General features: G+C 33.6%; 5 protein-coding genes and 1 long non-coding RNA gene across 15 annotated transcripts in view; 1 reads left to right on the forward strand and 5 right to left on the reverse strand.

Moving 5' to 3' along the window:
• LOC126703377 (malate synthase, glyoxysomal) overlaps positions 1-881 on the reverse strand; it is a 3,874-nt gene extending 2,993 nt beyond the window's left edge. Inside the window, exon 1 of the mRNA XM_050402338.1 lies at positions 362-881. Within this exon, the coding sequence (XP_050258295.1) occupies positions 362-754 (393 nt within the window). The 5' untranslated portion in view covers positions 755-881. The remainder of the gene's footprint in view (positions 1-361) is intronic.
• Positions 882-9,924: 9,043 nt separating this feature from the next.
• LOC126702145 (cyclin-dependent kinase G-2-like) lies at positions 9,925-25,014 on the forward strand. 9 transcript variants are annotated; one of them, XR_007647665.1, is made up of 10 exons: positions 9,925-10,102; positions 10,643-12,131; positions 12,417-12,552; positions 12,654-12,739; positions 12,940-13,051; positions 13,186-13,305; positions 23,677-23,772; positions 23,923-24,059; positions 24,353-24,437; positions 24,747-25,014. XR_007647665.1 is itself a non-coding variant. In XM_050400798.1 (6 exons), exons 1-6 carry the CDS (start codon positions 9,940-9,942, stop codon positions 13,240-13,242), a joined length of 2,043 nt encoding a protein of 680 aa, XP_050256755.1. In that variant the 5' UTR covers positions 9,925-9,939; the 3' UTR covers positions 13,243-13,787. The 9 variants fall into 9 exon arrangements, 2 of the variants coding, with proteins under 2 accessions (XP_050256755.1, XP_050256756.1); XR_007647659.1 differs by lacking the exons at positions 23,677-23,772; positions 23,923-24,059; positions 24,353-24,437 and adding exons at positions 13,828-13,923; positions 14,074-14,750 and having other exon boundaries at positions 24,605-25,014; XR_007647660.1 differs by lacking the exon at positions 23,677-23,772 and adding an exon at positions 13,828-13,923 and having other exon boundaries at positions 24,310-25,014.
• On the reverse strand, positions 18,390-30,338 carry LOC126702146 (uncharacterized). Of its 2 annotated transcripts, none has more exons than XM_050400801.1 (4): positions 29,687-30,338; positions 28,388-28,819; positions 27,761-28,067; positions 18,390-18,810 (listed from the first exon to the last, which is right to left on the reverse strand). In XM_050400801.1, exons 1-4 carry the CDS (start codon positions 30,122-30,124, stop codon positions 18,668-18,670), a joined length of 1,320 nt encoding a protein of 439 aa, XP_050256758.1. In that variant the 5' UTR covers positions 30,125-30,338; the 3' UTR covers positions 18,390-18,667. The 2 variants fall into 2 exon arrangements, with proteins under 2 accessions (XP_050256758.1, XP_050256757.1); XM_050400800.1 differs by lacking the exon at positions 18,390-18,810 and adding an exon at positions 26,744-27,209 and having other exon boundaries at positions 29,687-30,335.
• LOC126702147 (uncharacterized) lies at positions 18,829-21,627 on the reverse strand. The gene is made up of 3 exons (XR_007647666.1): positions 21,414-21,627; positions 19,642-19,948; positions 18,829-19,186 (listed from the first exon to the last, which is right to left on the reverse strand). It is a non-coding gene; the product is annotated as an uncharacterized LOC126702147 (long non-coding RNA).
• On the reverse strand, positions 30,328-33,795 carry LOC126704325 (peptidyl-prolyl cis-trans isomerase 1-like). Its single transcript, XM_050403319.1, has 2 exons — positions 33,332-33,795; positions 30,328-30,360 (listed from the first exon to the last, which is right to left on the reverse strand). The coding sequence occupies exons 1-2, from the start codon at positions 33,785-33,787 to the stop codon at positions 30,328-30,330; spliced, it is 489 nt and encodes a 162-aa protein (XP_050259276.1). The 5' UTR covers positions 33,788-33,795.
• An 11,658-nt stretch (positions 33,796-45,453) lies between these two features.
• On the reverse strand, positions 45,454-52,706 carry LOC126701759 (4-coumarate--CoA ligase-like 9). The gene is made up of 6 exons (XM_050400109.1): positions 51,563-52,706; positions 48,671-48,860; positions 47,853-47,998; positions 47,683-47,750; positions 47,305-47,407; positions 45,454-45,969 (listed from the first exon to the last, which is right to left on the reverse strand). The coding sequence occupies exons 1-6, from the start codon at positions 52,604-52,606 to the stop codon at positions 45,844-45,846; spliced, it is 1,677 nt and encodes a 558-aa protein (XP_050256066.1). The 5' UTR covers positions 52,607-52,706; the 3' UTR covers positions 45,454-45,843.
• Positions 52,707-60,948: the final 8,242 nt, after the last annotated feature.

Raw genomic sequence — 60,948 nt, forward strand, 5'->3', positions numbered from 1 at the left:
CAGGATATGGTTCTGATATCATGCTACTACTAAGATGGGTATGCCTATATGTACGGTTAGGACTTGTTAGCACAAATGCACTTGTACATGAAGCACAAGTAGATGCCATATACAAATCCAAATTACAAAGCAGGTCCTGGTTATTCCTACAATTTTATTCATAGGAAGTTGAAACTGCAGGGTTTAAATTAATGCATGGTACTATCAGAAATTTACTTTGTGCAATAGCACAATATGTTTTACTATGATCAACCTGACATATTTAGATTGATGTAGAATAAAAATGATGTTGATAGTATGCTTATTTTGAAATGATATTACTCTAATTACAATTTATCAACCTCGATACACATGTACTAACCATGAAAACTTTAGCACCAGAGTTGAGTGCGTTGATGATCATCTTCCTCTCAACAGGTCCAGTAATCTCCACCCTTCGATCAGCTACAGCCGGTGGAATCGGTGCACATGTCCACACCCCTTCTCTTATGTTCCTAGTGGCTGGATCAAACCCTGGTAGAGCCCCTTGATTGTACCTACTCTTAGCTTCCTTTCGACACTCCATGGCATAGTTGACATGGTTTCTAAACTCACGTTGCAAATCAACAACAAATTGCAAAGCATCCTTGGTGAGAATCTTTGCAAACTCGTCATCATATCGTCCCCTAATGTCCACTCCTTCAGGCACATCATAGCCTCTGCCACCCTTTTTTTTCATAGGTAGCAAATTACCATAAGTTCCAAATCCCATCATCTTGTTCTTTCTCTCACAAAACTGTAGCTACGTACTTATATATTATTTCTTGAGTGAAATGAAAGAGAAGCTAGCAATATATATATAGAGGAAAAGTTTATTTTCTTGGTACTATAAATAAAATTGTGGATAGGTATGTATAGTATTATCGTTATGGGCTTCATTGGGAGTGCATATATATATGGCTTTATGTGCAAGTGTGACCCAAGTATTTCTAGATTAAGAGCAAGGATAAGGGGTTAGTTTTGATTCTTGTGCCAATCTCGAGAGGTGTAGATATTGTAGGCATTCGGTGGATTGGTGGGTCAGTGACAAGTGGCATCATGACATCATTTTTATCTATTTGTCCATATAATTCAGTGATTTTTTTTTTCTTGCCTGAACATATATCATCTTCATGATTGTTGAAACATATTGGTCTTTTTTTTTTTGATAAACTAACATATTGGTCCTGATTCTCTTTGGTAGTTTTATATGTATATGGCGAGTGAAAAAATTACAGTTGGGATGAGGAAGGTGAAGGTTTGTAAATGGGAATTTAGAAAGGAATATAAATGAAGATAATTGAGAGGAGGTTAAGAGAAATTTTTTGATAGGGCTTTGGAAATGAGATGCTTTGTATTGACCTAAAAATATAACTTGAAGTTTTTGGATTTAAAAATAAAAAAGAGAAATAGTTTGTAGGGAAGCATGAGAAGAGGTTTGAACTGCAAATATCAAACATCACAAAAAATATCATTACTACTAAATTATCACTTAAATTTCAATAACACCTTTAAACATTGATCACTTTGAATTACTTAGTTCACATTTGTTTTTTTAAAATGTTTTTACTTGTTATTTGAAAAATCATTTAAATAATGGAGGAATTTTTATTATTTGTTTCCTTCACTTTTTTTATGGGATTGTTTCCATCATTTGACATTGACACTTAAAAACTTTCACATGATCACCATTTCGAATTAAAAAATATAAGAAATTAGTTATTGGCCCACGCTTTGCACGATTTTTTTTCTTCAACTTTTTGTTGTTATTTTACTTTGTCCTCTATTAATTTGTATTTGAATTTGATTAGAATGTTATATATATATATATATATGTGGGGGGGGGGGGGGGTAAATGCTTAAATAAATTGTATCGAATATGTTAAAACAAATTCTTATAAGAATTTACAACAAAAAAAATGTATAAAAAAAATCTACACACCAATAGTTAATAATTAATAGAAATGGCATTCAATTTTCTATATAACAACAACAAAAATAAATAAATAAAGAAAGAAAGAAAGAGAGAAAAGCAATTATAAGATTATCAATGAAGAATATCAACAATAAGGAACTCCATCAATATTAAGGTAAATGATGTGGGAAGTTTTGTACCTCTCCTTTTATCGCTAATTAAAAAAGAAGTTTCGAAATAGAACTCTATCAATATCAAGAGAAAGGAAACTCACTGATTTCATGTCTCTCTATCTCTTGGCTTCAAAATTTTGTTAAATTTCTCGAAGACTTTCTATCTCTGAAAAATATCAACAACAACGTTAAAATAAACCTTTTCTACCTATTTTATTTATCAAAGAAAATAGAAAATAACTTCAAAAAGTAAAAAGAAATTTGATAGAATATGGAAAGGAAAAGATAAACAACTTCAAAAAGAGCGAGAAGTTAACAAAGTCATACCTTTGACAGGATTCTTTTGTTGCAATTGGAATTTATGATGTTATATGTTAGTATATATATATATATATATATATATATATATATATAGTGCAATTATTGTCTATTAATAAAATTTAAGGTTTTCTTTTTTTTGGTTTTTGGAAGGAGTAATTCTACAACCACAAAATATTTCACAACATTTTTACAAACTGTTGATGTGGTCAACTTTTTATTAGTTCTCATCTAGGCTCACCATTAATATCATTTTTTCTTTTTTTACCAATAATCATTCACCACATCAGCAATTTGTAATTTTTTTTATAAAAAAATTTATATCTTTAGCATTACTCTTTTGGAAGAGGTGAGTAGGCACGAATTACATAGATACCGAAAAAAAATGAGAAGTGATCAGTTACAAATGATGATATAACAACTCATTGTTTTTTAAAATAGAAAATACAACCCATTAAACTGTAGTTCTTTTTTTTTTTTTAAATAATTATTCTATTTTATAACTAGACTTATTACACGCGCTTTGTTATCACACGCTCTTTGTGCTTGCAATAATACTCTTTTTTATTTATTTGTTTTTTTGGTTTAATTTTATAATGTTTAAAAGTGATATATAAATAACCGTGTGTATTTAGTAATGTGGAATAATATTTAAAAATGAGATAAATAACCATAAGAAATTGAAACTCAATGGGACAATTGAATTTATTGATTGGAATAAGAATTGTGATAAGTAAAAAAATTTGAAATTCAAACAAAAGAAAAATAATATACATTAGTGTGGATAGATGAGGATTTGTGATAACTGTATAAAATTTGGATAACAAAAATTTTGGAATGTTTTAAAGAATTAAAAAATAACCATAGAAATTTTGGGATAAGAATGAATACGTGAGGTAGTGGGTTATTTTATTTTATTTTATTTTTTTTGAAGAAGTAATTTTGTGTGTTTGTGTATAAAAGATAATTGAACTATTTGAATTCAAATAGATAACCAATACAAATAGGAATTAGACATTTGAATACAAATGGGTAGTGAGAATAACAGATTTTTTTTTTTTTTCCTTTTGTATGTGAGATAGTATTACTGTTTTAACCTTTTTTTGTTTTTTTGTAGGAAAAAAATTAAAATAAAGAGTATATTATTTCAAAATTTGTATGAGAATATTTTGATATGCTAAAAATTGAAGACGAAACAAGAAAATCATATTATTAATAGTATAAATTATGTTGTTCATTATCAAATGGTCATATGTGAATAGTAAATTGCAATATATATATATATATATATTAATAATTAAAATACCATTAAGTTTAGATTAAATATATTGCCACATGTTAGATTTGATGTATTATGGGCAAATCCAATGATGTATGCAACAAATATAGTTGATTACGTAATATGAAACATAATTATTTAAAAAGAAAAAAAAAATTAATTGAGACTTTTTAGGCTACCTGTCAAAAAGTCTATGTTCCTCTCTTTTATTTATAGGCTAATAACTAGTATCTTTTTCTTTGTAAGGATTTACTCGAAAACTGGACGATGAATATAACTGTACTTCTCGTAGTTGTGACCAGAACTTCTTAACATTGTTTTGTTTTTGAATTGTAGCATGTATAGTATCATCCTGCTAGTGTAAGTAATTTGTTAGTCAAATCTAACCTGATTAGTTCAAGATTTTTTTTTTTTTTTTTTTTTTGGAGAAACAGTTCAAGATTTTTTCGGTTGACAGCTTCCCACATTCTAGAATGTCTTACTCTTTCCAATTCTCATTTTTATCCGTAAGTTATTTTTGAAACCGATAATATAGTCATTAGTTAGACCCGATTGAGTTGAACTATTGTTAGAATAGAAATAACGCCCTAATAAAAATTCAACGATATACATAACTAAGTATATCTAAAATTTTGGTCTCAAAAAAAAAGTACATCTAAAATTTGCAATGATCTTCATTCATCTTATGAAACAAAAATAAATAGTTTTGAGATGTAGTATACATACCTTGTACATAAAGAAAATTTGTTTTTCCAATATCTTGTAGTTGGAAGCTTTGTCTTTATTGTTGTAGAGTACGATCTCTTGCTAGTTGTAATTTGTATGGTATGGTTGTTGATAGCCATTTCGGAAGCCCAAGTGAAAGGGAGAGGCCCAGCAACACGAATAACAAAGAGTTAACAAACGGATAGAAAACCCATTAAGCCCAAGCTGCAAGAATAATGGATCATAGGCCCATGAGATCAACAAATGGGTCTTGAGGAGGTAAATAAGCTTAAAGGAGCCCGGAAAGAGAGAAAAAGCAAACCATGGTAGTATATGATGTGAAAAAGTGAGAATAGGTCACAGTAGGGCCAAAGTAATGAAAGTAAAGAAAGTAAGGAGTTGATGGCAAGCCTATGAACACCAAGGATGAGGGATAATGTAATTGGGCCGAGGAAACCCAAAGAATTCAATAAAAGCCCATGGTAATGCAAAGTTAAGAAAAGGGCCAAGGAACCCAAGGGAAGCAAACGGGCCCGGGATGCCCAAGGGAAAACAAATGGAATACAGGAGCCCGCCAGTGATATAATATAAGAACCAATGGTCGTATTGGGCCATTGGGAGAAGGATAAATGGTAGGCCCAAAGAGGCCCAGCCAGATTGAGGCAAAACAGCTTCGCAGCATGAATAATAGAGTGGTATGGCAGGAGAGGGTAGCAAGAAAAAGGGTGGGCTGAAGAAAAGTAAAGCCCACCGCCAAGCAAGGCCCATCCCTTGAATAGGGCAAGCCATAAAGGAGAGAGAAAACCAGAAAATAGTAAAAAACGGACAGCAGACTGTGCAGGCTAACCACGACAAACGCATAAGCAGCAGGTAGATTTTGGACATACATGGAAGAGAGGCACGCGCAATGCCCAGACCTCACCAGCCTGTACCCAGCCAATATAGGACATGGTGAGATCATGGGTTAGAGATAAAAGGGCATGGTTTGGCAGTGGGGAGAGGGGAAAACCTATTTTGAGGTTCCTGCTAGGGCTCTTTTGGGAGAAGTGTCTTGCTAGGATGACATACCACCCAAAGGAGCAAAGTTAAGCTGAAACCACTAAGTGCATGCCATGAGGGATAGGGAGAAAGAAGGCACCCACACCATATCAGGAAAGGGTGCCACGACAGACAAACAAACAAAATAGTTTTTTTTTGTTTGGCGATGGGGAGTGGCACACAGATGGACCAATAGTGGTCGACAGGTACACCCATACCAGACAAATGTGGTTAAAGGCTAAAATAGTAAAATCCAATCACGGTAGGCACTATAACAAGGCCCTTGCCGTGTACAGGAAGGGGGGACGGCAAGCACCACCGTTTTGGAAACTTGAAAACCAGGAAATATAAAACAAGGATTGAGAAAAAGAAGTAGAAAGAAAAAAGATAAGAAAAGGGAAATATTAGAAAAGAAGGAAGAAAAAGATAGAGAGTTAGAATGGCAGGCATGCACCAATAGGTTGATTCCCTCTCTCCCTCTCAAAATCTTGCTCTCTGCCGGAAACAAAAGGGTTTTCTTGTGTACCAATCATTTAAGTCCGCTTCCCTCAAAGTGATTAATTTCCATGGCAGGACCTCCCTAAGAGATTATTCATTTTGAGAAAAGGCATTCTTCCCTCTCTGGCTTTGGTCTTGTGGATCAAACTTGATCTGATTTATTTCTTCTCTCAATCAACTCATATACCACCCCCCTTGTTTTCCTTACTTTTCTTATAAAATAATTATTGTTAAACTGTGATTATCTTTTCTTAAGTAGGGATTATCTGTTTACCTTAATAAAAATGTCAAAGTACTTTATTTTATTTTGTTATTATTATATCTGCCTGCCGCAATCCATCTGAAACAGCTCTGCCCGCTGTAAGCGTGCTCCTAGCAGACGAGGCATAGTTTGCGCACAAGTCGGACCAAATTAAGTTGCAATTGGACCGGTCTCAACTCCTTTACTTAGAATATTTGGGCACAATACCACAGAAGGCAGCCCAACCTACTTTAACCACAAAAAACCCACCACAATGGTTATTAATAAGAAATAGACATCATACTCGTCTTAAATAGTTATAGATGTGGTTACGTTAGTGGAATGTGAAATGTTTTTTTTTTTTTTTTTGACTTTTCAAGGGTATACAAAGACATTTATTTAGTTTGGTCTTAATCAATTAATGATTTGGTTGTAACAGAAGTAATAATAGCCTTATTTTTAAAATTTTAATGTATTTAGTGGTTAGGTTAGTGGTATGTCAAAGTTTTTAAAAAGAGGATCTGTGACTTTTTTAATGGTAGAAAAATACGGAGTAATTGTTTTAATTATTTTAATTAAAACATATGAATATATAAATGCAAAATTAAATGTAAAGTTAAAACCATCCATGATGAATATATATAGTCAATTTTTGTTGCCTATACATGTTCATCATTTTCTTTTTAAGAGTATTCTAAAATTTAGGAAAAGTATTTTAAAATTATAGGAGAAATTCAAGAAAAAAAAATGGTAATAACATGGTTGCTGATGTGGCTAAAAAGGGAGATAGTAGTTGCAAGAAATAAAACTAAAGAGTAATAGAACTTTTATATTTAAGTGATCATCCAATTTCTTTTCTTATTGCTGAAAGTACAATAAGTAGAGTAGTGTTCCCTTGAAAAGTTATATCTCCCATTCTTTACAACAATGTTCTTATTTATAGCCTTTAACTTGCAGTTGGTTTTGACATATTTACTAAATCAAGTGGAATATTATTGGATCATTTTGGTGGCACTAAGGCTAAAGTATTACCGCTAAAATCTACACGTTACAAAGCTGAAATTGGCAACTATTTTACAGCAGAGTCCATCTAGCACATGCAATAAAATCCAGCTAGCAATTATCTCAATTTTCAACAATAACAAGATTATAATTTTTTTTTTAGTGTAAATGGTATACTAATAGTCATTTGTGTTTTTATTTATTTTATTTAATTTTTTTTTTTAAGATTTGCTTTTCTTTCTTAAGAGCGTATTTGGATACAATTTTTGTTGAAAACTTATTTGTAGAAGGTTAAAGTATGTACTTTAAAAAAAAAAAAAGTTTTAAAAAACTTTACATAAACAAATATCCAAAAATAATAATAATAATAATAAAAGAAATAACCCATGCCAAACATAGTAACATACCCAAAGAAATCTTGCTTTTCACTTAGAGAGAGAGAGAGAGAGAGAGAGAGAGAGAGAGAGAGGTGAGAAATAGGTTTTTGCTACTTGACCCAGAGAAACCTGATTGGAAGAAAGTCCTAATAAAAGAAAGAGGCAGTGAGATGAATTAGTGAACAAGGATAACAATACCCACATTTTATGTAGGTCTAAAAGGTAGAAAGTTACTATATTCTTATACCTTGTCATGCTCATCAAAAAATACATCTCACATGAGCAAGATTGTGAAATACTTAGGGCCCGGTTGGTAGCCCTACTCAAGCAACATTTTTCACATTTTAAACACACTTATATATATTTCTACACACTTTTTCACCCACATTTATATCAAAAACACCCAAACAAGAACAACATTACTCAAACTCCTTTACCAAACACCCCCTTAGATTTCTATTAAAATTTCAAATTGTGAAATGAAAAATTCAGCTCCACATAACCATTAACCACCACATGAATGAACTGGTTGGTTTTAAATTTTTAATCCTCAGAGTTCTAGCTGGGTGGTCCCTCCTCTGTGGTGTATTTTTGGGCTTATACAGGTCCAATGGGCAGTTGCAGTAGACTCTATTGTTAATGAGTGCTCTCTCTCTCTATATGGGCTTGCTCTCTTGTAGGACTCCACCTATGAAATTTTATTGGGTTGAAATTCCCTTGGGCTTGAGCAACCAATTGAGCAAGGTGCAAATTTCCAAATCGGCCTTACTATTTTAGGGTAGCCCAACGGGCTATTACTAGCCCAAAAGTAATTCTTATGGGTCAAAGCAAAAGTCCTAGAGCCTATATGATGACTTGCATACGGCTTTACTAACCAATAGCTTCATTGTCCTCTATTGCTGTGTGTGTGTTTTTTTTTTTTTTTTTTTTTTTCAAATGAAATTTAATAAACTAGAAATAAAAAGTATAAATTTTTTATTTTTGATAAGTTGACACCCTAAATATATGTTAGTAGTTGACTTCTTAAAAAAAGAAACCTAATATAGGTGGAATGGGATTTAATAACAAATTTATGGTATTAATCCCACACCTGTAGTGTTCATGATCGGCCTATTTAGTTGTGTAACGATTAAAAGGCATGGCGACATAGGTCAAGTGATGGTCAACATCTAGAAAAAAAACCAAAAGAAAGTTAAATATAGAAGTAAAATAAAAGGCTTATGTAACAATAAAAATTATAAATAATTACTTTGTTAAAAATTTACTTGACTCGAGAATCTTATTGAATTCAACCTCATCCATGACTATTTGAAGATTAATTGAATATGTAGATCTTAAACTAATTATAAGTACAAATTAACATTTCTACCGTGTTTGGACACAAAGAACTCCAAAATTGGTCAAACACGACTCTTAGTACTAAAAATTGACTTAAAGGCAATTGTAAATCAGGAATGACTAATACATCACGTACCAGTGTACCACTTTTGAGAGAAGGCAATATTTTTATTGGAATTCATCTTTAACCAATTCAAATACAACATGTAATGAGTATTTTCTTCCACTTCATCAAACAAAATATCCATCCCCCTCTAATTTGCTTTCCATACTATCTTCCTTTGCCAAATGCACCGTATAAATAGATTTCACCATTGCATGAGGATGTTGTTCAAGTGTAATCTCAATATTGTGTGAAGCAAAGGAGCTATCTTGACCTTGCCTACTTGAACACCGACCATGCACACAATAGTGTGCATACATACAAACAAGAGCTATTTCTACTTTTGTAGCCATCTCATAGGGAACCATCCTTGAATACCATTTGTTAAACCTAAACTTCACAAACCTCAACGTATACCGCTGGTCTAGCACAACAACAACAAACAACATTAAATTAAGTTTATCAATGTCCCCCTAATACTTCTAAAAATTTATCATGCATATTCCTTGCCATTATGCTAAAAATAGGATTTTTTTATTTATTTATTTTATAGATAATCTGCAATGTTCATTAAAAAAAAAAAAATCCTACAAACAAATTGGAATAGAGCACTTCTATATAGGTTAGAAAAGAAAAATGACTTATCATACTACCACAACTTTTATACCACAACTATTACCAGTTGATTGTGAATTGTTCTCTATTTTTTTACATGAATCTACCATATTTTTTTATCCACTACTCACAGTTGATTATACAAGAGGATTTATTTATTTATTTTGGAGAAGGGCCAAATTAGAGGATTAAAAAAAAAAAAAACGTGGGTAATAAACATAAAACACAAAAAGATAGGAACAAAATAAAAAATTCCACGATTGTCCTAACTCCGAAGCTGCCGACACAGACCACAACGGAATCTCTATATATAGCACACATGACACACCCAATCAAAAAACGCGTATTCACAAAAAGAAACACAGAGCCTTCGAAGCTGTGCGTTTTGAGCCATCGCCTTTCTCTCTATCTTCCCGATTTCGGAGCTCCTCCGAATCTCTCTCTCTCTTTCATTCAATTTCTCGCTGTATCGCTCGCCGCCGGTAAGGCCTTCGATACCTGTGAATTTCTCAAAGGCGAAGCTTTGAAAAAAAAAAAAAAAGCTCAATATTGATTTCTAGGTTTTCGTTCTTGATCTCATTCAATTTAGCTGAAAAAAAAAATCGAAGATTTTTCTTTTCTCTGCCTGATTCTGATATCTGTTATTGAATTTCACCAGTTTTTGGTTCTATTTTTTGTGTTAATTTCGATATTCAGTTTGTGTTCTCTCTCTATTTTGTGCTTTATTGAAAAAAAGAAAAAAAAATTGAATTGTTGGTTTTGGGATTGGGATTATTGGGGGGTTTATTAGAGTTATAGTTTGAAAAAAGAAATTGATTTTGAGGGTTAGGGTTTGGTTGTTCTGTATTCTGGAATTGTTGAATTGGGGGTTAGGGTTTGGTTGTTTTTTATCCTGGAATTGTTGAATTGGGGGTTAGGGTTTGGGGAGTTGGGATTTGATTAGGGATTGTGTGATTGTTATATTTTTTTTGAGTTTGATTATTGATTGAGAAGAGTTGTGGTTGTGAATCAAATGGCGGCAGGGCAAGTTGATGTTTTGAGAAGGGACTTTTATAAGCATTCCAAAAGACAGAATGGTCATTACAGGAATGATTCTCATGGCGCTGAATATGGTCGGGGCCGTGATCATGGTGCTAGACGTAAGAATGGGTACCATTATTCTTCGAGAACTCGTGACTGGGGGTCTAGTAGAGATGGGCTTGGCAGTAGAATCGAGGAGAGAAAGGTGGAAGATTTGTCAAAGGGTGATAAAGTTGCAGGTTATGAAGATGGGGTTCGGCTGCCTGCAGAAAAGAAGAGGAAGATCTCTCCAATTGTGTGGGACAGAGAAGAGAAGGATGTGAGGGTCTCATCTAAGAATAGAGTTGTACTGGTTGCTCCACTGCCGTCTCCTTGCCCACCTGCACCCAGCTCAAGTGGTGTGGCATGTCATGATGTTTTGGATGTGGATGTTTCGAAGTGTGCTGTTTCAGGAGTTGAGATTCAGGGATTTGATAATTTGGCAGATAAGGTTGCTGTGGAAGATGGGTTGGTGGGTGAACTGAATTCTCAAACTGATTTGTCCTCTTCATTGCCTTCAGAGCAATCTGGGGATGACTGTAGACAAGAACATGTGGAGGAAGAAGAGTTTGTTGGAGCACGGAATATCTCAATGTCAAGGTGGGCTTCTGATGATGAAGCTTTGGATGACTCTAGGAGGTCGAGTCCTGAGAGTGGGGAGATCTGTACAGAACTCTCAGGAGAGGGTAGGGCTAGGTCATCTAGCTTTGATAGAGATGGTTGTTCTGTGGGACCTGTCAGTGGAAATACATATTGTGAGAGTGAGTTGTTAGATGCTGATTCAATGGGTATTGATGACAAACAAGGTGAGAATGCTAGTGTTATGGGGTCAGATGCAGACTCAGAGGATGATGGTGATGCCCGTCATGTTGAAGAGACTAGAGTCCCTACCCAAAGAAGCACAAACATGCTTCAGGGTTGTAGAAGTGTGTACGAGTTTGAATACCTTAAAAAGATAAATGAAGGCACTTATGGGGTTGTGTATAAAGCCAAGGATAAGAAGACGGGGGAAATTGTGGCCTTGAAGAAGGTGAAGATGGGTGTAGAAAAGGGGGATGGTTTCCCTTTGTCATCATTGAGGGAAATAAACATTCTCATGTCTTTCAATCACCCTTCTGTTGTTGGTGTTAAAGAAGTTGTTATGGATGAGGATGACTTTGATAGTGTTTTCATGGTTATGGAGTACATGGAATCTGATGTCAAGGGTGTATTGGAGGCAATGAAAGTCAAGAAACAGCTTTATTGTATGAGTGAAGTTAAATGCTTGATGCGGCAGCTGTTGGAGGGTGTCAAGTATCTTCATGACAATTGGGTGATTCATAGAGATTTGAAGACATCAAACCTTCTATTGAGCAATGAGGGTGAGTTGAAAATATGTGACTTCGGGCTGTCTCGCCAATACGGGAGCCCACTAAAGCCCTATACCCCTCTTGTGGTGACCCTCTGGTACAGGTGAGCTGCAGCTATTTATTTTTTATTTGTGGCCACTGGCCAGCAGTCATGATGTTTTCTACAGTTTAATTGTGTTGTGTGCATGTCGGGAACTTGCATTGTCAACATACGAAATTGTTTATATCCTTTTCATGATTGTTGCATTCTAAGCCTTTGGGTTTCAATTTCTGTCTTCTCCCCCAACCCACCCCCCCAGTTTTACTCTTTTAAGTCTTCATATTCTGACAAAGGTACACATTAGTTTTCTCAACATCAAATAATTTATGTATTGTTTTCACTTTGCAGAGCACCTGAACTTCTGCTAGGCACAACGAAGTACTCAACAGCAATTGATATGTGGTCAGTGGGATGTATAATGGCTGAATTGGTAGCGCAGGAAGCACTTTTCAGAGGAAAAAATGAAATTGATCAGCTCGGCAAGGTATTCCTACTTTCTTTTTCTTTTTTCCTTTTTCCCTGTTACATGTTTTACATTGCTTTTTTGGGTCATTTCAGTGATGCAATTGGTTAAAATGTTTGCAGATTTTTCAAATTCTTGGCACACCAAATGATAAGATTTGGCCTGGATTAACAAAATTGTGGGGAGTTAGACCAAATATAAAGCAACCGTAAGTATATCTCATTATGCATCTTAATCTTTAAATAAGTTGTGGCTTTCCTCTCTATTTATAATCCTCCAAGTGGCAGTGTTTCTCCAACCTTATTGCCTTGGGTGGACCTGCTCACGATGTGTGGATCTTGTATATGAAATTTAGTTTTTCAGTATATTTTCTCTCTTTTAGTAATGTAATTGCTGAATTTGTTTCAGGTATAATCTATTGCGGAAAAAGTTTCCTGCCAGATCCTTCATAGGATCTCCTGTTCTTTGTGATTCAGGATTTGACTTGTTGAACAAACTTTTAACTTACGACCCAGAGAAGGTATATCTATGTGCAAATTAATAAATTAGAATTTGATTCCACATTCTGGAAATTTTATGGTCTTTTTTTTGTTGTTGATAAGTTAGGAATTTTCTGGTCATGAAATTTATGAGTGCTTCCTTTTGTCTTTGCAGCGGATAACTGCAGAGGCCGCTCTTAAGCATGACTGGTTTAGCAATCTGGCAGCCTGATAATGCTTTAGAGCTAAGCGTTGTGCCATATCTTCTTCAGCAAACTTTATATCCACCTATTTGGTAAGCTTCTTCAAAAGTAACAGAGTCAGAATCCTTTAGAAGAGGAGTGAGAAAGGATTTATGATGAGAGTTAGCTGGTTCACTTGATCGAGAATGCAAGGCAGCCTGATAGTACTACAAAGCAATTTTTTTTAGCTTTGTGCCTTATCTTCTTTATCAAACTTTCTTATCTACCTAATTGTTAAGCTTCTGCAAAAGGAAGGGGGGGGGGGGGGGGGAAGCCGGGATCCTTTAGAAGAGGAGTGAGAAAGGAGTTGTGACAAGAATTAGATGCTTCACCTGTTCAAGAATGGTGGATTGATGCATAATGGATTTTGGCAGGTGTAGACTAACAACTGACATTTTATTTTTTGCAATGTACATCCTTCTTTGAAGACATATTTCAGTTGAAACTTGTCTAAATATTTCAGAAATATATCTTTGTAAATGATGCAGCTCTGGCTGTAACTAATATTGATACAATGTCAATTTTATTCCTACTACTTCTTCCCTCTATTTATTCTGTATCACTTTGTTTGCTAGAGTTTATGGGTGTACGAGAGGGTGCTTTTTTGGCGTGTGGGACCTTGAGGCTGTTATCTATGTTTTGTTAATGATTGTGTTGATCGACTTTCTTTGGTAAGAATATTATATAATATACTTGATAATAATCCTTGTGCCCTCATCCCTTCCAAAATAAACAAAAAACTTAAGTAACTAGAAAATCAATTTTCAAGATTATTTGTAGCCTATGTGATTGATACAAATATTTTTATGTGGTCTGTAAAGGTATCAGGGTGGCTTCATAAGTTGTGACCTCAGATCTTGAAGTCTTGAAATCTAGTCAGTACACAGCTCAACTGGCTTCTATTTGAGATTTTCTTCCTTTCCATTGCAATTTATAACCCTCACACAATTCACACATGGTATGTTGATAAGGAGGAATGTCTTGTAAATTTTACCTTTGTCCTTGGCAAAGTATTGATTTTGTACATTATCTGTTGCTAAACTACTTTTCAAAAAAAAAAAAAGTTTATAGATTGCTTCCTTTACATGTTCTCTTTGTTATTTCCATCTTTTTTCCTCTCCTTTTTCCACTTACTTCATTAATCCTTTATCATTATTTATGTTTTCTTCATTTATGACTTGTTTCTGCCTGTGTAAATTTATGAGTTAGGAATTATCACTTGCTGTGTTAACAAAGTTACCTTGCCGTTCTGTTGTACATTGGTAAGCAATTGGCTGGTATGTTCCAAACTTGGTCTTGTAGGAGTGCTGATGAGATACCTTTTGTTTCTGCTACGTGGTATGTTATTATTAGTTATTATGGGTGGGAAAAAAATTAATTTCCTTATAATAACATGACACTGTGCTGCTATTAATCACCTTGAAAATTCTGTTCTACTTTCTTTTGAAGTTTATTTGTTAGATCATTTAATTTTATTGCATATTGGATACTAAATGAGGTACTGAAGGTTCTTGATACTTTTTAGCTATTCAGATTGAAATAGCTGACACTTTCCTTGCAAACACTCACCATTACATACAATTGCATGATCACAGTTTTTATTTATATATTTTACATTTTTACTCATATAATGTATTTAGTTTTTCAATCAAAGCAGTAAAGATGGTGGATGATGAGGTCCAAGGTTTCCATGATAGTGTCATTGATGAGCAACGATGTTATTGGGTGAGGAAAATGCTTTACTCAAAAGATGATGTTGAAATGTTGTACCTTTGGCAGTATTGATAAGATGCAGAGTTTATGCAAGTTATGTGAATTTTAATTTTTGTTTATTCAATTATTTGATCCATAAAAATATGAATCTGCACTTCCTCTCATTTTTCTGCAATAAAATAAACTTTTTGTTATTCATTACCTGGTATCTACACGTGCATTTTGTTAGTTGTTAATTACTGATGTTGTAATTTTTCTTAGAAAGCGGACAAACAAATAAACAGCTAAAGGCCTTCATATTATTCCATTGCATTCACCATTTTCCTCAAGTATAAGCTTTTCCCGACTTACGCTTGTGCTCTGGCCCTCAGAATTAAATTAGTGGGCTCAATCAAGTGGCCTAATTTTTTTTAATAATTCAATCAAAGCACAAATTTTATCCATAAAAAATAAATCTAATCTATCATATTTCTATGTATCGTCTAATACATATGATTTATATGATATGCAGATTTATGTGTCATATGATTTATGAGCATGATCAATACATATCTATGATAAGCTACTTTTTACCTTCAACCGATACATAACACAATATGTATGACACAACTATGTGATACTAAGCTATGCTAAGAAATATGTTTATTTTTTGGTAGAAAGAGGGAATGTTTTATTTGATTAAATAGTAGTTATAAAAGTTGGTCCATTAGTCATTTCTAGACGGAGTCTAGCGTTCAAGGATGTTAAGAGATGTTTTGGGAGTGCTTCTTTTTTTTTTTTTTTTTTCAAAAGATCACATATATAGGGATTAATTACAAAAAATAGTAGTTATAAAAGTTGGTCCATTAGAGCATTCTCATTAAGGGTTTTAAATGCTAAAAGATGCTTTTTTTTAGCATTTTTGACCCAAAAGCTTGCTCCATCAAGCCAAGTAAATGCTATAATTTTTGGCATTGATGAACAGTGCGGTCTCATATTTGAGACCGCACTGTTCACCAATTGTAAAATTTATATTATTTTTTTATTCAAGTGGGACCCGCTCTCTTTTCTTCTTTGTCATTGTCTTTCTCATTTCCCGTTTCTTCCCATTCACCATTTCTCTGCTCTTTCTCTCCCTCTGCTCGACGCCTCCCTCTCCGACGAAACCCAGGCCGGAGTATCAAGCCAAGCTGATTTTTTTTTTATTCACTCAATGCTCTCTCTCTGCTCTATCTTTCTCTTTCCTCTCTCACTTCTTTCTTCTCTCTTCTCTCTCTGTGCTTCACCGATGTGGTTCGCCGATGAATGGGCTCCGCCGATGATTGTGCTTCGGCGATTGTGGGATGCCGATGGCTGTGGTCCAGTGATTGTGGTCATGGATCATGGGTCCGATGGCTGTGGTCCGGTGGCGGCGATGGAGGTTTCTTCTTTTTCTCTTTTTTTTTCTTTTTTTTTTTTTTTTTTCTGCGTGGTTCTTCTTGGGTCCGATTGGGCTCCGATCGTGCGACAGAGCTTGGTGGTCAACCATGGAGCACAGGTCGGAGTGTGGATCGAAGGAGTCGTGGTCCGATTTGGTTTGTGGGTTTTTTTTGGCTGTGGGGTGTGGTCCGATTTGGCCGTGGTTTGTGGGTTTTTTTTCCTTTTTTTCTTGCTGTGGTTGGTGATGATTTGGTCCGATTGCTGTTGATTTTTTTTTGGTCCTACGGTGGATGTGGATGTGGTGGGTGGATGTGGAGGTTTTTCTTCTTCTTTTTTCTCTGCTGTTGTTTGTGGTTGCGGTGGATCTGGCTGGTGGCTGTTGGCGGCGATGGTGGGTGGATGTGGTGGTTGTGGTATGCGTGGGTGGATGCGGTGGCCGGTGGTGCTGAGAATAATTGGGTTGAGAAAGAGAGAGACAGAGGAGAGAGAAGGAAAAATAAAAAATGATAAAAAAAGAATATTTAAATGGAATGTTAAAAAAAATAGAAGTTTTGATGGAACGGATGTTGTAAAGTGGTGTGTTATATGTTATAAATTTGGGTTTTGAGAGGGTAAATGCTAAATTTTTTGCAATCCTTGATAAGAATGCTCTTAGTCATTTCTAGACGGAGTCTAGCGTTCAAGGATGTTAAGAGATGTTTTGGGAGTGCTTTTTTTTTTTTTTTTTTTTTCCAAAAGATCACATATATATAGGGATTAATTACAAAAATAGGACATTGTGCATATTTTACTATGCTGCTTCTTTGCATTACTTCTTTCTTGGCCAAACATCTACGATACGAAAGATGTGACGTGGAGGGATGGTCCATGCTCTACTAAGTAGGGCCTGCAATCACAAATTAATGGGGCCATAGGCAGAATCGTAATCTCATTTGATGTTAACCAACATATCACAATATCGAAATTAATTTGCAAGTCTATAAATTTGTAATCAAGTTCCCAGGCAATTGATAAACCTTGTCTAATTGCCTATAATTTTGCAACATTATTTGTGTCAAAATCAATATGCATTGAAAAGCCATTAATCCAATTCCCTTGGCTGTCCTTAAGGATGCCCCCTCTCCCTGCAAATCTTGGGTTATCTAGTACACTACTATGAGTATTCAAAGCTATAAAAGGATTTTTTTTTTTTTTTTTTTTTTTTGGGATTTTTTTTGGGGGGGGGGGGGGGGGGGGCGTGAAATATGTGTGGTGATTTTAGTTTTTGTAAAAATAGAGTGTGCTAATTAGAAAAATTCTGAGGCTAGTTGTTGTGTCTTGTAAATGCATTGATGGAGAGAAGCTAAAAATCCTATTATTATGAGCAAGTCAGAGGTGCCAAAGACCATAAGAAAATATAATGTTTCAGGGTGTAAAAGAAGAACCTACAAGGTTTGTATTGGGGAGATTTGCTTTTAACCAATTAACCATAGGGGAGTGAAAAAAAAAAAATAAAATAAAATTCTCTTTGTCCTGTTAAATTTATTCAGAATTCTTTATCCCATGGACAATTTCTAATTACATGTGAGGTTGTTCAACATGACTGCATCGAGGACAAGTAGGATCAATATCAAGGTGGATATTTGCTAAAAAGAATCTGGTAGGGAATCGATTATGGCAACATTTCCATATGAAAATTTGAATTTTGTGTACACATGGAATTTTCCATATCCAATTCCATTCACTAGGGCCAGTTGCTGTATCCTTGATTTCGTATAGATATCTAGTTGCTTCTTTAATAGTACACTTACCCACAATAGTAGGCCATATTAATTGATCCTGTTGAGAAGGCACCATGGCAGTAAGCCATATTAATTGATACTAACAACTATGCTGGTAACGTAAATTGTTGATGAGTATGAGCAACACTTACACACCATGTATGGGAAACAGGATTATACAACATTTTGCTGGAGAGATGTATGCTTTTCAGCCATGACTTAAAATTTCTTAGTTGAAAGGACCTTTAGACTGGTGATTGATGATGGTGTTATCTCACGGCACTGGCAAATAGAATGAGCCGTGTGAAACTACTTCATTATATAATATAGTCTTACAAAAAAAAAAAAAGTCCAATAATATCTGTCAGTTATACCTGGCAACAATATTATGTCAGGCATAAACAAAGTTTTAATTCTTGATTAGAAGCTAATGAACTGCAAGGCACAAGCAGTCTTGCTGGTGTAATCAGTCTGCTGCCTTAAAAAAAACAGGCCAGACAAAAGATTGCCTTGCCACTGTTGTCCAAGTGGGTTCTTAACACTGTCACTTCGTAGTGAAAGTTATGGTCTTCCCTAGTACAAAAAGAACTAGGGAGAACTCGAGAAAGAAAATTGTATTAATAAGCGGCCTATCAATCGTCCATCCGAATATGGTTGCTCCGCCAAGGTTGGACTGCATGTACATAACTGCAAAACCAAGTGAAGTTGATTAAAACTTCATGAGAATGTACATAAATTCAGAGCAATAAGTGTATCCATTGTGTGTGAATAATAAAGATGATATGTGTGAGATGATCAGTTTAGTGTAAAGCAGTATGTTGCAAGTGCATGACTTGGACAAAATTGAAGGTGAAGACTTATTGACCTTAAATATAGTAGAATGGCAAAAAGGGAAATCTGCAGCTGAAATGAATTAGTTATCAGGTTGAGTTGTAACATACATCTCTGAAGTCTAATCTGTGTCTATTTGTGAGGAAGAGAGAGTAATCCTAAGTCTCCTGAAAGACTCGCAGCAAGAGAGCCTATCAATTAAAGATGGCACCTAAAGCTGCTATTGAAGAAGCTGACAGTGCAGACAAGAGAAACAGGGGAAGTCAAGAAGTAAATGAACAATAGAACGACCTGTAGTTTTGAGCATGTAAACGACTTGTAGTTTTGATGTAATGATTAGTGATATTCTGTTAGCACCTTTTCCGCTAGTTAGTTACTCTGTGGCTTGTATATATATATATATAGTTTAGTCTTGTAATTCTAATAATCAATGAAATCATTTTTCCCAAATCAGTTTTCACAGAGCCATTGCATTTCTGATGCAATAAAGCTCTCACTCAATTGAGTGCTAGCTTGCTGACATAATTTAATCAACACGTCCTAACTATCAGGGAGAAAACAAAACTGACGAATCACAAAACAACTATCATATAGAATGTAAATCCATTAGTCAAGTTATTCTAGTCAATGGCTATCTTCAGCTGCATTTTTTTAAGACAATAGTGCAGAAAGTGTTTGTAGATGTACCAAAAGCTTGTCTCTTATGATTCATGGATATGTAATAGGCCATTTGAGTATTTGTAGGTACTGGGAAATAATCGATCGACTCCAGATCACTTTCTGAGTAGTTGATGGGCAATGAACCTGCTGGAATAGCAGCCTCCAAGTTCCCACCATTACTTGAAATTCCCCTTTGAGAAACATCATTGGGGTTGCACGTAACTAAAGCATGACATCTGCTTGAAATTGCTGCAAGACTTAGAGATCTATATGAAATCTTTGCAGCTGAATGAAGGCAAATTATGAGCCCAACAAGCTCAACGCTAGAAGATACCTGCCACAGCCCCAATTAAGCACCGTAAGAATGAAAATTATGCGAGTTCTTGAACTGTTATACAAAATAATGCAAATTTCATTTAGTTGTGTGGAATGCTATGAAAGCTCTATGCACATATATGTGAATATTTTTTTTTTTCTTGAAAAAAGAAGATGAAAAAGAAAAAAAACAAAGGATTAATGTCCAAAATAGAAGAAATGTTTAATCAGATTTCTTAAAATTATGCTTGAAATATTAATATCAATGTTTTAAGATTCAATATGATATCATCTATGAAATCTCTACCTATGAAGGAACACACTTTCTGCACTTACTGCAAAATCACCACCATTTATGAAGCTAATAAGATCAGGGTTTCCCGTGGTCTCTAGCAGAGCCACAAATTGACTAGCTGTCACAACTAACAACTCCAGAACAAGATATATTTGGAACCTGTGGCTAATTTTGGTCCCTAAACAATGGATATTTTGGCGCAACCTATTAGTCATATAATAATAAAAAAAAGAGATGGAGAGACTAAATTGTAAATTTTTTGATCAGGATCAAAATATTAACTTTTTAAATTTGATAAACCAAAATCGAACCTCCACCAAATTTCAGCCACTAAAATTATAATTTATCTGGGGAAAAAAAAAGTTGCATTGGGTTGGATTGGGGGAGAAGCAAATAAAGTGCATTTCTAGCTTTTAAAAATTACTCACAAAAGCACAGGAAAATCATGCCATATATAAGTTACAAAACCTACAAGTATAACAGAAATAATAAACTAAAAAAAAGAAAGAAAAAAAAGATATCTAAAGTGCCTGTTACAGAGTATTAGCTAAATCCAACTCTAGCGATCCCAAACCCCCCTACCTACTCCCTTACCTATCCCGATCAGTTTGTAACTAAAGGGAGTTGGTGGAGTGCCGCGAACCGAACCAACTCGCCTCTTGCCTCAACTGACAACTCGGAGCTGAGCTTTCCTTTTCCGGCGAAGCCCATCTCAGTTTGAAGATAGAGGATGAACTGTGCCTCCTCCATGTCAGAAATGGGAAGCACTTTCTTGTCTTTGAGCTTCTCAAAGACTTTCTGGACATTGTTCTCCGCCTTGTTGAAGCTGAAGAAGGCGGAGAACAATGTCCAGAAAGTCTTTGAGAAGCTCAAAGACAAGAAGGTGCTACCAATTTCTGACATGGAGGAGGCACAGTTCATCCTCTATCTTCACACTGAGATGGGCTTCGCCGGAAAAGGAAAGCTCAGCTCCGAGTTGTCAGTTGAGGCAAGAGGCGAGCTGGTTCGGTTCGCGGCACTCCACCAACTCCCTTTAGTTACAAACTGATCGGGATAGGTAAGGGAGTAGGTAGGGGGGAAAGAGGCACAAGCAAAAGAAAGAAGAAAAGGAAGAAAGAGTGAAAGTGTTTTAGACAATATCAGGGTGATTGCATTTCAGTTCATATATAATGCAGTTCAGTTCATATACCGTTCCAAATCACTCCAACGGCTCTTTCTCCTTTCAGCTTCTCTGTTTCTTTTCCCAACTCTCCATTTCTTTCCTTCATCTCTCTCAGGACGACAGAGACTCCCACAACCCAACGGCTCTTTCTCCTTTCAGCTTCGTTGTTTCTTTTCTTTGATTTTCCCAACTCTCCGTTTTTTTCTGTCACGTGAGACATTTAATGAGGAAGCAGTACACTCTATCACACAGGATTATTACTCAATTAAAACTAAAATCATCAAACAGAAGCCCTTACCTGGAGAAACAGCACCAACGCCTAACCCATTCCATCTCCTCCTCTCCTCTGACTACCGGAGCTCCACCCCGCCACCACGGCGTCGTTCTGAGCCGGCGCTGACGCACCCAACCTCAAGGTTTGTTTTAATTTCTGTTTATTGTTTGATTAGTTATTTCCCCAAAATTTATTAGGTTTCGAAATTTTGATGGGTTTGGATATCAATCTGTTCATATTGGTATGGTTTTGTTGATTTATATGGATTTTGCTTCTTTTTTTTTTTTTTGGTATCATCCGGCGTCGACGCACTCAATCTGTTCATATTGGTATGGGAGTGCCAATTGGTCATTGGGGTTTGGCTTCGTAGACAAGTGGGGTGAGGTTTGGATGTGTCAGGTATTTTTTTTTTTTGTGTGTCAAGTAATTTTTCCAAGCTAAGTAATAATGGAGGCCAAAACTTAAAAGGTCCCACCTAGAGGATGGATTGAAAATTAAGTGAATAGAGATTTTGGGACATGACCCAGCAAAAGTGGTGGGCTGATCAAACTTAATGTGGACGGCCATTTTAGGAGATGATCACTTGAACCCGTGAATCTGGGGTGGTTAGTCTTACATGAGATGATGAGATTTTGCAAGTTAGGCCTAGAATTTTCCTAAAATTTGGGAGTTTGCTCCAATATTGCTGCTAGATATTGGCTGTGGAATTTTTTTTCTAAGTTGCATGAAACCTGGACACCTATCGTTATTCCATAGAAGTAATGCTTTGGGGTCATATGACTTCTACACTTAAGGAATCTGGCATATCTGTAGATCCTAAGGATCATATCTTAAGAGTAGTAATTAGTTACTGGGAGGCAAATACAATGTATAACAATCTTGCCAACTTCCTAAGCATGTTGCATGCTAAAATTTCAATAATTTGGCGATGATGGGCACCTAGATCACAACCCTGCTACCATACAGCCCACCTCAACCATCAAACAACCACCATTGCATGCGAACTCATCACGAGATGAATGATAAAAAATCAAACCCATTTTCAATGAAATGAATCAACAAACCCACTTGCAAATCCTGAGTACTTTGAGACTCACCAACAAAGATCGAAGGCGAGTTTGGGTATTTGGAGTGATGCCACTTAGATTGATGCTGGCGCTGGGTTTTCTTTCAGAATATGCTGAGTGGGGTTGAGTTCTTAGAGCAATAGGGGATGCTAGATATGAAATCCCAAATAAAGGAGAGAGAGAAGAAATAAAGGGAAAAAAATGTCGTGTGTGTGTGTGAGAGAGAGAGGGGGGGGGGGGGGTGTTGGTAGAAGAAGATAAGGGAGGGTAACAATGACAAGATGCCATTGTAGTTAAAGGCGAGTGCCCTTAGTGAGGCACTCAACTTTTGAGTCTAGGAGAGCAAGGTGACCACCTTAAGTCATGAAAACGGCACTAAGGCAAGAGCCTTAGCATTTATTTATTATTATTTTATTTTTATAGAAGTTTGTTGTAAAACCTATTATTAGATTATTAATTTAAAAAAAGAATGTTATAAAACCTATTGTTAAAATAATTAATAGATCCTAAAACAAGATAGTCCTATTTTGAAATCATTTGGTACACCTAATTTATTCTTGCAACGCATTTAAAAACATTTCATTTTTAATATTTCAATACAATAGGTACATATGATTTAAGTTCTATTTGTATAATAAATATTTTTTGAATTTGGTGCCTCGCTTTACTTGGGCTAGCGCCTTGTGATGAGAATTAGATGCTTCACCTGTTCAAGAATGGTGGATTGATGCATAATGGATTTTGGCAGGTGTAGACTAACAACTGACATTTTATTTTTTGCAATGTACATCTTTCTTTGAAGACATATTTCAGTTGAAACTTGTCTAAATATTTCAGGAATATATCTTTGTAAATGATGCAGCTCTGGCTGTAACTAATATTGATACAATGTCAATTTTATTCCTACTACTTCTTCCCTTTATTTATTCTGTATCACTTTGTTTGCTAGAGTTTATGGGTGTACGAGAGGGTGCTTTTTTGGCGTATGGGACCATGAGGCTGTTATCTATGTTTTGTTAATGATTGTGTTGATCGACTTTCTTTGGTAAGAATATTATATAATATACTTGATAATAATCCTTGTGCCCTCATCCCTTCCAAAATAAACAAAAAACTTAAGTAACTAGAAAATCAATTGTCAAGATTATTTGTAGCCTATGTGATTGATACAAATATTTTTATGTGGTCTGTAAAGGTATCAGGGTGGCTTCATAAGTTGTGACCTCAGATCTTGAAGTCTTGAAATCTAGTCAGTACACAGCTCAACTGGCTTCTATTTGAGATTTTCTTCCTTTCCATTGCAATTTATAACCCTCACACAATTCACGCATGGTATGTTGATAAGGAGGAATGTCTTGTAAATTTTACCTTTTTCTTTGGCAAAGTATTGATTTTGTTCATTATATGTTGCTAAACTACTTTTCAAAAAAAAAAAAAAGTTTATAGATTGCTTCCTTTACATGTTCTCTTTGTTATTTCCATCTTTTTTCCTCTCTTTTTTCCACTTACTTCATTAATTCTTTATCATTATTTATGTTTTCTTCATTTATGACTTGTTTCTGCCTGTGTAAATTTGAGTTAGTAATTATCACTTGCTGTGTTAACAAAGTTGCTTTGCCCTTCAGTTGTACATTGGTAAGCAATTGGCTGGTATGTTCCAAACTTGCTCTTGTAGGAGTGCTGATGAGTACCTTCTGTTTCTACTACGTGGTAGGTTATTATTAGTTATTATGGGTGGGCAAAAAAGTAATTTCCTTATGATAAAATGACACTGAGCTGCTATTAATCACCTTGAAAATTCTGTTCTACTTTCTTTTGAAGTGAGATATTATTTGTTAGATCATTTTAATTTTATCGCATATTGGATACTAAATGAGGTACTGAAGGTTCTTTATACTTTTTAGCTATTCAAATTGAAATAGCTGACACTTTCCTTGCAAACACTCACCATTACATACAATCGCATGATCACAGTTTTTATTTACATATTTTACATTTTTACTCATATAATGTATTTAGTTTTTCAATCAAAGCAGTAAAGATGGTGGATGATGAGGTCCAAGGTTTCCATGATAGTGACATTGATGAGCAACGATGTTATTGGGTGAGGAAAATGCTTTACTCAAAGATGATGTTGAAATGTTGTACCTTTGGCAGTATGGATAAGATGCAGAGTTTATGCAAGTTATGTGAATTTTAATTTTTGTTTATTCAATTATTTGATCCATAAAAATATGAATCTGCACTTCCTCTCATTTTTCTGCAATAAAATAAACTATTTCATTCATTACCTGCTATCTACACGTGCATTTTGATAGTTGTTAATTACTGATGTTGTAATTTTTCTTAGAAAGCGGACAAACAAATAAACAGCTAAAGTCCTTCATATTATTCCATCGCATTCACCATTTTCCTCAAGTATAAGCTTTTACCGGCTTACGCTTGTGCTCTCGTCCTCAGAATTAAATTAGTGGGCTCAATCAAGTAGCCTAATTTTTTTAACAATTCAATCAAAGGACAAATTTTATCCATAAAAAATAAATCTAATCTATCATATTTCTATGTATCGTCTGATACATATGATTTATACGATGCAGATTCATGAGCATGATCAATACATATCTATGATAAGCTACTTTTTACCTTCAACCGATACATAACACAATACGTATGACACAACTATGTGATACTAAGCGATACTAACAAATATGCTTATTTTTTGGTAGAAAGAGGGAATGTTTTATTTGATTAAATAGTAGTTATAAAAGTTGGTCTATTAGTCATTTCTAGATGGAGTCTAGCGTTCAAGGATGTTAAGAGATACTCTGGGAGTGCTTTTTTTTTTTTTTTTTTTCAAAAGATCCCATATATAGGGATTAATTACAAAAGTAGGACATTGTGCATATTTTACTAGGTTGTTTCTTTGCATTACTCCTCTCTTGGCCAAACCATCTGCGATATTATTAGCTTCACAAAAGATGTGACGTGGTAGGACGGTCCATGCTCTACTTAGCAGGGCCCTACAATCACAAATTAATGGAGCTATAGGCAGAGTCGTAGTCTCATTTGATGTTAACCAACATATCACAATATCGAAATTAATTTGCAAGTCTATAAATTTGTAATCAAGTTCCCAGGCAATTGATAAACCTTGTCTAACTGCCTATAATTTTGCAGCATTATTTGTGTCCAAATCAATATGCATTGAAAAGCCATTAATCCAATTCCCTTGGCTATCCTTAAGGACGCCCCCTCTCCCCACAAATCCTGGGTTTATCTTGTATACTACTATGTGTGTTGATTTTAGTTTTAGTAAAAATAGAGGAGTGTGCTAATTAGAAAAATCCTGAGACTAGTTGTTGTGTCTTGTAAATGCATTGATGGAGAGAAGCTAAAATCCTATTATTACGAGCAAGTCAGAGGTGCCAAAGACCATAAGCATATATAATGTTTCAGGGAGTAAAAGAAGAACCTAAAGGTTTGTATCGGGGAGATTTACTTTTAACCAATTAACCATAGGAGAGTGAAAAAAAAAAAAAAAAAACCTCTTTGTCCTGGTAAATTTATGCAGAATTCTTTATCCCAAGGACAATTTCTAATAACATGTGAGGTTGTTTCAACATGACTGCATTGAGGACAAGTAGGATCAATATCATGGAGGATATTTGCTTAAAAGGATCTGGGAGTTGATTATGGCAACATTTCCATATGAAAATTTGAATTTTGTATACACATGGAATTTTCCATATCCAATTTCATTCACTAGGGCCAGCTGTTGTATCCTTGATTTCGTATAGATATCTAGTTGCTTCTTTAATAGTACACTTACCCACAATAGTAGGCCATATTAATTGATCCTGTTGAGAAGATACCATGGCAGTAGGCCATATTAATTGATACTAACAACTATGCTGGTAACATAAATTGTTGATGAGTATGAGGAACACTTACACACCAAGTATGGGAAACAGGATTACACGACATTTTGCTGGAGAGATGTATGCTTTTCAGCCATAACTTAAAATTTCTTAGTTGAAAGGACCTTTAGATTGGTGATTGATAGTGTTATCTCACGGCACTGGCAAATAGAATGAGCCGTGTGAAACTACTTCATTATATAATATAGTCCACAAAAAAAAAAAAGTCCAATAATATCTGTCAGTTATACCTGGCAACAATATTATGTTAGGCATAAATAAAGTTTTAATTCTTGATTAGAAGCTAATGAACTGCAAGGCACAAGCAGTCTTGCTGGTGTAATCAGTCTGCTGCCTTTAAAAAAAACAGGCTGGACAAAAGATTGCCTTGCCACTGTTGTCCAAGTGGGTTCTTAACACTGTCACTTCGTAGTGAAAGTTATGGTCTTCCCTAGTACAAAAAGAACTAGGGAGAACTCGAGAAAGAAAATTGTATTAATAAGTGGCCTATCAATCGTCCATCCATATATGGTTGCTCCGCCAAGGTTGGACTGCATGTACATAACTGCAAAACCAAGTGAAGTTGATTAAAACTTCATGAGCATGTACAAAAATTCAGAGCAATAAGTATATCCATTGTTTGTGAATAATAAAGATGATATGTGTGATATGATCAGTTTAGTGTAAAGCAGCATGTTGCAAGGGCGTGACTTGGACAAAATTGAAGGTGAAGACTTATTGACCTTAAATATAGTAGAATGATAAAAAGGGAAATCTGCAGCTGAAATTAATTAATAATCAGGTTGAGGTGTAACAAACATCTCTAATCTGTGTCTATTTGTGAGGAAGAGAGAGTAATCCTAAGTCTCTTGAAAGACCTGCAACAAGAGAGCCATTGCATTTCTGATGCAATAAAGCTCTCACTCAATTGAGTGTTAGCTTGCTGACACTAATTTAATCAACATGTCCTAACTATCAGGGAGAAAACAAAACTGATGCAACACAGAACGACTATCATATAGAATGTAAATCCATTAGCCAAGTTATTCTAGTCAATGGCTATCTTCAGCTGCATTTTTTTTAAGACAATGGTACAGAAAGTGTTTATAGATGTACCAAAAGCTTGTCTCTTATGATACATGGATATGTAAGAGGCCATTTGAGTATTTGTAGGTACTGGGAAATAATCGATCGACTCCAGATCACTTTCTGAGTAGTTGATGGGCAATGAACCTGCTGAAATAGCAGCCTCCAAGTTCCCACCATTACTTGAAATTCCCCTTTGAGAAACATCATTGGGGTTGCACGTAACTAAAGCATGCCATCTGCTTGAAATTGCTGCAAGACTTAGAGATCTATATGAAATCTTTGCAGCTGAATGAAGGCAAATTATGAGCCCAACAAGCTCAACGATAGAGGATACCTACCACAGCCCCAATTAAGCACCGTAAGAATGAAAATTATGTGAGTTCTTGAACTATTATACAAAATTATGCAAATTTCATTTAGTTATGTGGAATGCTATGAAGCTCTATGCACATAAAATATCTATGTGAATATTTTTTTTTCTTGAAAAAAGAAGATGAAAAAAAAGAAAAAAAAGGATTAATGTCCAAAATAGAAGAAATTTTTAATCAGATTTCTTAAAATTATGCTTGAAATATTAATATCAACTTTTTAAGATTCAATATGATATCATCTATGAAATCTCTACCTATGAAGGAACACACTTTCTGCACTTACTGCAAAATCACCACCATTGATGAAGTTAATAATATCAGGGTTTCCCGTGGTCTCTAGCAGAGCCACAAATTGACTAGCTGTCACAACTAACAACTCCAGAACAAGATATATTCGGAACCTGTGGCTAATTTTGGATAGATTATGCTTTAGACGAATGTGCTCCTCTATGTACACTGAAACATCGAGATCCCTTTCCAAAAGCTTCCCATAGTTTTCAAAGTGTATAATTTGCAAGTTGCAGACCAAATTGAAAAGAGCACTGCCTGATAGAAAGATTGTGGTTGAATAAGTCCATGAAACCAGCGAGGCAAATAATGTAGCAACAGATAGCCACCATGAATCATTGTGCGCATATACCATACGAATGACGTCGCGAACAGTCTTTAAAAGGAAGCATGGTAATAGCCACACTGCCAACAAGCGAAAGAAACCCTGAAGAAAAAGATTTGTCTATTTTATAATTTACTGCTGTGGTATAAGATGAATACATAAGAAAATGATATCTGCCCAGATATTGATGCAGGACAATCAAGAGGAAAATAATATAACAAGAAAAAGATTACCCTAAGAATCAGCACTTAGGGGTTGCCTGGAATCAACATCAAGCAAGAAAATTTAGGCATCAGCACCCAATTTGGAAAATCTCCAATTTGAAATTTCATTAATCAATTATCTAATATAAGATAAAACACCTTAAAATTAAATGAAATCCTAAATTAATGAAATCCAATCTAATAAGGTGTGCTGTCCGCAACAGATATCAGTGCAAAAAAATTATAATTGTATATATGCTGATGGACCAGACAGACCATTAAAGTACTATTCATGTAATTTACCAAACGCTCAAAGTGCTAAATTTTTATTCAATAATTTACTACTGTTGAGTACATAAGAAAAGGAGATCTGCCCAGATATTAGCACAAAACAGCTACAACAGCAGATCAACTCATGAACCATGTAGACCCTTAAAGAACCATTCACTGTAATTTGCCTAAAGTTCAAAATATTAAAGCTTTTCTGCTACTAAAGCTTGATAGATAATATAAAAGCTCTAATTCCTATAACAATTCCAATCGGAAACATATATAACACAGTCATATATAATTTCACAGAATTCTATTCTCTAACTGTGTCAGTACAAACTTCACCCCAAGTTCAATAAACAAATTCATAAGCCAAACTTGATAGTTCCAATCATATAGTAAAAACTCCAAATTCGGGATATTAAACACTAGTAGATGTGTGTTTTGAAAGGCTCTCAATTGCAAGCAAGAAAGAAGAAAGTTGGGTATTGCTCACGTTGATCTTTTGTAAGTATTCTTCACGAAACTGTGTCATATGACCATGACACCGATCCACAAACAGAAACTTCCTTTCACCATACTTGCGAAGGTTGTGTGAAATGAACAGCAGAGAAATGGCTGCCAAAAGGGACTCAGAAACCAGAATCTCAAGCTCAAAGTTTTTGATCTGATACTTCTCGCAGTTGGAACAATAAGAGAGCTCGATTATAGAAAGTGGAAGTGCAACACCTAGAAGAAGAAATACGAGCCATGACAGAGTGATGCTTAAAGCAGAGTATTGGCAGAAGCCAAAGATTCTAAGAAATGTTTCTAAGCGATGGAGGGAGTGATTTAGTTGAGTGTCATTTAGTTCTTCTTGTTGGTTTGAGTCTAATATAATAAGTGGGGTTTGAGCTGAAGCGGGTGGTTCTGTTTGTGTGTTAGGAACCGCCATGAAGTAGTGAAAGTGAGTATGTCAAAGTTAAAAAAATGGTTCTATTTCATGGATTCAAAGGCTGAGTTGAGTTTAACTGAAGGGTATGATGTATGAATCAAATAAAAGAGAGAGAGAGAGAGAGAGAGAGAGAGGGAGAGAGAGTGTGTGTTTTTGGTAGGTATTGAAGATGAAAGGTAGTAGAAAGAAAAGCACACTTTAACTCATTTCTTGTATTTTTCAATCGATCTATAAACCTGCAGTGAAAAGGCAATTGAAAAAGTATTAAAAGAGAGGATTATCGTGAACCGCTTTTCAACTTTTTTTACTATAATTAAATTAATTTCACAATAATTTGTCAAGCACTGATGTATGCATTTGGGGGTTAGGCGAAAATGGAATTCGGACTTTTTATATATTTAAATGACTTAATTTTTTTTTTAATATTACTTAAAACTTTTTTTTAGATGTAAAATTACTAATTAATCACGGAGGTTTTTTTTTTTTTTTTTTAATAGAAAACCTATAGATACAGAAATCAACCGTCATTGCCTATCACACTTACCTGTTCTTATAAAAAAATTACTATATATCATATATTTTTATATGCAAGACCTATACAGCTATACTCATGAACTGTTTCACATATATGTACTATCTTCATTATCAAAAGAATATTTTGGATAGAATTCCTTGCAAGAATTTACATTTGGTAATTTACAAAGACATTGTCAGTTGTTCACTGTCTGATAAATGCACTAGGACACTGAAAAGGACTAATTATGAGTGCGCTGGTCGGTGGATTTCAGATTTCCATTGGCTTGTGGGAAAAAGAATTCAACGAAATGGGTCCATGGAAGCAACAAACAATTCCGAACCTAACGGTCTTAGTTTTGGCTTTTCTTTAATTTTGAACTGCTTTTTTCCGTTTTTGGTTTCCAGATTGTGTTGGTCCAAAGTTGAAATATTTAGTTTTATAATCAAACGGCAATATTGGAGGTTTGTAGGCCTGCTTGGACATGCATGAGCAACTGAAACTTGCATGCTGCTGATGTTATTTTTAAAAATTAAAAAAAAAAACTTGATGCTGATAGGCTAGGGACTTGGACATCAACTTCGTTCATGTGGATGAAAAGGAAATTATTTGTCACAATTTAAAATCTGAATCTCTACGGGATTTAGCCTGCTCCCTTTGTTTCATATAGACTCATTTTCTATAAAACATTTTTATTTTGTTTGGTTGCGACATTGACAATTTTCATAAATAAAAAACTAAGGTTGTCCATGGGTCGGTTTAGGTCGAGTTTGTGCCCAACCTAGAACCGACCCGACAGATTCAAGTGGTAGAAAATGTCACCCGCCGCCAAACGCCGGAGTAGATAGGTCGGGCGGATCAGACCTTCAATGGATGACGGATGGGTTGGTTGGCGTCATAGATCTGAGAAAACGGCAAGGAAACTTTGAGAAAACAATGAGAAAAACCCAGATCCGATGAAAATCTCATCAGAATCTATGAGATTTCGCTAGATCTGGTGGCAATCTCATTGGATTCGATGAGATTTTGCCAAATCCTATCAAAATCTCACCGATCTACGTGAAATATTGCCTGAATCAGGGTTTTTTTTGGTCGAGATCTAGAAATTTTTCTCCAGAATTTGGTTTTTTTTTTTTTTTTTTTGCTAGAATATGGGTTTTTCACTGATCGGTTTGGCTTTTTCGGGTTTTCCGGGTTTTGGGGGGAGAGAAACCGAAACCGACTCACCAGAGTCGATTTCTGGTTTCGGTTAGTTTCCTTAGGTGGGTCAGGTCTCTAAATAGGTTTGGACAGCCCTAAAAAAAACACTTCTTAATCTTTTTAATATATATATATATATATATATATATAATCGATAAATTATATTTAAGTTATGACAACTTTCTTAAAATTTATTTTAAAAAAAATAGAATTCAAGTTTTATTCATCTTTTTTTTTTAATTAATAAATTTTAATCTTTTTAATATAATTCTAGTCTTGTTGAGTATGTAATGTTTTGAATTTTTTTTTAGAGCTTGAAAAATGGGAAAATTTTGCCATTCGATTTGACTTGTTTTTACTTGATTACAGAAACATTTTCCTATGGTACCAAAATTAGAAAATAAGTTCTCCACTTAAACAAAAACAGAGAAAAAAGGTAGAATAAAAATCTCAAATTCAAATCTTTTCATATATCTAAATGGCACAAGGAGGGAGTTGAAGAAATGCAACAGTAGTATGTTCTATTAGGACCGTTGGGTTCACTTGTCATGCCATTATCACAGTGGCTCAACATTTTCGGACTATTAAACTTAAAAAAAAAAATAAAATAAAATAAATAAATAAAAAAAAGAAGAAGAGAGAGAGAGAGAGAGAGAGAAGAAATGTTGTAGTTTTCATAGGATGCATGGATCAATTGAGTCTTGACAAATGGTCGATCGATTGAAAGAAAGGTTTCAACACTTTCAACAATTCTTAGATCGATACTTGATTGATTGATAGTTCCAGGCTCAGTAGTTTCACTTACGTATTTTAATTGAAGTTAGCGTATTAATTTTTTAACCATACATAAGGACTTCATGTTTCGACTTTAGTACGACTTAGAGAGGCAAAAACAAAGTACTACATAGAAAGCATATTGTAGATTTGCAGCCTCCATTTTGAGTGATTATGTGAATTTTTGAACCTACTCGGACTCTACCGAGAAAGTGCACGGATTAAACCTAAGTCCAAACCCCACACCCATGGGGTATGAGGACTCGAACCCGCACCAAGTACAGCCATCAAGAAGTAGGCAACCACTACGCCACACTAGCTGGTGGTACCCATAGGCGATGTACCTGTGGGGCGTGGTCGGCTGTGATAACACACGTGAGCCACCCTTTTCCCTTCTCAAAAAAAAAAAAAAAAAAAAAAAGTGAATTCAAAATATGCATATATAATCTTAAGTGTGTATCTATTTGGGGTGGCAAAGTAAATCCAAACTCATTTGCCCACCCAAACCCACCTACTCTAATTGAACCCAAACCTACCCAATTATTAGTTGGGTTAAATGGACATTAACCCAATTAGACCCAATGATTATTGGGTTTTAACTAAAAAACCATTGAATCCCATTTAACCCAAAAACAATATATCTAAACTCAACCCAGCCTTTCCCATTAAAAAAAAAAAAAAAAAAAAAAAAAAAAAAAAGAAGAAGAAGAAGAAGAAACCCAACCCTTAGACGTTTCAGGGTCTATGCCCTCAATGATCTGGCCAAACACGACGTGCTTTCCATTGAGCCACTCGGTCTTGGCGATGCAAATGAAGAACTGAGATCCATTGGTTCCAGGACCGGCATTGGCCATGGAGAGGACTCCGAGGTCGGTGTTCTTCTTCATGAAGTTCTCATCGGCGAAAAGTTCGCCGTAGATCGACTCACCTCCGATGCCATCTCCGGCAATGAAGTCGCCTCCCTGGCACATGAACCTAGGGATCACACGATGGAAAGACAATCCCTTGTAGTGGAGTGGCTTGTCGAAGTGGCCAGCGCCCTTCTCGCCAGTGCAGAGAGCCCGAAAGTTCTCAACGGTGCAAGGAACCACGTCGGCGTAGAGCTCCATAATGATACGGCCGGTAGGTTGGCCGTCGATGGTCATGTCGAAGAAGACCTTAGGGTTGGAAGCCATTGGAGCAAAGATTTGAAGTTTTTTTTTTTTTTTTTTGAAAAATAAAAAATTTAGGGTTTCAAAGAGAGAGAGATGGATTTGAGTTAGAAGCAATTAGTTAAATAGGTTTCTTTTTTCTTCATGAAACAATGGTTAGAAGCAATTAGTTAAATGGGTTTTAATGGGTAAATGAGTTTTATATACCCAATCCAATTATGCCCACCCCAAACCCACCCATTTGACACCCCTAATATCCATACTTGTGATCAAAGATCTTGGAACCTCAACCTAATAATAAAGTTCATTATAGTTTCAAACCTTCAAGGAGGTGTCTTGGAGTCAGTGTTTTGATCCATAACACAAGAGGGTCGTTCATGAAAGGGTCCATAAATGAGAAGTTACTTTTGAGAGATTTCGAAACTGTTATCAGCCACATCAATGAGTTTATTTATTGGATGTAGTGTCTTGGTAACAAGGGTCTTGTTCTAGATTGTAACTCATTCTTTTACAGGAGATTTCTTCACATGGAGCTAGCATGTCACCCTTATAGTAATTTTTCTTTTGGAAATGTTATGCATTGATTTTCCACTTCATCACCAAATCTTTGTTTCATTGCTTTGCTTATTGATTTTTTTTTTTTTTTTTTTTTGGGTGGTGGTTTTTAGTATTGTATATGTGATCACATAATTGAATTAATAGATAATTACACTGGATCTGGATAGTTGATTTTGGGTTTCGAGTTTCAACCAATCTCTTCTAAACTAACGTAGCACAATGATAACCCATGAAAGCAATGAATTAATAGGTATTTATCAAAGAAAAAGAATATTAGAACCGAATTTCAGATATTCCAAATTTTCTTGTATTCTTGAATTGCTTTAGAACAAAATTTAGTTAGCATATGCTACTAAATTTCATAAATTTGAAACTGGTAGACTAAAATCTGGCAACTTATTAATTAGAGGGGCCTAACTTATTTAAAAAACCTTCTTCTCTCTTCCTGTTTACGTTAAAAATACTTAGAATCCGTTTGGATAGGTTGTTATGAAATCCTAAACGCGCGTTTTTATTAAAATTGTCAATATGCGTGTGTTTGGTATAACGATTTTACTAGAAATTGCGTTATTTAAAACGTCAAATATTACGTTTTGAAACTAAGGTACGAGATAGCTTTTTGAAAAACTTCAATGAAAATGCAAATCACTCTACATTTTAAAGTATGAATACCTAAAACACACTCAAGTTTTTGCTAAATGACAAAAACACCAGCTAGCAAATACCCTCACTAGTCACCCTCAAGCTTGTTCTCTGTCTAGTGGCAGAGCCACATTGAGGTTGAGGGGGCCATGACCCCCCCCCCCCCCCCCTTCCCAAAAAAAACTTCAAGCTAAATGTAATTTTAGCAACTTACCTAATCTGCACCACCATATAGTTGCAGTCTTGTAGACAGCACTAGCTTTCGCTGGCAGATGCATCTGGGAAGGCACTTGCTAAATAAGTAGTCTTCACACTTTTCTTAGCTCATCTTTTTTAAATCTCCAGCATCCTAACTCTTCTACCTTTTTTCTTCCAGTTCTTCTTTCTTTATTTCTTCGGTTCTTCCGTCATTTTTATGAAGCACAGAGAGTGACTTTTTGATTTTACCAAGCAACATTTATCAATTACCCATCCTACCTCCACTACGTGTATGGTTGAACTAGAAGTCTCAAAATTTAGAGTCCCTAGGTGGTCAGGTAATGGTATGGGTCATAAACTCTTTTATGACTTTTCTTTTTCATCTTTATTTGTTAAATGAGCATAACAAACTATTATTATACCTAATAAAAATATACAACAATACATCATGAAATTGGTTGTATTTAATTATATTTTTTTATATATTGAAATTTGGATGATGATTTAGTAGACAAACTAAATAGTAGACAAACCTGTTTAGCAAAAAAAAAAAAAAAAAAAATGGACAAACCAAACGCTAAGCCCTTTTTGGTAATTTGCACCAAAACAACAATTTTAGACTAATACTATTCACAAAGTTTGCCAAACAGTTTATTGTGATTTTCAAAATTGTGTTTTCAAAATGCTTATTTTAAAAACGCTATTTTTGAAAGCGCACTTTTTTAAACCACTTATCCAAACGGACCCTTAATATTCTCAAAAGAAAAAACAATGGGTTAATCCAATATTGGAAAATGAGTATGAGTTTATGAGGTTTAAAGTTTGTGCTGTGTATTCAAGAGTTAGACCATTTTGGATATATATATATATATATATATTACTGTAAATTTCTTTAAAAAAACATTCTCCCCTCTTCCTGTGTGCTAAAAATATTTAGTATTCTAAAAAAAAAAAATCTGGCAACTTATTAATTAGAGGGGCCCAACCTACGGATAATTTTTTTTCATAAATTGGAATCTATTTATTTTGAAATCATACCTGAGATGATTTTTTTTTTTTTTTTTTTGAGAAACAACCTGAGATGATTTTAAGTTGCCAGCTAATCGTGTAATAACTGTCTTGGAAGCTTGTAATAGTAACCAAATGGCATTATTTTACGAAATAAAAATCACTCAATTTATAATTTGTATTAATCAAAAGTCATATTTTTAAATAACTCACCATTTAAAAAAAAAAAAAAAACCCTTTTTTTAGAGTAATGTTAGTACCATATACCTTTTTGTCTTGCTTAAGCATTCATTCAATTCATTACTACCGTCCGAAGTCATATATGTCATAAAGATCGATTTTTTTATAAATTAAAAAAAAAAAAAAAAAATCTACTAGCTTCAAATTAAATGTTACATCATAATATGCAACAACCCATTTTTCCTCTTACACTTTCTTCTTCATAGACAAAAGTTTTTGAATGGTACCTTCAGCATATATCTATATCATATATGTTGTCTTTTAATCAATGATTATTAATATTTTATTTGAATTCCATATACACTAATATGACTTGTTGATAAATGTTTTTATCAACCAATATCTTCTTTTAAAATCTCTAAAATAAGTGCAAAGATCAAATATATTGTGACTATTAGATCATCCCTTCTCAGATGTTGATTTGAAAGTAATTGCAATATTATAAATTTATAAATGTACTTGAATTTTTTGAAAATAACATAAAACTATTTTGAATTAACCAAAAGGTATTACCTAAACAAGAAGCAAACCAATATAAAAATGCTACTTCAAATTTCATAATTAATGCTTATTTTAACAAAAGTATTTCCAGCATAAATCAACTTATAAATTTAGCACTTTTTTCAACAGTCTCTAATCATTCAATTAAATATAAGGCATAAGGGTTTATTTCTTAGTTATTGTTTTGAACTTAATTTCAAAACAGGAACATCTCTAAAAGTGGGATGGCTGGGAATGTCATGAGAGAACTTATGACGGTGATGATAGATTTGGTTATCCTTATAGTTGTTGAAGTACAAGCTAATGATCCAAGCTCAAGCTCTTTTCATCTCAATTCACATCTAATCTCACCTTCAATTCACATCCTTTCAACCTTGATTATGAGCATCTAGTATTTTCTACTTGCCTTCTAGAAAAGGTTGAGAGATGCAAGAAAATTAAAACACAAGTACCCGAACTGACCTATGCATTTTGTGTTATTAATAGTTTCAGTCGTTGTATGAGGGTGGAGTTTCTAGATGACCCATTGCTTAAGAAAGCTATAGCTGCTGAATCATTATGCTACAAGAAATTTAAGGAGCATAAGAGTATTCTTATTCTTGGAGATTGTTTATTTCAATGGTACGAACGATATGTACATCGAAGAGTATTGAGTTGTCGTTTACGTACAAAATCCAAAAGCTAGCTCCAATTTTTCATCTAGTAATTAAGTCTCTCTCTCTCTCAAGAAATGAATAAAGTTTCATGGATCAAAATTAGTTAGGTGAAACCCATCCCAAAGATGGGTCTAAAATTATGCCAATAGCCTCATGGAATAGGGTGTGAGAAAAGATATCTTTTTTTTTTTTTTTTTTTTTTTTGAGAAACAAAAGATTTCCAAATTGGTTTTGTAGACTAGCTAGCGGAACCAAATATAACCCTCTTCACAAAATTCTAACTTACCACTTCAGTTGTGCTCAATTTACACATCATTTTTTTTCTTCTATAACTAATCACCTACTTCTTTTACTATAAGCATATTTTTGTCTTGAGTCTGTGTTTCATATTTTCAATATGTTGTGCTTCCAGGTACAATTGGAGTAATCTCAGAGTTGGTGCAAGATTTAGACTTGATGTATGGAAACTTTCAAATGTGCCATATTTAAAGTGTATCATCCTAGAAAAAATTATTATCTAAATTTATATTGTTATATCTATGAGTCTTAAAAGTTATGTTATTTGGGGGTATTTCAAACCTAATATTGAAGTCATGTAAGAGTTGAGGTTTATATTGGAGATTATTAATTTGTAATGTTAGATGCTATCAAGAAAGATATCATACTTTTGTTCTAAACCAATATTATTCTGACGAAGCTAATAATTTTATATTATTTTCTTTTGAAATTCTATTTTGCCTGTAAAATTTAGTATATTTATGGGCCTGGTTCATTTTTTTTCACAAATATTTGTTTGTTAGGGATAAAAATCCTAGTATTTTACTTGATTTTTTCCTGGGAACCAAAGAACAGGACAAAATTGGGCCCAAAAAACCTCAAAAATTACATTTTTGATTGCAAGGCTGAGGGAATTATAAGGGTTGAATTTATTTTTCCCAATGGGATGCTAAATTAACCAATTTCATGAAAATCCCAGCAGTAAACGCCTGGTCCTAACAGTAACCATCAGAGATAGCCAAATGGTTAAAACCTCAAAGAGTATACTTTCGTATGTTCTATGACACTTTAAAGTAATGTCCGTGTAGCTACTTTGATGATTACCCGGCCCATATGCGACTCTTCAGTTTTTTTGGTTGGGATATAAGCCCACTAATATGGACCTCCAGCAAGAAACTTGAAAAGCCAGAGACCAAGCCCTAGCCAAAGCTAAATTACACAGTCGTCTAACCCTCTTATGATCAAACCATGCACTTTTGACCTTTAACGGTAAACTCATCAAAAGAAGGAGACCGGAGAAGACTTCCATTTTGAATTTTCATGAACATGAACATAGTTATCCAAGGACTAAGGACCAAGTCCCTAGCCCATTAGCAACAGGCACATACTTCATATATTGCGCTTGTCTAAGTAGGCTTTCAAAGATACATTACCTATAAAAATAAATAAATATTCAACATTGGCAACAATAGCAAAGCTAAGGTTTGCTGCTAGGGAAGGATACAGAAATATATTCTTTGAAATGTGATGCTTTAAATGTTATTGAGCCCCTAAAGGATTTAGAATCTGACTGCCTCTTTCTATTGTAAAGGCTCTAAATCGAAATGGTTCTAAGCCCAAATCTTTTTGTTTTTCCCCTATTTTGGGTTGAGCAATAAAGTTTTTTCAGCAAAAAAGAAAAGCAAAGTTAAGCACACAAGCCACATCACAATTTCTGTAATTGCTAGCATAATCTGTTATGATTGGAACAATATCGCTTCCAACTAAATCCATCACTAACACCATTTTTATTATGTGCACCAATCATAATATATCATGTTAATGGTTATGAAAATTTATGTCTTACACTTCATTCAATTTGAAACCTAACGTTCTCAATTTTGGCATTTATGTAGCTCAACTAGCACTAAAACCCCCCACACCCCCAACTAGCAAATAATAATATAAAAATAAAATAAAATAAAAAAGTTGACAACTTTTTCTTCGGAGCTTTTTGGTGTATGGTTAAATAATATTAGCTTGTGTTGGGCCAACAATAAGTCTTGGAAAATAACATATTTTACTACTATTGACATGGCTTTTTAGATTTGTGAATAATAAAAATGGTATTAGTAGTGAACCTAGATGAAAATAATATTTTTTTAATCACATCGAATCATGACAAATGACAAAAGTTGAAAGAAACTATTGTATAACTTGCATAACTCTTGAGCCAAATTTGAAATATTTATTTTTAAAATCATAAGATATTGTAGTTTTGTAGGACATCAATTTTTGTCACCGCTAAAGTTGGAATATCCACTTGATCTATTTTGATTCGTTTGTTTCATGAGAAGATATTTTTTTGGAACATTACTTATTTTGAATATTAATTTTTTTTTTTTTTTTTGAAAAGTTAGTTTTATGTTTGGTTGTGGCATTGAAAATGAGCAAGGACTTTTTTTTTTTTTTTTCTGCTATTTGGTTCACATGAAAAAACGTTAATTTTTTTTGTAATTGGGAGCCTCAGATAAAAAATTTCATTTGGATGTTAATAGCTAGTTTGCACTAGTGAAGAATGATTGGTCAACTAGGATTTATGGCTGGTCTATGCATAGAGAGAAAGGCCTGAAGAGAGAAATTACTATTGGGAGAGAATTTATGGGGTGTGGAGTTTACTTGAGGTGGGTTATTGAGAGTGTAATGTTTTCGAAAGTGGGAAATGTTTTCCGTTCAATTGGGCTTGTTTTAGTTAACAGTAGAAAACATTTTCCTTATTGTAAAAAAGACCAAAATACAGAACAAAAAAAAACATTTAAATGTTTTTTAAGAAAGTGTTTTTTGCTGAAACAGTTTTGGAGTGAAAAGATGTAGAACAAAAAATTCAAATTCAAACATGTTCATTAATCAAATTGGCACAGGAAAAGGAGTAGAAGAAATTCGGTAGAACTATGTTTTTATTAAGACAGTTAGTTTTTTATCACTTGTAAGGCCTTTATCATAGCAGCTTAACATTTTTGGACTATTGGGATTTTTAGGAAGAAATGTTGGGGTTCATTTTCAGAGGATGGAAAGGATCAACAAATTTGGCACCTTCATATGCTGAAAAAGTTACAGCAGTTGGGAATTTGAGGGACAGACGACCTTTGATCTTTGATGACCTTTGAAAAAAATACAGTTGAAAATGAAATTTCGACAGCCTTCGTACCTGATATTCAAAACAAAAGACAATGCACGTATATTTTAAAATAACCACATATTACAAAATCTAGATGGTACCAAAAACACAATATTATATCACCGTATCCAAATCTCTTTCAATGTCTACTACAACCACTCATACGGCATAAGACTAAATATTACAGAGTCCACAATGGTTCTAAAATCATAACATGATAACCTGAATACATCAAAAATAAAATAATAAAAGTCTACATCATATCCTTGCACGCCTCAAAATTTCAATAATTTTATCTACTTGCATGTTTCAAGGTGGTAGCCGCCATAAAAGAAGGAAAAAATGTCATATATATTAATAATAATAAAAAAAGAGAGTAGTTACTAGGTTTGCATGAAAGTCCAATACTACTGTTCAGATTGAATCCATGTCACGCCTTTGATAACATCAAATTGTTTTCTCTACTTACAACCCAAAGCAATTCAACTTGCGACTTGTATTCCCTCAAAAGATTCAAAAACAATATGCAAAACAACAGAATTTGTGAGAGTTTTTACATGTCCAAAGAATTCTGTTGAAATACTAGTCATGTCAAGACCTGAAGGGCCTTGAAAGCACATCACTTAAATTCTAGAAAAACATGTACAACCATCTCATTGATCCAAAGATTTTCTAATGCAGTCATACTTAAACGCCTTAATTGCTACATTCACAACAATTTCTAAACACCCAACTATATTTCCAAGAAGACTTGGCACTGTCCTTTAACAAGACCAATGACTACTCCAAGCACAAGATCACCAGCAAAATAATAGTATATCATCCAAAACAGAAATAGAAACGAATGCATTATTAATTTGAATTTTATATTATATTTCAAACCTAATACTGAAGTCGTGTAAGAGTTTGAATTTTATATCGAAATTAATTTAATAGTTTGTGTCTTTTTTTATTATTCTATGTGTTGTATTGTTAGACATATGTTAGGGAAATTGATTAGGATTCTTGATAGATAATGATATAATTAGGATACTATATAAATTTTAATTACATAAACTCTACAAACTAATACAAATTTTAATTACATAAACACTACAAACTAATGTAACATCAATCAAGAAAAATTTATTTAGACATTCATTTATGAGTGATGCATACACTACAAATTTTACTACCTAAACTTTACAAACTAACATATCATCAATAACAAAAATAAAAAATAATTCAAATATTTATTTATTATGTTAAAGCTTGCAAACTATTACAAGTGGTAGACAATCCAAACGGGAATAGGATCCAATTGCTACCATTTGAGCAAAATCTTAGTTGCATTGAGTTTGGAAAGGAATTTCTTCTAGCTATCTAATTATAACATATTTGAGTGTGGTAGAATAGCAATTGCATGGGCTGGTATGTCTAGAGGAGATAGTGAAGGTATAAGTCCAAGTTTTGATGCAGCCATCCATTTTCCTCAAAGAGATACAACTGGTTACAAGCTAAGGGCAATTTTGAAAGATAACATCATGACCAAAAGATTTGTGTTCAACAAAAATCAAGCATAGATGCTCTAAGAAAAGAAGCCTCTAATGACTTTGGTCCAAAAGACAAGGGTCAATCACGCGTGGTGGTTGTTTCAGCATTCATATGGAGTTGTTTTATTGCAATGGCTCAGTCAAAACAAGGTAAAAAACCAAAACTAATTGCAGCATTTCATGCAGTGAATCAGCGTGAGAGAATGGTTCCACAACTCCCAGCACACTCGTTTGGGAATTTTTATAGGAAGGCAACTGCAACATCACCAGTTGAGATTGAGAAAGATTATGGTTTTCTTGTGAGTGAGATTAGGAATGGAATCATGGAAATCAATGCTGAGTATGGGAAGAAATTACAAGAGGATGATGGATACTTGGAGCTTGTAAAGAAGGGTGATGGATGCTGAGTATGTGAATGGTGGTGCACACAACTAGAAGTAACATTAATCATAATTTCATGTGAAAATAATGTTGCACCAATTATAACTTATCATCTTAACGGTTGAAATTTTTAATATGAATGAACTCTTATGGTTGTGGCAGTAAATATAATGCTTACTAATGATCATTTAAAAATGATGTTGCGCAAATCATAATTTGTCATTCAAAACAATCTCAATTAAATAAATAAAAAATGGTTGCTTTTGGTAAAAGGACACGGAGACCAGCATTGAGGTAACTTCAACATTGAGCTAAGTTGGTCTCAACTCTCGACTCTCGAGACCACACCCAATCATCCACTTATGGCTTGTCGCATGGTTAAGATTCTTGAGATTCAAATTGGTTCCCGAAACCAATTCAATCCTAATAGAATGAAGAGATTCTCATCCCAAAATGGAAAGGTCATTGTCAAACTTTTCCCACCTTAAAATAGAAAATTCCCAATCCTAAAGCATAGGAAACCGTGTTGCATGTACTAAAGCTTTCAAAGGTCCATGCATGTGAAGGAAAGGTAGTTTATGAGACGATAGGATCCGGTGCAATTCATCCATGTCTTTATATTTTTCACTTTACACTTTTTTAACTTTTACTTTTTACTTCTCTTAATTTTTTTTTTCTTAACTTTTTTGAATCAATGGTTGAAATTGAAATTTTTTTTTTTTTTTTTTTTTAACTATCTATCTCAACCATTTATAAAAATTGCATCAGCTGCAAACAAGAGAAAGCATGCAGTGCAGCAAGTGTATTACCATGCACCCACCACCCATTTACACGTGGGTGTGTTGTTGCCATGCACACATTATCCATTAGCTAGGTATGTGGGTGTGAATAAAGATGCCCACATATGGGGTACATCAATACACCAATGGAGATGGCTACACACATTTCCAAGAGAATATATTAGCAAATTGTGTTATAAAAAGGTCATCTTATCTCAAGATTTTAGGTCAGTTGTTCTCAAGCATTGTCATTAAATGCTTTAATAAATTATTTTAGAAAAAATTTTATACTATTTTTATGTAAAATTGAAAAAAATTGTTAAAATATATATGTTACCCACTTGCTTGCATGCTTAAGATTTCACGATTATGCCATGCAAGGACAAAGCTAGGGGAACAATTGCATCCTTCGTCACACCAAAAATCCCACTTTATTTCTTCTTTTCTTTAGGTATCTTTTTTTTTTTTTTATATGGCAAATTTATTATAAATTCAAAATATAGAAAGAACATCTTTTTTTTATCAATATTTTTTTAATTTAAAAAAATTATAAAAAAGAAATAAGAATATATATTTAAGAAAATTAGTATATACACACACACATGGATGGAATCATTCATGGATTAGGAGGGCAATGGCCCCCCTAATTTTTTTAAAAAAAGAATAGAAGTATATGTTTAGGTACTAATTTTAGCAACTTCGTTTAATAAAATTACATTTTCTCCCCTTAATAATATCATTGATCATTATAAGAGAAATGTTAAAGTTACAAACTTTTTTACAACATTTTTATAAACTATTGAGATAACAAATTCTTACTAATTTGCATCTGGGCTTACTAGTTATATCATCTTTTTACATACTAATAACCACTAATCACAACAACAATTTGTAAAAAGTTTTAGATGCACATATTATTACTATATGGTTTAAAAGTTTTATAGTTTAATCATTTTATAAGTTTAACCAAAAAAAAATAACATATGTTGTACTTGATATTTATCAAAATTATAAGTGGAATTATGGCAATGAAAAAGTACAATACCACTTACATAAAAACCCTAGCAAATAAATAAATACAGTATAATGGATGTATACCAATGTTGTGTTTGAAGGTTCAAGGAGATGCCAGCATTGTTGTGCTCGTTTCCAAGGGTTATCATACGTGATAATATGCCATGAGCCATACAAAGCAGAATTTCTGATATCAAGTCTTTTGCTTGCTAACATTTTAATGTACGTCTTTGTGCATTCGTTAATTAAGGAGCCTTCAAAAAATATATATATTCTACATGCATTGACAAATAGCGAAAGCCAATAAAAATAGAAGAATACTAAGGATACATATTACAAATTTTACCACATAATACAAACAGACAACAAATGTGATTAGTAAATTTCGAAAACATAATAGCTAAATATTGGAATGACTCTTTTGTGATTACTAACACATCAATTTGTACATCTTATATGATAAAATTTATAATATTCTTAATATCATTCATGAAAATATGGATTTTTTTTTTTTTTTTTTTTTACAAGATAGAATTCTACTCTAGCCTAATCTAAGTGTATATGTGTGTAAAACTCCATTCTGGAGTCTTAAACCCCGACCCTTTCCCCTCACACTCTACAAGCACTTATACTTGTGGAGTGACCATCGCATCAAGGGTGTGCGGTAGTATGGACTTTTAAGTTGGAAGTAACTTGACTATGTTTATAAAATTAGCCCTTAATAGGCGCATCAAAGCATTCATTAACAAGACCTTTCCAAATATGCGCATTTGAATAAACTTATTTTCATCCATTTTTATTTGTTTATTTTTGGGGGAGTTGAAGATGTCTCAATATCTATACTAATGGGCTTTTGGTGCAATGCTTCATTGGTAAAGACTATAATATACATTAGTTGGATCCAAATCTATGGTCTAAATTTTGAATTAAAATGGTCCAATTCTATACTCCTCTGGGTGGACCTCCCAGTGACCTCTCCCTGACAAATTTAGATCACTATAAGTCTATAATATCAAAGGAATGAGAATTGAGAAGTGATGTGCCCCACCTTGGAATGACCATATATTTTCTTTTCTTTTTTGAACAAAAAAAGGACCTTATACTGTTACTTTTGATAAGTAAAAGAGGCCAATGACCATATACTATCATTAAACCTACAAAGGCCACAAAGCATCAGAATCAATACATAACTTGCCTATAGGATGGGATAATTATAGAAAATGGTGTGTCAACTACATACGTACTATTATTACTCTACTACCTATTTGCTTGGATTGTGATCAGTAACTGGACAGTGCTGATCAGGCTTGTCTTGGGGCCTAAAAAGGATGCCATAGAGTTATATTAAAAATCAGACTAGTTAAAACTGTCTGAATTTCTTATAACAGCCCCCTCTCCTATGTCTTAGGCATACTGATCATAATCTAGATGCACCAGCAGGGAGGACAAGGGCGACCAGCTCCCTCCTTAAGATTTTCCCAGCAGGATTTTTTGGAATAGAGTTTATAAAAGACACTCGCCGTACCTTCTTGTATGGTGCAACCTGCAAGAAGAAATGCATCAAGTCAGAAGACCAACAGATTACAGACATACAACTATCCAAGCTGTGTTGTTAATAGTGGGAAAAGCGGTTTTTTCTTCTTTTCTTTTCTTGATAAGGAATCAATTATATTAAAACATGGAGACATGTCATGTGCACAGGACGTGTGAAGAACACTCTCCAAAAGAATTACAATTGAAAATATAGTTGTTCCTTTCAAGAAGTAGATCCATCATTTATTACTAATGCCTCCACTTCATAAAAATATAATTGTTCCATTCAAGAAGTAGATCCATCATTTATAACTCTTCAACATCACCTAATGAATCCAAACATAGAAAACAAACTATGATTCATAGGCTACTGCACAATAGGTTAGTAGATGATTCATATTTTCACCACTAGCTAGCTCTGCACATGCAATACTAGTCTACCAAAATTATTCCTCTCTTGATGAGTTGTCTCAAGTTAGGTTTTTCCTCCATGTTGTCTACACAAGATATGCAGCCTTTTTTTGGTACCTCTTTTTTTTTGGTACCTTATTACACCAAATATTCTTTAAGGGATACCTCACATCACTGGATCCTCTTAGAAGTACAAGAAAACAAACAAGGGAGGATCCTCCCTTTAAAGATTTACATAAGATTTTGATTATGAAATTGGGAGCTAATCAAATGAAGACTTCCTTTGTTAAGAGATCCATATGTTTGTTATTCACTTATTTATTCTTTCAAGATTTGGTGAGAAAAAAATCAATCAAGACATCAAAACCTCATGTTCCTCTCATTTGGTACACTAAACAGTTGAGAATATCAAACCTATACATATCCTAACCACTATATGTAACCATTGGATGGTCTAACTAGAGTAAAAAAAGCGATTACACAGCCCAAAATTTAGGCTTGCGCATCAACACCATGATATGCATTATGGTATCCACTTTAGTTGTATGTATCCCAGAAGAATAAGAGGATCCCAATCCTTTTTCTCTTCTGAGAGAGAAGACAGAGAACTTGAATGTCTTGCTTTACTATATTACCTATATGAAGATTCATCCACCTAATGAAATTCACTACTTAACCAGAAATCAAATAATGAACCCAAATATCCAAACAAATCATCAATTATGCTATTCAAAGATACCCAATTGAATGACACAGTTCATTGTGAAACGTATCAACGCCAAATACCATTTTTTCCTGCTACAAGAGGCCAGATACGAGCAAATACTATTAACCATGAATGATAAATTGCACACTAAAAAGATACTGATATCAGCATGTTAACTTAAGAGGGGAAAAACCATTTCATTGTTACCATCAATATCCAAAAATTCACCTGTTTTGCAATGAAATCAATAACTTGAGCTTCTGTAACATTGCTTCCAGGCTTTCTTACCACAAAAGCCATGGGAATCTGCCCTGCTTCTTCATCAGGGTACCTGATTCCAAGACATAAGATGAAGAAAAGAGTAAGAACCAGTCCTAAATGCTCCTAAAATAATGACTCTTGGTGCTCCAGTCTCTTGCCTATAAATGAGTCTTTAAATTTTCTCTATGAACTGACGCTGCAAAAGTAGTGAACAAGATAACACTATCTGAAAAATGTGTAAATTTTAAGCTAGCAGAAAGCAATCACTAGAATGCCACGAATATGAAAAATTAAGAAAGTCTATGTTTCCTACAAGGAAAGAAAATGCCAGTACTGGATACTTACGGAATCACAGCAGCATCAGCAATTTCAGGATGAGAATGGAGTAGATGTTCCAACTCAACTGGGGGAACCTGAAATTTGTTCCGATCCAATGGGATGAAATTAAAGAAGAGAGGAGTGAGATGGCACCTATTGCAATATGTTTGTGAGAAGGGTCAAAGTAATTCAATCACCTGATATGCTTTGTATTTTATGAGTTCCTTTAATCTGTCAACAATGAAAAGGAATCCTTCTGAGTCAAAATAACAAAGATCGCCAGTCTTCAACCACCCCTCTGAAGCAAATGTTTCAGCAGTAGCCTTGTCATCTCCAACATAACCTGCGGAGAAACTAGGATTCTGTTTTTAAGAAAAGGTCATAATTTTGTTACCATGTTAGAATTGCTTTTGGGATTGAGAGCGAGAGAGAAATAGAGAGTGTAAGCAGAATTATCATGGTTCAACCTAACTGAGAAATAGAGAGCGTAAGCAGAATTATCATGGTTCAACCTAACTGCTAACATCACATCAGAAAGAGCTTGAGTGGTTCAAGAACTAAGATTACTTTTCTTGCTCTACACAAGTTCATGAGCCTACAATGTGTTTGGGCCCCTTGGACCATAATCTAAGATGTTCTCATGTTCATCAAACAAGAAGCATATTAGGAGTTTGGAAGCTTGCTAAACAGGTCTCAAGCTATCAAGATCTGTGATGCAATTGATCAGAAACACACATATTTGAATCAATTAATTTGAAAAGAACACTTATATAGATATCTGGAAAGACATAGACAAGACATTTACGCGAAACTTGGAAGTCTAATACAAAAGGTGAACAAGTTATTCCATGAAGCTTCAACTCTTAATTACATCATCTACCGCCCTTTGTTTATCCACTTTCCATCTAGTACAGGAATGCGACTATCAATTTCTGTAAAGAGGACAAAGATTTGGAACATTTTTTCCCCATTAATATGTACAATATCACATGATGAATAAGGTAGCATAGTTCACCTTTCATGACTGTAGGCCCTCGCAGCCACAGCTCCCCTCTCTGGCCAGGTGGTAAGGCCTCTCCAGTTTCAGGGTCAACTATCTTGGCTTCCATATTTTCAGCTAAGCGACCTGTAGAACCATACCGTAGACTCTCCTCAGGGCCTAATGATCTTGTTGCCCCTCCTCCAGTCTCAGTCAAACCATATCCCTAACACAAAGAACAAGAAAGTCAACATTCTACAATTGGCAATTGCAGATTACAAAATTCAAAAACACGTCATTGAGAACCAACCATCTGAAGTAACAAAGAAAATATCGCATCCATGCAAGCAATGGTAAATTCATATTCCATGAGGCTTCAACACTACAGTTCATCACATGTTTCAATTTCATGCCTTATTGCAACCAATTCTAAATCATTGTTCGGCCATTGGCAAATTCATCACATTGGAAATTTGGAATCAACTTTTTATGATACATTAGAATTTGAACTCATGGCGTGTTTTGTTCCATGATAATTAATCTTTATTATTAGTTTAAGACACCAACAGGTTTCTTTTTTGATGATAAGAATTTTTTTTTAATTGAACTAACTGAAAACTACTCAACCAGGGAATTTTAATCACAGAAATTAGCACCACAAAAAATAATAATAAATAATTATAAACCTAAAATTGGTGGTCCTTTACACGGTTACAAAGCTGTCTCATTTTTCTTTTCTTTGTCACGTTGACATGCACTGTCTCTATTTTACATGCATTCTCTCTCTTTTCCCTTTCTGGTTTTGGCTTTACCTATCCACGTTTTTTCTTTTTTCCTTGTTTTTTGTTTGTTTAGAATCAAGATTGTAATTTTATTCTAGAAACTACGAAACAAGTACACCATACATTCTATGTCTATGTGCGGAACTGATTCCATCCATAGAATAAAATAGTTCACTGTCTTTGAAACAGCTTTTCTTTGCAAACGCATGCGCAACTCCATTGACTATATACCTACCTACCCACGTTGATTCATAAAGCAACTAACAATAACGCACACATTTCATAAGGCAATGAAGCATTGATAATGCACACGTTCCAATTGAAAGAGCAACCATATATTTCTTCTTCTTTTTTTATTGGGAAAAGGAAACAACCAATAATTCAATCCTTGTCGGCACAACTATCACCCACATAAAATACTCCTTAGTCCTTACCTATAAAATTATATATACATATATATATATATATATATATATAGAGTAGAGATGCTAGAAATATTATAAATTTATAACATAAATTTCATAAAGTAATATATTACCAATCACAAAAAAGCAATTGAAACATTTATTTATTATGCTGTTAAAGTGACACAAATCATATTCATTGACATGTTTGTTTGTAGAATTTTGTAATGAAATTGATAGTAATTTTAGCAGTGGTAAAGAATAACTATGTCCATAACTTTTGCTAAAGTGACAAATTATTATTTGAGCAAAACATCACTTTTAAACTAGCTTATCACTGACACTATTTCTATTATGTACCAATCACAAGATTATGAAAAACTTTATCACTAGCCTCATTATGATATATCTATCAACTTTAGAATATTCTAATATCGCAATAAGAGTATCATTTGACACATTTTCTTTAAAATAAAAATTATTATTTTTTGAAATTATCCTTTTCAATAAAAACTTATATGAAAACATAGTAAAAAATAAAAATAAAAAATAAAAGAGAGAAGCTAAAATTCAATTTAGTCCATCAACTTTTACTTCAATTGCTAAATTAGTCTCTAAAATTCAATTTTTATCAATTTAGTCAATTACTCTAAAATGAGTCAATTTGGCTATTCTGTCCAATTCTGCTAGCAAACAACACCATTTAAACATTTTTTCTTTATTAAAAATTTAGGCCCTGTTTGGATTGAGGGGGATAGAGGGAGTAAAGGGAAGTAGAGTAGAGTTAGTTAAAAATAAGCTAATTTTGGGTCAATTCTTATCTACTACTCTACTCTACTCCCCCTCCCTCCCCTCAATCCAAATGGACCCTTAATCGAAAACATTTGTCGGATGTGCATTTGATATATGTCGGTTGTTTGATAAGTATTACTATGCAAAAAATATGTTTAAATGGCTTTATTTTGCAAACAAATTGGACGGAATAACCAAATTAACTCATTTTAATAAAGACAAAGTTTTACCCCAATCCATTAGTCACACAAGAGAGCCTTTATTTCTTAGAACATGCTCTTTCAAATGATGTAAGTTATATTCGTTTTTGTTAATGAAATTTCAGTATTTCTATCACACAAAACAAAACAAAAAAACTTTTTTTAAAAATAATATGCTTAGGTGAATTTATAAGTTGACATGTAATGAGTAGAAGAAGATTTCTTCAGCTTGATTTGAATGGTTTAGCTAAACTTTTCTCAAAATGACTTGACAAAATTATATCCCAAAGACTAACTTAACCATTTGACAATTCAATTAAAACTCAAAGAGATTATATTAAAATTGAATGATATAAATTGCAAAGTAATAGGTTGGAGGAAATTATTTAAGAAAATAAAAAGTTTGGCTCCAAACTCCAAGCTATTAGGTGACAATTGAAAAAAAATTATCAATATATATATAGTTTTAGTCAGATTATTATTATTTTTTAATAAGTTAAATAAATTGTTTAAACAATACTCATTGGTAGTGTCATAATTTAAGGAGACTAAAATTGAATTTCAAATTTAAAAAATTAAATCTTTTAGGACTAATTTTGAGTTTTGACCAATATTTGACCATTCAAGTAAAAGTGAAAGAGAATAAAATTGAATCTCAAGATTCTCAACCTTTAAATAATTAATTAAAATATAAATAACAAAAGCTAGAGTGCATAAAAATTGTGTTTGTTCACTATTCTATTATATTACCTGCACGATTTCAGTGTTTGGGAACTTAGCGTTGAACTTGAGAGTGACCTCTTTACCGAGCGGAGCTCCACCACACGCGAGCAATCGGAGCGACCCGAGATCGTACTTCTTCGCCAAATCGGACTTCACCAGCGCCACCACAAGCGGCGGCGACACCGGTATGTACGTCGCCCTGTACTTCTCCACCGCCCTCAGCATCGTCTCGAAGTCGAACTTCTCCACGATGACCATCGTCTCCGCATTCGCCACCGACCTAACCGCCATCATGAACCCGAACACGTGGAAGAGCGGGAGCGTGAAGAACGACACCGGTTCGGGCTCGTTCGGGTCCGGGTCCCCGAAGTGGCGGAGCTGCACGAACCCGGCAATCAGCGCGATTAGGTTCCGGTGAGTGAGTATCACACCCTTGACTCGCCCCGTCGTCCCCGAGGAGTAAAGAATCGCCGCGGAATCGGACTGAGCTATCTCAACTCGGCGGTGAGTCAAGGCCACCTTAGCGTTTATCATCGAGTCGAACTCGGGCGAGTCGAGGAGCAAGGTACCGAATGGAATGTTCAGTCTGTTCAGCTTTTTAACAGTCGCTGACGTGGCGAAAGAGACGACCGGGTTACAGAGCCGGACCTGGTGGGCGACCTCGGAGTCCGACCCGGTCGGGTTAGCGGGCGAGATGGTTACACCCAAGGCCATGAGGGAAAAATAGAGTACGGGGACGTGTAGGGAGGTCGGGGTGAGGATGAATGCCACGTGGCCTTTGGAGAGAGAAGGGAAGCGAGTTTTGAGAGAGGAAGTGAGGGAATGGACTTGGGAGAGGAACTCACCGTAGGAGACGCGGCGGTCGGTGGTTGCTTCGATGAGGACTGCTTTGTTGGAAATTGGTGTGGGGGACTTGTGGAGCTGAGAGAGAGTGTAGTCTGTGATGGAGAGCGGCTGAGACGGCGGCGGAAGTGGGACTTTTGGGCGGAGGCTTTGGTATGTTTTGGCTTTGTAGCAGAAGCCGCTTTTTTGGTCGACTGATGACGGGCTGTGATTGGTTTCGGTAGCCATGGAAATGTGGTGGTGGAGGAGGAGGAGATTGGAGATAATAGAAAACTCACTCTTTTTTGTATTTTTGGTGGTAAAAGGATAGTGAGGGAAGTGAATATGTGTATGATGTTTTGACCTCTCAAAAAGTTATACTGTCTTAACGTCATACCTTTTTTGTTTTTGTTTTTTGTTTTTTCTTTTTGATTGAGGTTTGACCATTTCTTTCTATATTTAGAATTCACTAATTTTAGCCCAACATAAATATTTAAAAAATAATTTTAGTTAGTTTAATTAATAAAATCTCTAATGGTTGAATAAGAGATTTGGATATTTAAATTTAGTTTACATTAAAAATTGATTATTTTCTTGATCTAATTATAAAAAGTTATTATTATAAATTGAAACTCTTTCTAAAAAAGGAAAAGTCATAATTTTTTGTTACAATTGAACATGATTCTTCTAAAAAGAAAAAATTATGATAGATTGTTATTGGATTAGGGATAATATGCAATTGCTAGGATATTGTACTCGATGCAATTACTCTAATCCCCTATGCAAATATTCTTTACTAACGTTATTTTTAAACTTTCACTTTATTACTTCTTCTTTTTTTAAGCGATTTAAAATTGCTTTTTTTTTTTTAAATTTTAAATTTTAATCATTCATAACTATTACATCAAGTTCACTTGATCTCAATCTGTTATTGGCTACCTATAACTTTTATATGAACTCATCACTTTTTCTCTACTACTCATAGTCTATCAAGCGAATAGTTCTGATAAAAGTTATGGGTTTTTTTTATAGATACTTTTACAACAAATCATAGGATAATAAGTTGTTATTGGTGCTAATTTATACTCCACACTAAAATTACTCTTTATCCCATCAATAACTGCTAAAAATAATATATTACTTAAAATTTATTATGAAAATATTGTAAACATATTACCTCCCTTTTTTATATGGAGAGTAAAATTTTTATTAATCTACACTTCCAGCTTTGAGAATGGGGAATTTATTTTTGTCAATAATTCAATGATTTGCATGCATCAATTAGTCATCGCACATTTTGTTTCTAGGGTGATTTTGGATTTGTCTTATCGCTAGTCTGGATCAGAATACAGGCATCAATTAGCCGTTGTCTTATTATTATTTTGGATAAGCATTAGCGCTAGATAATAGAGTTAATCCGAATCAAACGGGTCTAAGCTTAGAATAGTAATTACATCAATAGAGGGATAGAGATAAAGTCATAAAAGGAACAGCTTGGCTACACAGCCAACTTTAGCAAGGAGATCCGCAGCCCTATTAATATCTTCCCTGTAGGAGAGTTTGTATCTCGACTTCATGGAATGCCAGAAGAAAATTCCTTCATTCAACCAAAATTGGGTCAATAAGCCTATCATTAGTATTAGAATTTGACTTGCTTGAGAGCAAGGTGACACTTCAGAGTTCAGAGGTGTCATGCTCAATAATTAACTAATAGGGTTATGTTATCAGATACTCTTAAAGTATTTGTTAATAAAACCATTTTAAAAAAATTTTAACACTACTTTCATGAAAAATATAAAAAAAATATTAAAAAGTAATTATTTTATCACCGCACACCCTCCCGGGAAGTCCTCACGTTGCACCCCTCCCTTAAAAAAAACCACCGCACACCCTTGATGCGATGGTCACTCTACAAGTATAAGTGCTTGTGGGGTGTGGGGGGCAAGGGTCGGGGTTCAAGTCTACAGGAGGGAGCTTCACATACATATACACTTAGATTAGGCTAGAATAGAAATTCTATCTTGTATCAAAAAAGAAAAAAGGGCATTTGTTAGCCCCAACCTTTTTTTTTTTTTTTTTGGAGAAACAAACTAATTGCTAAATACACACTTTAATTACACTCTCTCACCAAATTCAAACACATTATCTAACACAAAATATCACCACAAAATGATCTAACTTTTGTAACAGTAGAATGGGGTTTTAAGTAATGAGAAAGAGTAACACCCAAGCGATGTGGGACAACACTCACTTAGTGAGGCTGAGTTAAGGACAGCAGCATCAATGTTTAGCTTATAACACCCCATAGCTGGCTTAACCCATCAATTAGTTGTTGTCATGTCACATGTGTGATTTTCTTGATATTTAGACATGATTTGAATTTTTTTTTAACGCATAAAATATTATTTAATTAGTATTAAATGTAATTTAATTTTTTTATGGAGTATTCAATGCACCTTACTTATTTTATTTTATTTTATTTTGGCAGTACTTAATAAATACTCAATAATGTAATGCACATTTCTTGAAAATAAAAATATACTTGTTAAATAATCATTAGTTTTTATGTATCAATTAATTGTGATTGTGGATGTTTTTCTTGATATTTATACACAATTTGAATTTTGTTTAGATGTATCAACTACTATTATTTAATAGCATTTAATGCTCCTTAACCTATTCTCTTTTTCTTTTTTTGGAGTGTTAAATACACCTTAACTCATTTTTGATGACCATTGTTTACAAAAGCCTTAATGCAGAGTTTATTTTCAAAAATCAAAATTTAAAATTACTACCAATTTTAATATATTAAAAAAAATCTACAAATCCATGTGATAATAGATATGATTAATCTAATTCAAAAATATAATAAATTAATATTTAAATTAATTTTTGTGATAAGGGAAATGTCATTTATTTATTACAGGTTAAATAATTCATATTATATCTCATTGTACATGAAAACTTTAATGTCCTGTCACACAATTTTTCTTAGATAGGGTTAGAAGATTTTTTTTTTCTTTTTTCTTTCTTCCATTCCTATCGAGATTACGAATTATAATTAATACATATGATATTAGTGGCTTCTCTCCAGTGATAGCTAGGTTGGTGCCATGGGAGGAAGGGCAATGAATGGTAGGTTTGAGTTTTCAGACAATTGAAAAATGTAGTGTTAGAATGAGACTTTCTTTTTAATAATTTTTAGGGTAAACTACAAATTTTGTCCTTATTTTTTACATTATATTTCAATTTAGTCTCTAACCTTTTAATTGTTTCAATTTGACTCTAACTTTTCAATGTTGTGCTAATTTAGTTCCTGCCATGAGTGTCATCTCTTGAATGGAAATTAACATTTTAATTGTTTCAATTTGACTCTAACTTTTCAATGTTGTGCTAATTTAGTTCCTGCCATGAGTGTTATCTCTTGAATGGAAATTATTGATGTAATTAATGACTAAAATAAAAAATTAGTTTATTGTTACATTAACGGAAACTAATTTTTTATTTTAACCTTTAGTTACGTCAGCAATTTCTATCTAAAAGATAATAGTAAGAACTAAATTAACATAACACTGAAAGGTTATATGTCAAATTAAAATATGGTGTAAATGATAGACATCAAATACATAATTTACCCTAATTTTTATTACTAGTACATATTTGGATGTGCTAAAAGGTTTTAATGCATAATTATCTGTACAATGACTAAATAAGGTACTCTTTTTTCCTCTTTTTTTTTTTTGAAAAATAATAATCAAATTTTTCCATTAAAATTTTCTTTAAATAGGTTATTAATCATTGTCCTAACTAGATCCATTAGCCTTTTCCATAATTCCTTTCCTTGGTGCTTAATATAATCCCTTTTTTTATATTTTAATATAATTCTTATCAACCAAAAATAAGATTGTTGTTTGGAAGACAAATTTTCCTACAACGTCATCAATATTAACAACTACTGTCAACCTGTCAACTGGTAGTAAGTAATAACAAATATTATAACAGACATCGTTGAATTGAAACAAATGCTCACTAGCTCACAGGTTCTGGAAAGTATATATATAATATTGTTAGGGACACAATAATATCTTGAGTTGTTTCTGAATTTTTTGTACTATATCTCTTATCTTTCTTCGTAAAAGACTTTTGAATTAGAGCGAGAAGATAGTCATAGAAGGTGGCGAAAGAACATTCAAAACCAGTGAAAAAACTATTATAAATTAGCAAATTACAAATTAATGTACGTAAATATAAAGTTCCTTGTAGAAGCATCTTTGCAGAAGCTGTTGTTTGGGTGACGGCTCGGGTTGGTTTTGTTAGCCATGGAAATGTTGTGGTGATGGAGGAGTTTAGAGATTAGAGATTAGAGAGAATCAGAGACTATAGCACGGCGGGAAAGGAGCAGAGAGAATGAAGTGAGTTTTGACCTTAGAAAAAGGATTCGTTGTTCGAACTAGGGACGGAACTAGGATTTTATGAATGAGGACCAAAATTATAACAAATATAAAATTAAACTAATTTATTTGAGTCATACAAAAAATATGTAGAGTTTTTTTGGGGGAGGGGGGTAATCATATTTCTTTTGTAAAGTCAATAAATTTAAGGGTAAAAGTATAATATTTGAGAAGTTTGGGGACAACTGTATATCTTTTGATTTTTTTTTTTTTTTTATATATTTAAATTAGGGGTAATATATAATATTTGAGAAGTTTGGGAGCCTCCCCCCCCCCCCCCCAATTTCTCAAAGTGGTTTCGCCTCTGGTCCAATTGTCACTTTAAAAAAAAAAAAAAAATTAAGGAAGTGGTATCTTAATTTTATCAAATTAATTTACTCTCTACTCGAGAGATTGAGTGGAAACCCTATTGAATGATAGTAGGATAGATGAAGTCTGAAATCTTCAAATTTACGGTACATCTTTTAAATCTATTGAGCCTACCACTCAAATTATCACCAAAGGAAACATACCTTGTGTCTTTTTGTTATTTATTTATTTTATTTATAAATTCAATAACTACAATGGGAGGAGAGAGATTTTAAACCCAACACACTTCCATTTGAAACACTAAAAAGTGTAAGCTAAACTGTAAGCTTTTTGGCGACCTCATGTTTTATTAAAGGCGCTACATAAGCCCAAGGATCGAATGTTCACTGTATGTTAAAATTATAATGTTATGATTTCATTATACCCTAATCACAAGATATTAGGTAAGCCATTGTTAAAAAATTTAGGCGAAACTACACTATTGGTCCCTAAAGTTTATCCTGTGTGCACAATTGGTCTCTCAAGTTTGAAGCGAGCACAATTAGTCCCTTAAGTTTTAAAACTAAGTTATATTGATCCTTTTACTAATTGGTGTTAACGATGTTACTTATATGACTAACGGCACAATGAAGTAACTTTTTTTTTTAATTAAAAACATGCCACTTCATTAAATTAATTAAAAACATGATTTGTTTTTAATATCAGATTTTGTTTTATTTGTAACATCTTGTCCTCGTCCAAATTGTCTGCTGCCACGTTATCGGCAATCATCCCATTCCGATTCTTCCTTGCCATCGCCTTCGACAGCACCAGAACCTTCATCGGAGCCAACTGCCCATGAAGCTACGGGTTCTCATTCTGGAACTTCCTGTTGTAGTTTAGAGCCTGAGAGAGCTCTCTCTCCAGCGGCCTCGGGATCACCGGAATCGCGAAGTTTGATGGCTTTTGGCATAGAACCGGTCCGTCTCGGAAATTCTGGGACCGGTTATCAGTTTCCGACAATGCCGCGAGGATTCCCGAGCTTGTTGATTTCTGTAACTTGTTAGCTAAACAAGGATGATTGTGATCGTAGTGATCGTCGTCCATGAAGTCATTGGTCCAAAACACTTTAGCTTCGTTGAGCTCGTATCCACCACCTCCGTCGACAGACGACGGTGGAGAGAAAGAGAACACAGTGAGAAATCGATCGCTCGACGATGATCGTCAATGACGGTAGCTGGTAGATTCCATTGTTGATTTAGATATCAAACAGTCTTTTACAAACACACAGTTTTTAGAGAGAGACTGCGTTTTTGTTAAACAAATATCAGATTTGTTTTTAATCCAGTCGATATGATTTTTCAATTTCATCTAAAAACTATTTTTTTAATTTTTTAATTAAAAACATGCAACATCATTAAAAAAAAAAAAATTTGAGTCATTGTTCCATTAGCCACATAAGTAACACCGTTAACAGCAGTCAGTAAAAGGATTAATACAACTCAGTTTTAAAATTTAAGGGACTAATTGTGCTCGCTTCAAACTTGAGGGACCAATTATGCACACAGGATAAATTTCAGGGACCAATAGTATAGTTTCGCCAAAAATTTATGGAAAATTCTATGTAATTTGATTTACTACTATATTAAGGCTTCATTAATTAGGGATTGTGATTTTTCGGGAGTTTTTTGGATAACTCTACTATAGAGGTCTTAAAATCATATTCATCCCATTTCAAAGAATGGATTGAATTTTATCACATTGTTAATAATTCATATAATAAATATTCGATTATGAGTCCTAATGCGCATTTTTTATAAATGAAAATAGACATACTATTGCGCACATTTGGTGCGATAGTCACTTTACAAGTATAAGTGCTTGTGAGATATTGGAGAAAGGGCTAAGGTTCAAGTCTTCAAGATGGAGTTTTACACACATATACACTTAGATTATGTTAGAATATAATTTCTATCTTGTATAAAAAAAGAAAATAGACATGTCATTAATTCATTGATTTGTACATAGTAATTAATTGTTAATGTCTTCTAAAAATAATAATTAATTGTACTTGTTTGTGCATTTCTTGATATTTATGCACAATTTGACTTTATTTAAAATGTTTAAAATATTATTTAATGGAGTATTAAATGTGCCTTAACTTATTTTCTAAGCCCATGATGAACCAAAATTAAAGATTTCTAAAATTTTTTAGGGTAACTCTACTATATAGTTTTAATTAAAAGTGAAAAGTTAACAAATATCCTAAAAACATTGATTTATGTAATATTTTTAGAAAAATTTTATGGGAGAGAAAAAAGTAACTAATTTTTTGACAGCTTTTTATATTTCCTATAAAAATGATATTAAAAGTTTTTAAAAATTGTCCATTAACAAATACCCTAAGGGCACCAATTAACTAGACCATGATTGAAATTATATCAATTCATTTTGATTAGATTTTACCAAGTCATTAATATTAAAAAATGTTGACTATAATTAATTTGGTATCTATTTAAATTCTTAATAATATGAAAAAATATAAATTCACTTATTTCATAATGAGTGGATAAGATTTTAAGAACTTTATGGTGGACTTACCCTAACAACTTGATAATTTTAATACGCTTAGCAAAAACCTTGTTATATTATAGGATTTAATTTTGAAAAGAAAGTTTTAAAACTATTACAAATTTTACTACAAACTGTTTATAAACTGATATGATTATAAATATATGATTAATGTCACATCAAGAATATAATGAATAAATTTTTAAATTATTTTCTATGATTAGTGAAATCTCATTAATTTGTTTATTATAAAATAAATATTTTTTATATAAATAATTTGATGGTTATAACAAGAAAGTAATTTTTTTTGAGTAAAAGAAAGTAATTATTTGAATCTTAAACAAATTAATTAATTAAATTACAAAACTCTTTAACTACAATATAAATAATTCAATTTATATTTCATGCATGATACCAGAAAACTTTAAAGTCCACTCACATCAAATTTTCATAGCCTTATCCATCCCTATCGAGATTGCGTTCACTTATACTTAACGCATAATTAATACATGTGATGTTAGTGGCTCCACTCTAGTAATAGGCTGGTGGTAGTGAGGAATTGAACAATAAGTTTGACTTTTGGTGAATAAAAAATGGGTAAAGTTTAGTTACAAAATTAGTTGTAATTTTAGACTATAATTTTACTTAATATTTTTTTATTGGAAATAAATTTTGACAAATCTACCATTGAATTACATCTTATCTTATATCTTTCATGCTTGCAAAATTTTAAGAAAATTAAAGATTAATAACTCTTATCAATAAATTGTTTAAATTGCAAATTTTGGTAGTTTAAAATTACATATAAAATAAAATCTTATAGATTATATAGTAAATAACATCTTATTGACACAAAATTTGATATGTGTATTAAGAGCGTAAAAAACATGTAATTTAACGGTAATGTTTTCATATTTCATACATGATACCAGAAAACTTTTAAGTCCACTCATATTAAATTTTCATAACCTTATCCATCCCTATCGAGATTGCGTACTATTATACTTCACGCATAATTAATACATGCGATGTTAGTGGCTCCACTCTAGTAATAGGCCGGTGGTAGTGAAGAATTGAACAGTAAGTCTGACTTTTCAGTGAATAAAAAAATGGTAAAGTTTAGTTACAAAATTAGTTGTAACTTAGATTTCAACTTTACTTAATATTTTTTTATTGGAGATAAATTTTAACAAATCTACTATTGAATTACATCTTATTCATATATCTTTCATGCTTGCAAAATTTTAAGAAAATTAAAGATTAATAACTCTTATCAGTAAA

This window comes from Quercus robur, chromosome 10, assembly GCF_932294415.1.
Source record: "Quercus robur chromosome 10, dhQueRobu3.1, whole genome shotgun sequence".
NCBI classification, from domain to species: domain Eukaryota; kingdom Viridiplantae; phylum Streptophyta; class Magnoliopsida; order Fagales; family Fagaceae; genus Quercus; species Quercus robur.

What these genes read in the sequence shown, in the direction of transcription:
- LOC126701759 (XM_050400109.1), bottom strand. Translation starts at nt 52,606, where the DNA reads ATGGCTACCGAAACCAATCACAGCCCGTCATCAGTCGACCAAAAAAGC. An exon ending in TAAAATACAAAGCATATCAG is followed by an intron (nt 47,751 to 47,852) that starts GTGATTGAATTA and finishes AACAAATTTCAG; the next exon opens with GTTCCCCCAGTTGAGTTGGA. An exon ending in TTGATTTCATTGCAAAACAG is followed by an intron (nt 45,970 to 47,304) that starts GTGAATTTTTGG and finishes TTCTTCTTGCAG; the next exon opens with GTTGCACCATACAAGAAGGT.
- LOC126704325 (XM_050403319.1), bottom strand. Translation starts at nt 33,787, where the DNA reads ATGGCTTCCAACCCTAAGGTCTTCTTCGACATGACCATCGACGGCCAA. An exon ending in CTGAAACGTCTAAGGGTTGG is followed by an intron (nt 30,361 to 33,331) that starts GTTTCTTCTTCT and finishes TTTTCACTGCAG; the next exon opens with GTTTATAGATCGATTGAAAA.
- LOC126702145 (XM_050400798.1), top strand. Translation starts at nt 9,940, where the DNA reads ATGACACACCCAATCAAAAAACGCGTATTCACAAAAAGAAACACAGAG. An exon ending in AAATTGATCAGCTCGGCAAG is followed by an intron (nt 12,553 to 12,653) that starts GTATTCCTACTT and finishes AAATGTTTGCAG; the next exon opens with ATTTTTCAAATTCTTGGCAC. An exon ending in AGACCAAATATAAAGCAACC is followed by an intron (nt 12,740 to 12,939) that starts GTAAGTATATCT and finishes AATTTGTTTCAG; the next exon opens with GTATAATCTATTGCGGAAAA.
- LOC126702146 (XM_050400801.1), bottom strand. Translation starts at nt 30,124, where the DNA reads ATGGCGGTTCCTAACACACAAACAGAACCACCCGCTTCAGCTCAAACC. An exon ending in TCAATGGTGGTGATTTTGCA is followed by an intron (nt 28,068 to 28,387) that starts GTAAGTGCAGAA and finishes GGGCTGTGGTAG; the next exon opens with GTATCCTCTATCGTTGAGCT. An exon ending in TCATAAGAGACAAGCTTTTG is followed by an intron (nt 18,811 to 27,760) that starts GTACATCTATAA and finishes TTGGTTTTGCAG; the next exon opens with TTATGTACATGCAGTCCAAC.